Consider the following 60,578-nt stretch of genomic DNA (forward strand, 5'->3'; position numbering starts at 1 on the left):
TCCCTTCACCACACTTTTAGTACAGGGCCATAAACTACACAGCATCACACGATTCCTCTAGAAGACACTTACATGAGAGACACCTAATAACATACAACACATCTCAGTAAATCCCACCCTAGTTTGGATTCACAGTGCCTAAGGATCCATTTACCTCACTGTGGGCAAAGTGTCCACACATGAAGCAGTGATCATCACCAGAGCCTTGAGCAATAAACAGGCATACCTTGGAGATATTGCGGGTTCAGTTCCAGACCACCACAATAAATGAGTCTCACATTGAAGTGAGTTGTAATCTTTTTGCTGGTACAGGGTCTTGCCTTCAATTTATATAAAAATAAAAATGCAACATCTATGAAGTGCAACAAAGAGAAGTGCAATAAAACAAGGTATGTTTGTACTCACCTCAGGCATTAAGGTAAACACAGGACCACAAAGTGTCAGTGACCCCATGAGTGAGAATTCGACTCTTGACTTGTTGCTTCGGTCCACCTAACAACACAAATCCTACATAATGAGATCTACAACTTCCCTTTCATGCCTGGCCCACTGTGGTTGCCACAGCCCCTCAGCAGTCCTAGGTCTTGAGTGAAGTGAGGGTTACATAAAGGATTTTCCAGGACTTCCATGGTAAAAGATTGTTTCATAACATCTGCACTGCTAAGGCTTAAGCATCCATAAGCCTCAAGGACCTTGAGCTCTGTTTTATAGCAAATTTCTTCTACCCAATTCCTGCCTATAATCTAGGCTCCTACAAATATAGCTTCCCCTAAGTCATGGACAGATGTTCAGGCTCTGTGTTTGATGCCTACCTACCACCTGCTTGTCAACATCCAGATACCCAAGTTTTTCTGCCCAGAGACCTCATGAGCAATAAGGCAGATGTCGTGATGAGGTCTGACACTGTGAGCCTCTAGCTTAACGTCCCCTGGTGATTCTAGAAAGAGGTAATGCTAGGCTTTTGGACCAAGCTGTTGTCCTTCCTTCCCTGCAACAGATAAATCTAGCTTCCCAGCAGTTTTACCCACTGGCCCACTGCTTGATTATAATACAGCACCCCAAGCATCTCAAACCCTTCTAATTTCACTGGCAATTGCGGCTTTCTTTAAGGCCCTGAACCAGATTTAAGAACAGGAAGGGGCTAGAAGATGTACTCTGTGTCAGCCTGACAAAGGCTAATGAAAGCCTATTTGTTACATCTTTTCTGCATGGGGGAGGTAAAGCATGGGTTTGCCCTATTTTGGTACCTGAACCATTGTTTAAAGAATGTTTGGAAAATTCATCCAAGGCTGAAGTCTCAAGGGAAAAAGATTTAGAGTGAGTAAAGAGAAGAGAGTGACTCTTCCTGTTAGATTCCTCTGTGACCACAGGCTTCTGTTGCTTTGGTCTTGAAGATAGCTCACTCCAAACATGAATGCAGAGACATCCTAGGAGAGCAGGCAGGACATATCTATCTGTTCAACCGGAGACTTGGGTTAACAAAGAGCAAGGCAGAACATTAGTAATTCAAAAGCTATTAGAATTTAATGTGTGAGTGAGGCCAGGGGTGTACTGATGTACATTAGATATGTAGCATAGATATGTATATATGTATGTATGTATATGTGTATATATATATATATCCCTGGCTGGTTTGGCTCAGTGGATTGAGCATCGGCCTGCGAGCTAAGTGTCGCTGGTTCGATCTTCCAGTCAGGGCACATCAGAGAAGGAAAACTCTGACTCCAAAAAACCTCCGCTGCCTTGCGGCATACCTCTTCAGGGGAAAGGCTAAGGGAGTAAACCCCGACAGAAAATCCGGAGCCGGAGTCCCTAAGGCGGTTTGACGTTGTAGTCAACACCGGCAACTCCTGCGGCGCACCTGAAGCCAAGCTGTATTGACTCCGTCTTTCCCTTGGACCCTTCAGCTGCGAAGAGAGGGGGGGTCTGCTGCATGGGCAACAGCAGACCCTCCATATCACCCTGCCCAGGCTCTGTAGCTTCACTGGAGAGGACACTCCAGCGTCATCGCAAGATGTCGATTCAACACGGGAGGAGACAGATACCGTGTCACTCCCGAGTCGGACTGCACAGCCATTCTCGGCGGTGCAGATAGACTCTTAAGAAGCTACACCATCGTCTCTCGAGATGGACGGCTGCCAACGATATATATATATATAAACTTAAGCAAATGAAGTCAATTTCAGGGCTTTAGGTTATAAAGCTCCTTTTGAAAGAAAGCCACCTAAATGGGCTCTGACTCTGTTCAAAGTTCTCAAACTCAACCCTCACCTCTCCCCACTATATACCCTGAACAGTTTCCAGATAAAAAGATCATGGTATATGTTGCCTAGGAATAATTAGTTTAGTTTGAGGTTTGGGGTCACCTTCCAGAGTTAGAGAGAATAGTTTTTTTGCAAAGGAAGGCTGTGCTCTTGCCTGGATGGAAAGTGGTCAACGGATCCTATGAACAGGTCGCTATTCATGGTGGCCCAGTAGATCTGCCTTATGATTAGCTGAGGAAAATCAGCCACCTCATCCAATTCAGTCTAAAAGAAGCAAGGGTGTTGGGAAGTCACACTCCTCCAGGCTAGTGGGTGGCTTCTTCTTCCTCACGCAAGAAGAGCAAGTCCGCCTTGCTGAGTAACCTGCTGCTCTTCCCCAAGAGCTGTGAGGGCAGACTCAGAAGAGCCAAGGGTGGCTTCAGCTAGATTTCCAGAGCCACTCAGCTGGTCTCTTGGGATGTTGAGGCCCTCAGGATAGAGGAGGCTCAGGGGTAAAAAGCCTAAGCCCACAGGTAATTATTTACTGTTTCCAAATGTAAGGTAGAAGTAGGAACCAGAATAAACAGCTCCCTCTTTGAGGAAGGCCTGAGACAAAGAAACTAAAGATATTTAAAGAGAAAACAACACCTCGGTAGCTTCAGAATGGCTAGAGATATGCTTTCAAGCTGAAGTAATATCACATGCTGCCCAGATTTTTCAGGGGCATTTTTATGGAGAAGGGATGTCTTTTGGATACCCTTTTACCTCCTGAGTTGGGCCAGAGAGTAGAGCTAATCCCTGTGGATTCATATTGCTGGAACCCTGGAGTCATGAGGCTTCCCAATCTCTGTAATTCATGGAGAAGGAAAGGCAACAGCAAGCAATGCTTAGCTTTGCAAGGCAGCTTCTTTGATCCCCACCTGAGTGGTCTCCAAGTGCTATCTGCTTGGGCTACAATGGAAGTGTACTTAAAGAACCAGTCTCAAACTTGAGGATTAAAGGGCACATTTCTAGGGTCAGAGGAATCATGCCTCTCTCTTCCCTGGATCTCACACACCCACCTCATGTACCACTAGAGCTCTGCTGCTGCCTAGAGCCCAAATAACTGGCTGAGAAATGTGGGGCCAGTGGGGACTGGAAAGTTTGGGTGAAGGTTGAGGGAAGGCTTTGACAGAACCAAGAGAGGACTATGGTCTATAGGATAGGCATCTGGCTCCATCAAGAGGCCAGAAGGGTGTTGGTAGTCACATCAGAGCTTCGCACACTGGGGAAGGCATGGCGAAGTTTCTTCATAATATCCTCCAAGCATAGGCTGACATCTTGGCTCTTTGACCCCACATCATCTGTGTTGAAAAATATAAATTTTGAAAGAGAACTAGAGTTTCCCTAATGAGGCCAAGGGACTGAAGTAGAGCAACACCAAGTGATGGGCAAGCCCACAGCATTTGTATCTTCCCAGCACAATGTGTAGTACATGGGAGGTGTTTAACATACATGTGTAAAATAAATAAATGAATGAATCTGTCAGTAAGCCAATCATCCATGATGCTAAGCTCAAAGCCATGAGGAAAAACTAGATCCAGCCCTAACAGAACCTTAGGCAGGAGCTCTGGGGCAGGACAAAGCATGGAGGAAGGAGCTGGAAAGGGCTGGGGGAACTCACCTGCAGCCTCAGTGTCTGGAGTAGTCTGTCCCTTCTCCTGGGAGTGACTTCTTTCTGACTGCTGTGGAGAGGAAGCTAAGGGCGAGCCTGCAGAGCCATTGACTTCTGATTCGGTGGGTGGCTAACAAGAGGTAATGCGTGACTTAAATGGCTTTGCCTTCCTGACCTTTGACACACTCCTGAGCTTAGAAGGGGCCTTAGGGACCTCATGCCCATCTCTTTGCCCCTGGGCTTTAAGAAACTTTGGTAGTGCTGAAACAGTGGCCTCCCCTTTGAGGAAACTTCTTAGAATATTCGATTACCAATTACTTTTCTCCTTCAATAATATGTGTCAAAGTCTCCCAGTTCTTATAAGAACAGTATTGCACCTGAAGGTCTCTCACTGTCATTTCAGCTACAATTAAGCTGTTTAAAACCCAATTCTCTCTAGAAATGTAGAGTTGCACACCTGACCTTCAGTTCATATCATATGTTAGAGATCTCCAGGCATCTAGAGGCCATCCCTTGGAGAATCTGGGGAAGAGGAGGGAGGTGGTATAACCTGGTATGTATGACACTAGGTAACATTTATAAAGTGTTTACTATGTTTCTGGCATTGTGCTAAATCCTTTAAATGCATTATTTCATTTTATGTTCACAACAATTCCATGAAGTTGGTATATTGTTATCCTTGTTTTATAGGTGAGGGATGGTACTGGGGCTCAGTGAAGTTAAGTAACTCCCAACATTCTACAGCCACTAATTAGCAGAGCCAAATTCAAACACCAGGCAGTCTAGCTCCAGAGCTATACTATATCATATGTGCCACCTCTCAAAGAAGAAAGGGACAAGAAGTAACAAGAGCTCCCATCACAGCAAAAATCTTTCTCTTGCCATGCATATCCAAACTTGCTTTTGTCCACCAAAATCAAAGTTTTGGATGAATGATTTTTGAACTTTGGTCTTTCAATACTGGGCTCAAATGTGTTATAGAGAAGCAAGCTTTCAGAAGTCCTTCCTCTGCCCCAGGCCCCACAGTGCCTTGAGAGTAATGCACAAGGGTGGAGTGAAAGCTAGGTGGAAGGAAATTGGCCAAGAAATGTGACATACCAGGCCTTTCTTTCCCCACCTTCCCCAATTATCAGCCCACTTCTCTTCAGAAGGTCATCTAACAGTCACAGCTAAGGAGCTCTTTGTTTCCTCCCTATTGTCACATTCCCCAGCTCCTTATATCTACTCCCTAGCTCCCCACCTCTAGCCCCCGTAGGGGCTTCTCTGGCCATTCCATTGGCTTTAGCCCCACCTGCAAGAGCAGTTCCCTTAAGCGCTGCAACTGGGACTCTAGTTGCTTGTTGTGGTCTTCAAGGATCTGCATGCGTGTCTCCAGGCGGCTCTTGTGCTGCCGAAGGATCCGGGCCTCAGCCAGAAGCTCCTCATTACAGTGGTCCTGTGTTACCTCAGCAGTGCCTTCAACCAGGGCAGGTACCTCAGCAGCCTCCTCATGCTGCCACTTCAGGCGCCTCAGCTCTCCCTGGAGAATCCTGCCAATGACAAAAAAGCCAAAACGCATGGCCCTAATGAAGTGTTGACTATCCACATCCCAAATGACCCCCCTTATCTAGGTGTGAGCAATCCTTTGGCTCTCCCATCCTCACCCTTACCCCAGCCATGTTCTTGGGTGAATGGCAATATGTATCCACTTCCACTCCAGCACATATGTCATTTACTCTGCCATCCTTGGGCTTCAGAGCAGAGAGAGCTGACATTTCATATAACAAAGTCTTAGAACTTTAATGTGCTGCTTTGGGGATTACTTGTAACCTTAAAATCAGGCAGAAACACAGACTGCAAAAAATGGGGCATTAGGGCCACTGACTCACCTATTCCATTTTTAGACTTTTAGAAGACATAACATAAATAAAATATTGCCCATCTTTCCTGTCAACTACTCTTCTCTTTGGCACACTTTGAACACCCATGTTGAGTCATCAAGAAAACAGATTCCAAAGATATGTTCTACTTTGGGGGATCTCTCTCTCTCTCTTCTCTCTTTGCAACAGAATTACTCTCCCTCCATTGTTTCCCAGGGTCTGCCCACCACTGCTCTAAAGCAATGCTTCTCAAACTATCTGTAGTGGAGACCTATTGGGGTGATCACTTTGTAAGTTACATAAATGTCTAATCACTGTTATATACCTGAAACTAATATAATATTTTGTCAACTGTAATGGAAAAACAATTTAATTTTTTTTAAAAAAAACTATCCGTAGTGAAATACCAGAGATATTTTTCAATCCATTATGGACCAATATGTGGTCTGAATGTGTATGGCTGGTACACAGCTCACACCACACGTGGCTTGCCACACAAGTTCAACAAAAGTCAAATTGGTCTAAACTCAATTCAATGAAGACAAATCCACTAATTATCTACTGGATGTCATGGCAATGTCAAATTGCTATAAGAGTTTTTAAAAGTTTACTCCCTATTTCTGTATTTATCTTATTTTGAACAAGTAACAAACACTTTGCAGACTGATCCTGTTATAACGACTTGTCTCTCCAAGTATAGTCTTTGGGCCAGTGGCATGGGCATGCCCTGGGAGCTGGTTAGAAATACAGGAACTCAGGCCCCAACTCAGACCTGTGAATCAAAATCTGCATCTTACCAAGCTCCCAAAGTGACATGTATGCTCACTACTGATTGAGAAGCACTGTTCTGAGGGATACTACAGATTCTACTGCATGCCCCCAAAGTGGCTTGGACCCTCCTAAGGCCCCTGTTGCCATCAATACTTCTTCACCTTCCCTCTTCCAGTCCTCAGACATGCTATGCCGTGTCACCTTCCTCTTCTTTTATTTTCACTAAGTGTTAAGTATCTCTTCCATTCCAACCTTGAAAATTCCGTGAGGAAAGAGACAGGTATAGTCTTCTGTATTCTCTGGGTTTGTATTCTTTCTGCTTGCATCTAGTGGGTACTTGAAAATATTTGACTTGAGTTAAAGGGATTCAGATAATTACTAGAATAGCTAGCACTTACCGAACACTTACTTTAACCTAGGCATTGGTTAACACATTATATGCCTGATCATTGGATCTTCCCAAGTGCCAGTAGGAGGGAGATACTATTACCATCATCCCCATTTTACAGATGAGGAAGTGGAAAATCACAGAATATAACTTGTTTGAAGCCACATAGCTAGGATGTGGAATTGCCAGGACTTGAATTTAACTGTCTGACTCTAGAACCCCCATATCTATGCTATCTCCACACCCACCGGTTCTCATCCTCTAAGTGGGCCAAGATCTTCTCTAGCTTCCCCTTGCTTTCTGTGGCCATGCTGCGTGAAGCTTGCTGTCCGAAGCCTGGCTTCCAGTCTGTAATGGGGCTGGAGTGCCGCAGCAGATACTGGTCCTCGTCTCTGCATGGGTGTGTGGAAAGGAAAGGAGATGGCCAGGCACTGAACCAAGAAACAGCTCAGGACATGTGTTCTCAGCTCCTAGCTCAGGCCTCAGGAGATGCATGCTGGAAGATTCACTTCTAAGTCTCATAGAGAAGGAAAAGATCATGCATCCAGGCTTAAGAGGTAATGAGAATATTTAAAGGTGGCAGGGGTCATGGCTGGGTGTACTAGGAAAGAGGGTTTTCAATATGCTGTGGCTTCTGGGTTCTACTTAAAGCCTCCTGAGAAACGATTACCATTTTGTACTATTCCTTCACCTTGCCTACCTTTCTTTTCGCCACCCCCAGAGGGATCACTGCCTGCCTAAGTCATAATCAGAGCCAGATTGATCCATGCCGCTAGCAGCTCCTAGGCCCTCTGAGCAGCCCAGGTACCACCCTAGAGAAGAAGGGCTTGTTCTTGGGGCTACAGCACCAGAGAATCTCTCTGGACACACTTCAGTCAAGTCCCTGGTGTCTCCTTAGGGTTGCTGTGGCACTAGCTGGGGCTTTGGCATCCTGAGCATAAGATAATGACTCATTTCTGCAAATTTAGATGAGAGCATATTCTTCTTCACTCAAAGCTGGGCATAGAAGAATGGGATCTTGCAATGGAAAGGGATATGGGCAGATGGCAGGGAGGTAGGTAGTAGATCATTCATTTCACCCACTCAGTTGATAGAGGGCAGACTGTTTCTCTTACTAAATACTGTGCCCAGGAAGCGGCCTTGATTCCTTAGGGCATTAAAGACCCTAACCACCAAGCCCCTCTCCCCTTAAGGATATACCCTTCCCAAATAAATGGTGGTAGAAGGATCCTAAAGAGAGCTAGCTATTTATGAGAAAGAAGCAGCTGTGAAAACTCACATGCTGTCATCTGGGGACAGGCTGTCATTAAAGAAGGAGCAATTTTGACTTTCCATCTCAGCAAGCCTGGGAAAAAAGAGCAGGGACAGAGGAGAAAACAGGATGAGGGGCTTGTTTTCATCTCAAGGACTCTAATCCCACAATATAATCATCAGTTTGGGGAGCTGCCCCAACCATACCTAAGTGTTGGGCCTTGCTGGCTGCCACATAACCCACTGTGCACATTCCCCTGGCCGGACTCCTTTCTCTTTGCCCCAACTGAAAACCCCTTCCCCATAAGACTCCTTACAATTCCTCTCCCCCAAACCTGGTGATACCTGCTGGCGAAATGCTCAATGCGGGAGTGTGTGTCAGCATGTGGTAATCTCGGGGAAGAAGCCAGCCTAGAAGAAAGTAGCAAAGACTCAGAGGACCAAAGACTGGGCAGTGGGGAAGCTTGTTTCTGCACCACTACCATCCCCCTCCCCAAATTAGTGATATGGGTAAAAGCTGATGGGAACAGGATACAGAGACTGGATTTACAAGGTCTAATTTTCAGGCCAGATTCCTAGTCATGCACAGATTGAACTGCCCTGTCACTAGTCGGGTTTGTCCTGGAACATTCCCCTAGTCCACATGGCACTCAGCCCCTTTACATACCCAGGCTCAGTGAGGCTTCCCACAGCCCCTGTCCAATCACTGGTACTCACGTCTCATTGTAGTCAGCCTCCAGCACTGATTGCACAGGCAGATAACCTCGCTGAGGGTGTTTGCTGAAATAATGCTTTGAGCGGAATTTATTCTTTAAGGTTGTGGCAAAATCCCTCATGTTCTCACTGGACGTGGTCTGAGGGGAAACAGGGTAGAGAAACTCACCTTAAAGGTTTTGAGATATGATGGGGTAGGTGTGGCTGCTCCTCTAGAGCAGGAAACGTGACTGGTCCTCCACTCTTGTTCATGCCTCCCACACCCCACTCCTAAAAAGAGTCCAAAAGGACACACCCCAAACTGTGAACATTGGTTGCCTCTAAGAAATTTGACCAGAGGGGTGGGGACCAGGCTGAGGAGAGAGGAGGACTTTCATTTTATACTTTAAACACCTCCATATAATTTGAACCTTTTACAATGAGCATATATTTTTTAATTTTAAAAATATCATTTATATAAATTCTAGGGACATAGATGAGCAGGAGGTAGAGGATTATCAATCTGCCATCTTGAACCAGTTTCCCGTGTATAAATTTTATAATGTTTACTTTAAAATGACAATGAAAGAAAAATAAAGGGCAAGGTCCCTGTTCCCACTAGGCTGCATATGTTCCTGTGCCAACAGAATTTGGAGAAGAGAATGGCAGCTTGGAGGGATGGATTGTGGGGAAACAGACTGAAAGATGAGGAGGTGGAGTGGAGGGACCTGTACAAATGCTTGGGGCTTTGGGAATATTGGTGGGACAGAACAGGATAAAGGAGTTGAGGGAGCAGAGTCAGCTCAAGCAGCTAAGTCTGTAGCTGTGGAGAAATTCTGTGCCTGGAGTTCAGGGATCCTGACCAATTTGGATTCAGGTGGCTATGACAGGCATGGTTTCAAATGAAAACCAAGTGTAATTGGGGACCCAGGTTAAGAGCATACTCCATTCCCCCCAGAGACTGAGTAGTTAATTTGAGAAAAAAACTTTAGTATTGACTAAAAGGGATGGAAACAATGATAAAGTAGCAGGTGAAGACCAGGTGATAGGAGCAATAAAGAAACTAGGCAGGAAAAACTAAAGAGAGCAACAAAAGGCTTATTGCCTGAAACTGTCTTACTCTATTTTTTTTCCTGAAACTTCTCTCTGAGGGAAAATAGTGAGTGCCTTTTAAATGGCTGAGAGTGGTCCTGGGCTGCTATAGCCAGCTGTGGCCCTGGAGAGACAGAAGCTCTGCTGTAAGAACAGAGAGGCCTGAATCCCCCAAACTGGTGAATCATCAGGACTGTTGGGAGAATGATCCCCAAAGAACAGAATACAGTTATCCAGTGCTTGGCCACGTAGATGAAGGGCCCAGAACCTGAGAGCTGTCTCCCCCACTTCCTACTCGGCCCAGAAGCTCCATACCAGTGTGTAATACTCCATGATGGGGTAGTGAAGCTTGTTGCCTTTGCTAGCCCTGCCTGTCAAGAAGCAGGTCTGGCAGATGTCCACGTTAAATTGTTTCAGACTCCGGTACCTTGGGGAGAGGAGAAGTGTTAGTACAGAAGATCCAATGGACCATAGTCATTTTCCCACTCCTCTAATATACAAATATACACAAACATTAGAAGGGTTGGGTCATGGAGCCATAATATGCTCAACCTCCTATATATAGCAGTAGCTAAGTTCTTACTAAATGACTCGTCTTATTCTAGAGAACATAAATCTCCATGAAATCACATGCTCAGGCTCCTAGGGAGTATGGAAAATATCACTGTCTCACTATCTTTTTTAAAAGGAAGGGGTGCAGGTATAAATTGCTCACAATAGCAAATAGCTTTCTAAGCAAGGATAGCCCCAAAGTGTTCAGTCTTACAGGTACCGCTCCCTACATTGGATAAGCCACTCTTCCAATACAAAGGCTGCTTATGCTACCAGCCCTGGGGAAGCTTGTTAAAAGTTACTTCCAAAAGTTTTTCTAAATAAGAACTCTATTATTACTCAATATAAACTAGCCCTTCAGATCCTGTTCCCAAGCCTGGCTGAGCTGCCCAGACCTAGTAGTATATAGAATGGTGAAATGTCTAGACTTAGAGAAGTCAGAGGATCTAGTATCTGGCCCTGGATCTACACTGACCATCTGTGCAAACTTGGGCAAGTCACATTCCACTTCTTTGTCTCATTTGTTTATTAAAAACAGGGTGGTTAGTGCTTTAAAAAGTCGAAAAATTGAGCATTGTGTGATGAAAATCATTTCAGGACAGTGATTACCCAGTGGAAGGAGGAAGGGAATGTAATTAGAGGAACTTTAAATGTATTGTAATAACATTTTATTTCTTAAACTTGGTGGTGGGTACATGCTGTTGGCTGCTGGAGCTGGCTCACAACAGCTCACAAGAACCAATTGTTGAAATTTCAGGGATTTGCCAAACTGGTTGTTAAATACAGTCATTATTTCATTTTTAAAAGACTCTCTTGTATCTACTTTTTTTATTATTATTAAAAATATTTTATGTATTTATTTTTAGAGAGGGGGAAAGGAGAAAGAAAAACATGATGTGCAAGAAAAACATCGATCAGTTGCCTGTCTCATGCCCCTAATTCGGGACCTGGCACACAACCCAGGCATGTGCCCTGACTGGGAATTCATCTGGCAAACTTTCGCTCTGCGTGCCAGTGCTTAATCCACTGAGCTGCACCAGCTGGGGCACAACCATTCTTTTAAAAATAAATTATATAAACTCACAAGTAAATGATATTAAAACCAAAAGTAATAAATACTCAAAACTTGTTTTGTCTATTTAATCTACATGGCGGAAATACTATAAATAGTGTGCAACTGCACATATCTCTTCCCAACCTTCTGTGTGTAGCCAGATCTTGATCATAGTGGGAGTATTTATCTCATAGATATTAGCAAATGTTACAAATTAGGTTTCTTTCTTACTTAATGGAGAGTTGGTTACAAACCATTTGCCAGCATACCATTTGGCACATACATGTTCTTATGTCAGTATGCTGGGGCTTCTGGGTTCTACTTAATGCTCTCTTGGAAACCACAACAAATTACTTCCCTTTCTGTGCTGTTCCTTCACCCATCACATTTTATTTCGCTATACATTTTTGTAAGTCTGGAATTTTATAATACAACTTAAACAAAGGAAAATATTTATGATTGTTTAAAAAGTTGAACATTTTTCAGTAGAATTACAATATATAAAAATGTACAATAGATTAGCTGTAATTATGTAATTATGTAATACATTTTTTGTGATATATGATTTCTTTGCAACATGACCTATTTACAATTATTATCATTCCATCAAGTGTTATTTTGCCTACCTGAGGCCCTTGATGGGGCACTGCCTACAGATAGAGCACTTGGTCTGATGCTTCACTTGCTCAGCAATGGTGACCCGATGCAGGACAGCTAGCCACACCATGGACTGGGGTTCCAAGTTGACCCATTCTAAGAACTGCGAAGCTTCAATGACTGGCTTCCCAGTGCTCTAGGGAAACAAGAAGCCCAATGGCAATGATTGAGGCCCAAAGTACCTTGTCCCCAGAATGGCAGCCCTCAGAAGGAGCAGGAGAACTAACAAGATCTGGGTTGGCCTATTTTCCAGAGGTGTCAACCTTTTGTCCTGTCCTAGTAAAGTTGGCAGCCTCTGTGGCAGGACACTGACCCTAAAAACCTAGAGAACCCTCTGTCCTCTTGTTCAATCCCAACAAACTCCCTTACATGTGAATAGTTCAGATCAGAAGCCTAGCTCTTAGTTCTTCCTCCCTTCTTCCCACTCTCCCTCCCATTATCCCTCCCTTCCACCCTACCCAGGGCCATACTCACAAAACGGAAGCAACTACGGACACTGGGCTCCACATTGCTGCCCCCAAAGGCTGCCACTTCCCCCAGCTGACGGGGCACCTGAATGGCCTCATGAAGCAGGACACCAAGGTGGCGCTGGTCACACTGGCTGCCTGCGTTGGCTACTTGGCTGAAGAGGTCTGCTGGGCCCACCATAAGTCATGACCAACCCCAAAGCAGGAATGGCCAGAAAATTGTGCGGGGAGAGAGAGCAGAAAAAGGAGACAGGGAAAGACCACATGGACTTAGCTAATGATTTTTGAAACTGGAATATCTAGAGGCCAATCCCTGACTTTCTAGGAGTCCCAGAGTTCTAAAAGGAGCATTCTCTGAGTTCAGAGAGAAAAAGTCAGACAGATACCAGACAAAGAACATCAGAAAGAGAAGATATAGAGATGAAGACAGAGAGCAAACTGTGTGAGAGCAGTGCCAGACACAGATATAACACTGTTGGGAAAACAGATTCTCAAGAAGCAAGATGAGGGGTGTGGGATTTAGAAGTACCTGAGCATGAGTCACAGCTAGTTTGCCTATCCTCTCCTAGCCTATGTCATAGTATTTTCTCAATTATCCACACAAATGGAAAGATAAACTGACACAGATAATCCAAAAAAGAGGAGAGAATTAAAAGCATTTGATTATCTAAGTATTATCTCTAAGTGATTGTGGAACAGGCTGCAGTACTTATATTTGAATACGGGCTATATCTGCCCTTGTGGGAACTCTGCCAACACACTGTAACCTTAAAAAACCTCCTCTAGAGATTATTGTCTGTCTGCTTCATACCTCACCTAAGTCTTAGAAAACACAAACATGGAAGACAGAGGACCTGGGTTTTAGTACTGGATCCCTTACTGACTAGCTTATAGAACATTAGGTAAGTTGTGAACTTCTCTATGCTGTAGTTTCCTTACTTGTAAATTGAAGATAAACAATCATAGTCTACCCTATCTCAAAGGAATGCTGAGAGAAATACAAGGTATGTCCAGAAGGTATCCAGCCATGTAATATGAAAAATAGAGACATTTATTGAAGAAGGCACAAGATACAAGAAACACTGTATGTAGGACAATGACACCTCAGTCCCCTTCAAAGTAGGCACCTTGGGACCTCACACAGTTCTCCCAATTGCCGTCAGCTGCCTCGTCATATATTCCTGAATTTCACTGATGGTCTGAAATCTCTTGCCTTTCAAAGGTAATTTTAGTTTTAGGAAAAAACAGAAGTCTCAGGGTGCCAAATATGGGCTGTAGGGAGGCTGAGTCACCTGGGTGATTTGATGCATCACCAAAAAACTCAGCATGAGATGTGATGCGTAAATGGGCACATTGTCCTGATGAAGCTGCCAATCACCTGTTCTCATAGCTGGGGCCTTCTGAATCATTCGAATAGTTTCCTTGGAGCAATGTTCAAACTTAATGCAAAATTTGATGCAGATTCATTGCTCTACTCACTCGATCATTTTGAATGCAATGGCCACACAGTGCACACGCTCACCAAGGGTGTCTACTGACCCCACTGACTAGTATAGTGAAGTCATCATTGTTCACGCATGTGCATTCCAGTCCACCCTCCTGGGCTGCCAAGTTACACTGATGTCACAAAAACCATTCTTGTTATATTAACAATGACTGGACTTTTTCTGGACAGACCTCATAAATAATAACATAGCTATGAACACGCTTTGATATGTTTTCTTCCCTGTAAAGTTTTTCCAGACCACTGTCATTTCTCTTCTGTGATCTCATATAGCACATTTTCTTTGCCATTCTGATCAATCTAATTAACACTTTATAAAAACTCTTTTCTGTGTACTTCTGTCTCCTTCTCTGGACTGTAAACCACTTGAGGCAAGGACCATGTCAAATTGAACCTAGTACTCACCACATTTAGCACATTAGTTTACACAAAGTAAGCACTTGACAACTAAGGATGCTGCTGTAGAAAAGTACAAAATGATGTACAAAAGATGAAGAATGGAGAGGAAAGCAAAGGCAATACACACCGAAGAGGTAGAAAACTACAGAATTACATACTGTCTTCCAGTGATGGAGATTATTGCACACTGCCAATGTAATCATGTGGGAAGTCTCCAGTAGAAAGTGTGACATGATTTAAGCTCCAGAGTGGAGAAGGTTAAGCATGATAAGCCACACAGAAATAGAACTAGAAAGTCTAGACTCTCAGTACCCAGGATGCTAACTCATATCCTGGTAAAGTAATTACACCAGATTAGAAGAAACCAAACCCACTGGAGTGACACTGGGAATAAAAACAAGCCTTAGGCTCATCTTGGCCTTTGGCTATTGTGGGTTCTTTGAAATAGCCTAAACCAGAAAGTATCATAAGGTGGCCTGAGTAGCTCCCTGTGCTGAGTCATAAGACCTACCTTCTGCTTGTATGATACCCTCCCCCCTCCCACCACACCTCTCCCTCCACCCTATTCCACTTCCAGCCTTTGGAGCTATACTCACACTGCAGTTTTTCCTTTACTTCTGTGCCACACAGGCATGCAATGCCAGTCTTAAAGGACAATGCCCGCATTTTTCCACTGCGACCACTAGGTTTAAAAGAAGAGACTGAGAACATGAATATATGTAAAGGGTTAATACCTTGGCAGTCATTTCCCTCACATATTTGACCTCAGCAGGGCTCTGTGCCAACCATGCCCCAAGCTAAGTTGGGTCCAAGTCCACCATGAGAGCAATCCCTTCCCACCAGACCCACTCCAGATGTCCCATTGAATTTTATCCTGTAGGCTGCAAGGGCTGCAAGCCCTTACCTATCAAATACATTGAGGAGCCAGTTGAGGCTCATGTCTACACAGAGTGGCACATTGACCAGGATGCCTCTTTCCTCCTCCAGCCGTTCATATAAGGCAGTTAGGCAGTGAATGACCTCCACCACATCCATCACATGCTCACTGGCCTGAAGATCATGTTCATTAAAGATCTCCAAGGCTGTGGTTAAAGTTACCAGGTCCACTGGGAAAGAAAGGAGAGAGGGAGAAAATATAGCCAAAATTAGAACCCCGGTTTAGACAAGGAAATAAGGCCACCAACTTCATCAAATTTAACTTGATTTCTAGACAAACAATTTGTAAGTAAAATACAAGCTTGTCCTTTACCAAGACACTTATCCCAAGGAGGGAGGAAGGCAGCAAAAGTTCCCCTAAATTAAACCAAACTGTTTCTATACCCATATGTTCTCTGACATCAGCTTCAAGAAGATGGTAGGATGTGAGTAAACTCACCTCCTTTGTTGGAGAAATCCCATTTTAATTTTCTCTATCTTTACATATATTTCAACTGCAAATAGGTTTGTCCATGGATCTTGTTCTGAGAACCTAGTCATCACCTATAGGATACTTACTGCCATAAAACAGTTGCTTGATCATCTATGTTGGGCAGGAAAAAAGGGACAAGGAAGAGGATAGCTATGGGTTAATTTTCAAACAAGTTTGGGTTTGGGGGAGAATGGAAGGGCCCTGGAAAGAGCAGGTATCCACAGCCAGCATATCCCAGCCTTTGGAGGGTTCCCACCAAGCCACTCAACAACCCTGGCCAAGGTGTGATAAAAGTGGGAAACAGCCAACAGAGAGGAAGAGAAGGAGTGGAGGGGAGGCCATAAGGGAAGTGTGATAGGAGCCTTACAGCGCAGTGCCTTCTGGACTCTACGTAGCTTCATGGCAGTGCGGTAGGCTGAAAACTTAATGTTGTTCAGATCAGCTGCAAAGAATGGAAAGAGATCCACTCAGATCAGAGAAATGCAAATTAAGACTACAGCAAGATATCATTATATATCCACTACATTGGCAAAAGATAAAAGTCTGACAATAGCAAGTGTTAGCAAACTTGAAGATGAATAACTACTAATGGAAGTGTAAACTGACACAATCACCCTAGAACACACCATGGTATTCACCAGTAAAACTGAGCATTCAGGTGTCCTACAACCCAGCCAGGTACATATCCAGATCAGTGATTTTCAAATGTTTTCTGATGAAGACACATAGTGAGAAATTCATTTTACATCATGGTTAAATACACATATAATTGAATCAAACATTTCAGGAAAAAAATACATCCTAAATTTGATAAGCTAAAAACATAAAATTAATATCAAACATGATATTGCTAAAGATATGTTGCACTATCTTTCATATTTCCTGGTTTATTTCAATTTTTAAAATGCTTTTCATAACACTGAAACAATGCTAGACCTGTAGTCTGAAAAACATGTGTACGTGCACCAGAAGGCATTCACAAGAGCTCTTCAGCAGCACTGTTCTTACTAACTCCAAACTGAAAACAATCCAAATTCCTATTAACAGTAGACTGGATGGAGAAGTTGTACTATATACAATGTAACACTCTATAGCAGTTAAAATAAATTAACTAAATTCATATACATGAACGTGGGTAGAATTTGCAGCCTAATGGTGAGTCTGTTAGTATTCAAAAATATGGCACATGAGAGTCACATTCATTACATCCTGCACAGGGTTTCTCAAAGCAGATCTGGTTCACATCTATAAGCATAATTTCCTAATGTAATGACAAAATGGCACAGGGGGAATGTAGAACCTCCAGGTGAGGAATGTACAGAGGGGAAATGAAAGGAGGCTGCTGGAGGAAGGACAAGGTGCTCGCTTCCATCCCCATCTTAAGGTTGAGTGGTATTCCCTTTTGTTCTTACAGAACAAAGGCAGCTGAATATCCACCCTATACAGGAACCCTGCATTCTTACCCAGAGTTTGGTATAACTCTGTCATCTTGGGATGGTCCCAGCATGTGGTCTGAGCCTGGTGGCTACAAACAAAAACATCAATAGCACCAGGGTCCACACCACCCCTTACCCCCCTCATACAAGCATACCCCACTCAGTGATAGATTTAAAGGAGCTGCAGGATCTAGGGGTGAACCGTGAAGATCCCAAAGCACAGGGGTTCACCTTTACCCAGGTAGAATCTTGAGCTCTTGAGATGAGTAAGAGGAAAAATTGGACTGCTTGAAGGAATCCCAACAGATAAGGAATGACAGGGACAGGTAGAAAAAAGAAAAGCGAGCAAGGGGGTGGGCAGGTGACTGACCCACTTCTGATTGAGATGGTCACTCACTTGATGTAGTAGGGAACTTTATTGGGTGAAATTGCTCTTTCCCAGGGAACCTGGACAGAGGCTGGTAAGGGAGAAGAGAAAGAAAAAGAAGCTGGTCACTAATGCTCATCAGTCCCCTAGAGATTCCCTTGCTCTGTCTTCCCAAGTAGAGGTCAAGCCCCAAAGGGGATTCCTGACTGTTGTTGGAAGGTCTTAACAGCCCCAAAGGGTGGGGGAAAAACTAATGGACACACTTCTCTCCCTGGTCTTGGGGCAATGGAAAGAGCAGAGGTTGTCAATGATAGTCTCACATTCTAGAGACATGGCAAGGGCATGAACAGGAACACCTGACCTTGGCCACCCTGATAATCTTCTCCATGACCAGGCTGGCATTTCTACCCATTCAGCTACAGGCAGCTGGGGTGCTGCTGTAGTTAAGTGGAACCTACATTCTTCCTGGGGCTCAAAGCTCTTCCCCAAGAAGGTCAAGCTACTCAGTCCTATGGGACATTGGGGAAAAGTCCTATCCATTTCTCTATGATGAGAAACTTTAAAGGATACCCCTCTCTGCTGCACGTCTTTATCTTCTGGATGTTCCAGGAGAAGCTCAGTTACCTGGCCAACCTCTTAGTTGCCATTTATCTGAGTACAAAAACCCTCTGCAGGTATAACTACATATCAGTGATTATAACAGCAATAGTTCCAACTGCCACTAATTTATTGAGTTCCTACTATGTGTCAGATATTCTTTTAGTGTTTTGTGTACATATCTAATTTTCAAATCTGTATATTGCCACTGTCTCCACTGCTACCACCCTGATCTAAGTCACCATAATTCCCCATCTGGATTATTGAAATATGCTTGCTAACAGTTCTCCTATTCCCATTCTCAACCACCAACACTCTGACTCTTCTATTGAAACATAAGTCAGATCATGCTATCCTTCTGCTCAAACCCCTCAAAAGGTTCTGCATTCCATTCAGTATAAAATCTCAAGTTCTTACTCTTACTTACAAGGCCCTCTGTGCTCTGGCTTATTGCCACCACTCTGACCTCCCACTCTCTTCCTTCTTTTCCCATTTCTACACCAGCTTCCTTGCTGGTCCTTAGGCATGTCTCCAACTTAAGGTTCTGGAAGTTACTGTTCCTTTTCCCTTATATGTTCTTCCCTCAGATATGCACATGGATCATTCCCTCATTTCCTTGAGGCTTCCTCTCCATTTCCATGCTCTCAGTGAGGCCTTTCCTGATCACTCTATTCAGAATGGCAATACCTGACCCCCTTAAGACCATCACTTCCTATTCATGCCTTAGCTGCTTTACTTTTTTCCGTAGCACTTGTCACCACCTTACCTCATATACTTTTTACTTATTTGTTTATGGTCTGGCTTCCTCAATAGAATATAAACTCTACAGGGATAAAGACTTCTCTGTTTTGTTTACTGATGTTGCCCCAGTCTCTAGAAGAGTACCTGGTCCACAGTAGGCTATCAATAAATATTGTTGAAAAAATAGTCATCTAATTCCCATGAGCTTTATAATATTTTTACTTCTTTTTATATATGGGAACACTGAGGTTCAGAAGAATTAAGCTATTTTTTTCCAAGCTTGCACAGCTATTAAGTCAAAGAGCTGTGACTCAGACCCAAGTCTCTCTGATTTGAGAATTTGTTCTTTTAACCAGTACACTATACTGCTTTAACTATACTATGTCTGGAATACCAAGGTATACTGGCCTCTCACTAGGCCCCCAAGGGACAACAGTAGACTCTCCTGGCAGGTGGCTGAGGCTCTGCTAAGTAGTCTAGTTTGTCTCACGTACAGGAGAGGAAGTGCTGTGACCCAGGCCCGAAGTCCCTGTGGGCATCCTGGAGCTGCTTAAGCCTCTCACCAACTGACACCTATGGAAAGAACAGGTAGGAAGTCAACTGATTCATTCCAGATATTTAGTGTGGGATTTCCAGGTACCTCCAGAAATCTTTGTAAACTCCCTCATAGGTTGATTCTCCTCTGGTTCAAACTCCTCCCACCAACACCCAACTGCTAGCCCTCCCATAGCACTCCCAAGGGTCAGAGAACAGCATCCATAATTGCAGGTCACAGTCACTCTATACCTGTCCTTGTACACTCTAAGTGTCCATATTTAGACAGATCCCTCTCAGATCATTTCAAGCACTCCTCATAGCTTTAGACATTGAGAAGCTGGTTCCCTGGTCCCAAATTCTCTATTATTCACCCATGTAGATCCCATTTCAATGACCCTTCACCTCCTTTGGGTCTAGAGAAGTTCCCCCCAAGCCTAGTTATATTGAGGCTCTTCCCCATGGCTCACTCCAGACTTCTCTACCTGCAACTGTTTCCACCGGATGTTTATCTGCTCCAGGGCCCGGGAATTCTCCATTGACAAGTGCACATCAGAAATGGCAAGTTGATGGACCAGATCATTCACCAACTTCACTCCATCTTTCATGGGGGAGAATTCTTCTTTGAATAGCTGTAAAACGAGGGCCCAAGTATCATGGTGGACAGAGAGTGAAAAAGAGAAACCATTAGCTATTTACCTCAACTCTTCCCTCTTCACTCAGAGATTTTGTTTCAACAGCACAACCTAGGTGCTTGCCTATTAGAGCAACAGGACTAAGATGTGAGTGGCCACTGTCCTTATCCTCTTCTTTTCTTACACTCAGAAAACACCAGAAAGAGAGAAGATAGAAGGACAGAGAAGACACCAGCTAAAGCAGCACTGAAACCCAGCACATAAACTGGTCAACAATGGACTCTCAGGAGCAGGAACTTTGTCAGGGTCGAGGATAAGTGCCAGGCATCAGGGTGGACTGTAGCCAGGTGAGGGGGCCTGCATACCTTAAGAGCCTGGATGTGGTCAGGGAGTGAGTCAATGAAGAGATCCCCAATGGGCTCCCAAGTGGCTCGGACTCCCTCAGCCTGAGTCAGAGTAGTGCTTAATTCCTCCATTGCCCCTTGGACCTCCACCAGCTGTTCCAGAGTGTGCTCAATGTGGCGGTGCTGGTCCACACAGCGGGCTGTTAGTTTCTCCCATAGTTCACTGGCCACTGTCGCCTGCTTCCACACAAAGCGGCTGACATTCTGAATCCGCTGTCTGGGAGAGGTGTCTGCAAGGGCATGCAGGAAGCCAGGTGAGGCCAACCAGGCAGGGCAAGCCCAGGGAAAGAAAGAACAAAGACAACCCTTTGTAAGATGTGCATGTATGTACATGCATGTGCATGCATTTGTGCATATATTTATATAAATGCATATTTTCCCATGGTTGAGCTCCTTTTGCACATTCAGGTACTTAAAAAATTGAACTCTTTATTTTAAGATCATTGTAGTTTCACATGCAGTTGTAAAAAAAATAATAGAGAGATCTCGTGTACCATTTACCCAGTTTCCCCAAATGGTAATATCTTGAAAAACTACAGTACATTATCACAACCAGGATATTGACATTGATGCAATCCACCAATATTGTTCAGAGTTCCTCAGTTTTACTCATACTTACTTCTTTCTATGTGTGTTTTTAGATCTATTTGATTTTATCACATGTAGGTTTATGGATCTACTATCATAGTAAAAAGATCATGTTATTGTTTTTTGTCTATTATATCATGAGGATTTCCTCATATTATTTAAAAATGGGCAAGCTAAATAGTGAGTAAAATATTTCAAGAAGCACAGTGAGGCAAATCATACAGAGTTCTATTAACATGACCCTGGAATGTGGTTTTGCATTAGTGTCTGCTGCTTACTTCCATCCAAAGAAAGGATGCATTTCATGAAGGCCCAACCCAGGAGAGGTTAGTATAACTTTCCCAGCTTTTCCACCTAGGTTCTTAAACTGTAAGTTTCCTCTTCTTCCCTCAGATCTCTTGTAAGAAGTAGATTCAGAGCCCTAAAACTCTAGGTTAGTTGTAACTTTCCTGTCTCTCAAGTTTGTCCTATGTGAAGCATATTGGACAGTAAACTGAGTACTAGACTCCTATTGAGGGGCTCAAAGTAAATGAGAGGGTCAACAGCATTGACAAAGGGCCCAACTTAGAAAAGGTCCTTCCACGTTATTTATAGACAATTTCAAAGACTTGAAGACTCTTCTGGAAAAGATGGCTGCTAGGCAACCACTCAGAACTAATCACCACGAATCCCAGCTGCCTAATATGAAGCTAGACCTAGAGTGGCCCACTTTATTGAGGGAAGGGGCCAGAAGTCACTAGGGTCAGTATCAAAAAGTCATAAACAGTTTTCTTCTCAAATATCATTACCTAACTTTTTAGACTTAAAAAAAGGGTTTTATTTATTTATTTATTTATTGCTTGCTGGTTTATTAGAGTATTGCCACATGTCTCTCTATGTTGGAATAAAGCAGGATGTTTTAAAAGGACATACTTCTATTTTTATTCACTGAGTCAGTTCAATCAATGCATTTGAGTCTATTGTTTTTTTCTTTTCTATGCCTCATTAGAAGACCATCACTCCCTAAGCAGCGAGCAGCGCTGGGAACAGTCCGCAGTGGTCCGAGGTGGGGGTGGTAGCTGATCCCATGCTGAGGCCCGACTCGCTAGCGAGACGAAACCCCACTGCAGTTTATTTAGTCCGTGATTTTGCACAGGCTGAAATTTTGTGGTTGGTTTAAAGTCGGGACCTCCGCGAGGAGGACCTACTTTTTTTTTTTCTTTCCAAAATGGCAGCCTCCAGCCATGCGCAAGTGTTAGATCTGTACCAGGTGATGCTGAGAGAGAGCAAGCATTTCAGCGCCTACAATTACAGAACTTATGCTATCAGGAGGATAAGAGATGCCTTCAGAGAAAATAAGAATGTAAAAGATCCTGTAGAAATTCAGACTCTAGTGAATAAAGGCAAAAGAGATGTGGGAATGATCGGTCAACAGGTTGACATTGGCCAAATGTATGCAACTGACAAACTTATCATTGAGAATCAAGAGAAGCCCAAGACCTAATGATCACCACCACCAGCCACCATCAGCAACCATGGACCACATTCTGCATCCATTCTGTGCTTGGGATGGGGGCTTCCAACAGACTATGAGTGGCCTCTTGCATCAACTTAAAACAATAACTTCTTGCTCAGCCTGCCCTGTAGAAACTGATAAATGAAGTGAGGTTTCCATTACTCTGCAGCCTTAGTGGAAAAAGGTGGCTGTCTCTCCCTGGTTCAAGTGTTAGAATGAAGAGCTGGTGCTCACTCGCATTAATGCTGCATCTCCTTTCCACCTTGCCCCTCTTTAGTTGCTCATCACCCCTTGTATAGAGCATCTCCAGAATGTGTTTCTTAGTTCTTAACAATAAACATAATTGTTTCCATAAAAAAAAAGAAGAAGAAGAAGAAGACCATCACATGGAACATCACATGATGTCCCAGAGCTGCTTACAGCTTTGGGCAACATGCTGGTGTACCCTGCTCCAGGCTCTGTTCTCTGCTTTTTCTTGCAGTATGAATCTTTCTTTTCCCCAACTTTGGGCTCTTAGGAGAAAATTATCCTCCTAGATAACAGTTGAGAAAATGAGTTTGGCAAAGGCAGGAAGATGATTAGTGGTTTATAGTTCAAAAGGGGGAAGAGAGGAAGACCACCCACCTTTGCTCTCCAAACAAGGCTCCTCTAATTCCTCAAATGGGTGCTGGGACAGGAAGGCCTGAGCTGACTCCAGCACAGAGTAGATATAGGGGCCCCGAGACTTGACATCTTCCATAAAGGCCTGTGAAGTTTAGCAACACTGTCAACAGGGAAGGAAAGTCTTTCAATCCTGCAATTGACCATCTTTCTCCTCCTCAGTGTAACTTGATCTTTTGGCACTATCATGTACCTTTGGGCTACCCAGACAAAAAGTGGTGCAATCCTCCCTAAAGAAGAAAGAATAACTCTGACACTGGATCATCTGTGTAGTATGAAATGGGTCTCTCTATGACATAGGGTAGAGAGAAACATGGGGATTTGGGGCTGGAAATCTTGGTTCTCTAGAATACTCAAAAGTCCCCTATAAGGGGCTTAGAGAAATCAAAAACAGAATGGGCAAGATTATATTAAGATTTTAATTAACTTTTTGTTGAAATATACATAGAGAAAAGTACAAAAATCAAAAGTGTACAGTTCAATGAATTCCCATTAAGTGATTCCATCTCTGTAAAGAGTACTGAGATCAAGAAATAGAATTCAACTAGCATCCCAGAAGGCCCCCTCATGGCCTCTTCTGGTCACTATTGCATCCTCCCTGCCCCACCCCACTATTTTGTCTTGTGATACTGATTAGTTTTCCCATTTTTGAATTTTATATAAATGCAATCATACAGTATATCCTCTTTTTGTATTTTTTTTTCAGTCAACATACGGTCTCTAAAATTCATCCATGCTGTGGCACACAATTATAGTTTATTTATATTCGCCCTGTGTTGTATTACATTCTGTATAAACTTGTAATTGAGATATCATTGACATATAATATTGTGTAAGTTTAAGGTATACAACATATTCATTTAATGTATTTATATTGCAGTATGTTGCCATTGCAGCATTAGCTAACATCTCTGTCATGTCACATAATTATCATTTTTTCCAGTGCATTCTGCATTTATTTTTAAGGAATCTCTGTTGTTATTTGCTGATTATAGAGGATAATATATGTCACAGAAACCTTAGGAATTTCAGAAAAGAATAAAAGATTAGAAAGAACTCTAATTTCATCATCTAGAGTTATTAACCATTGTGAACATTTTGATATAGTGTCTTACATTTCTTTATGTGTATACATGTACAAACATCTATATAGATTTTTATACAATTGAGATTCACTTGTATATGGTTTTGTATCCTGTTATTTTTTTTACTTAATGTTATATTATGTTAATTTCCCATGGCTCTATTAAAAAATCAGGGCAGGATTTTAATGGAAGCCAATATATGATGGGAGAAATAGAGAAGAAAGATTTGATTTTGTCTGTGGAGTGCTATCCACAGATCTTTAGGACTGCATGCAATTTCCTGTTACTTTAAGTGTCTAAGCAGAGGCTAGTGTCCTTCTGTCAGGATATTGCAGAAGAGATCCCTTCTTGACTAAGAGTCACACACCATAGTCTCCATAATTATTCTTCTTCTGTTTTTTTTTATAGTTTAATTCTTTCCCCAATCTTTATTGCCATTTTTACTGTTGACACTATTACACATGTCCCCCACTTCCCCCCCTTTGCCCACCTCCATCCAGCACTACCTCTCCCCACCCCCGCTGGCCTTCACCACACTGTTGTCTGTGTCTATGTGTCATGTATATGTGTTCTTTGGTAATCTCTTCACCTTCTTTCATCCAGTCTTCCCTCCTCCTCCCCTTTGAGATCTGTCATTCTGTTCCATGTATCCATGCCTCTGTGTCTTTTATTTGTTAGTTTATTTTGTTCATTAGATTCCACATGTGAGATCATATGTCTTTTTCTGACTGACGGCCTCCATAATTCTAACCTACCGCATGTGTCTCCTTCTCCTGTTGCACCAGGGCCACATCCCCTTGTAGGGGCAGCTGAGCTGACAATTCCTCATCCTTTTGGCTGAGCCAGTCAATAATCTCTTGGAGAGGGATCTGAAGCTTTCCACTGTGGTCTGAGAAGGCCTCTAGGCGAGCTCTGCACACAATGGGTAAGACCAGTGATTTTCAGTCTTTTTTTAAGTGGCAAAGTATTTTTCGCAAATAAATACTTATGGAAAACATTAATATGTAAAACATATTAAAGGGGAATTACTCTGGTTGAAGTAGGAGGAGGTCTAGAGCCCTCCCTCTTACCCACCAACAGAGGCACCTCCACATGGAGCTCAGTGCTAAAACCAGTTGGTAGAACCATGGGTGGGGAGGTATTCCAAACTTAAATGGTTTAACATGTCACTTTGTGGGCATCAGTTAATTAAGTTGCATGCCCAACATTAGGTTGGGAAGGGCAGAAAACTAAGCAAGGGTGTTAGAGGTGGTAGCTGTCTTCTTGCCTTCTTGCTCCAGAGGAACTCAAAGCATGCCAAACTGCTCATCCACAGAGGCTTTTCTGAGCCTGCCCTCTGAGTAGAAGATGCAGATGGGAAGGGTAAGTTAGGTGGCTGAACGTGGACATTCACATGTGCAAGGATACATACAAATATAACAGCTACAATGGTCCCAAATAATAATAGCAACAAAGGATAGAGGTTTAACATATGGCATATGAAAAATGTGTACTGTATAATCATTTGTGTCTGCCTAACCCCACAATGAACCATGAGCTGAGGTCCAAATGGTAGGAAACTGGGGGCCAGCCTAGACTGTGTGCAGTCATCAAGCACATTCTGCTTAGCTAACAATAATAATGATTCATTGCCTCCCTACCACCTGGACTAATTCCTTTACCTATATTTTTGCTTCTAACTAATCCTCAGAGCAACTTTACTAGGTAGGTACTACTATTGCCCAGAGAGGTTAAGTAATATACCCAAGGTCACACAATTAAATCACTGACAGGGTTATGATTTGAACTTAGGTTTATCTGATTCCAGAGCCTGCATTTTTTTTCAACTTCTCTACACTGCTTCATCCCCACCAGAACCCACCCAGAAGCTATGGGTTTGAGTTTTGATGATAAGGAGTGGAGAAGAAAAGTGTGGGGTGGGGGATACACACAGGGATAGGGAAAAGAGGAAAACAGAAATTGCCTTCTAGCTCTTACTGGTTTGCCCTTAAGTTTGTGGAGCACTAGGTGGGTTAATAACCAATAGATGGGAATAGAGGGATGAAAGGATAAGAGAGAGAGAGAGAGAGAGAGAGAGAGAGAGAGAGAGAGAGAGAGAGCAGATTAGATCTACCAAGATGGAAAATAGTTATGAGAAGAGGAGGAAAGAATAATCACATCCTTCATTGATATACCAGTGCTTTTAAGTTTAGTAAGCATTTTCAGATCTTATCTGAATCCTCATGACAACAGTGTGAAGTAGTAAGGACAGTTATTATTCATACACCCGTTCTTCCCCAAATGGAAGCTCAAATTCAGATAACTCAAACTACTCATCCAAGGTGACACAGCTATTTAAACCTAAGGCTCAAATCCAAGTCTCTTGACTTCTGACCCAGGGCTCTTTCCCCAATGCCAGAGGAGGAAAGGGAGGAAAAGGAAACAGTGAGGCTGATGAGAGGGTAACACACAGGCTTAGAGGAGAATGACAAGCTGTAGTGGCAAAAAGAGTTCAACACTTCAAGTCAGATCCCTAGGGTCCCTGTTTATAGGGGGCAGGACTTACCGGAGGTTGTGAGACTTCTTCTTGATTTCATTCCAACACAGATTCATGGTTGATGGTTCCAGGGGTCCAGCGGCACCAACAGAGTGGTTGAACAGCTGTGGGCTTAGCCAGAAAACCTCAGCATCATCCTGAGGAGGTGCAAGAGAGGTGGCAGCAACTCTAACCTGGACAAAACACAGACATCCTGTGATCCCTGGAGTGTGCCACACCCTGGTCTGCATAAAGACAATGGTGGGACAGGCGTGAACAAGGGAAGAGAAGTGGTTATCCTAAAGTGTGTTTGTGGGTGAGAAAAAGGATGACTTGGTGGCTCTGACATTGCAAGGTCCACTCTTGGTATAGGTCGGTCGCATATGACTGCTGACTACAATCAGTATTATTCTTATAAAATCTCCCAGGACTACTGCCTGGATGTGATCTTGGAAGTCCTTGCATTAGGTTAGAGCTGCTCAGAATTGCCCAAATACTGGCAACCAAAGCATTCAAGGTGAACTGTAGGCTCCTATTTTAGGGTCCCATAGTTTACCCAACCTCTGGAAAAGAAAGCTCAGGGGTTGCCCCTCTCCTTCTTCCCCACCCACATTTCCCATCACAGTCAGAAAGCCTGGAAATTCTCTTAAAGACCACTGTTTATCTTCCATGAATTGATAAAGGGCCAAAGCAGCATTTTGGATCCTGATCTCCAAATGACTCTGACCAGACTCTGGGCAGCTAAGAGAACCAGCCACGGAAACTGCTAAAATCTCACCTTGGGCTCTCAAGCTCAGAGCCCATCACTTGCTCACCCTATAGGGTAATGTGAGGTTTGGGGGAATGGGGTTGGGCCAAATAGCCCTAAGAAGTTAGCTACCTCCATCACAATGCCAAGACTACCCAGCCAGGGGTCAGTTGCGGGTGGAAGGAGGAGGAGTATAGAAGAGGAAATTTCAGCTGTGCCTCTCCATCCCAGTTTGGGGAAACCCACCACCTGCCTGTCAATCTGCTTGCCTTCTGTGGAAAGAACACAAACTTGTTGGTGGTTGAGACTGTTTAGTCTCCTTTCCCCCCTGCCACAAGACTTCCTCTCAACACAAAACTTTCTCCCCACACAAGACTCTCCAGGCAATTGAGAACACCAATCACTCCATTAGAACCACAGCTTGCAGCTGCATGCTAAGAGGGAAATGAGGGAGCAGCCAGATTCTGGGGCAAAACTTTCAGCTCAGTCACTCTGCATCCCCATAAAGCTGATACTACCTGTGCTGCCTGGGGATTCCGTGGCAGGATTGGGCAGGTCCATGATGATTTCTCAGCATGAATCCAGACCCAGTGCCTAGTGAGCGATAGGCAGAGCCCTGACAGGCTTGGAGCAGGCTCCCTCAGGGAGGGCAGGCAGAGCTGAGCCACTCTAGAAGACTGGAGCTGTCACCCTGTTTGTTTACTGACCCCCCAGGAATCTGGAGGGGGTGGCTATGTCAGGGATCAGCCAGTGAATCGGAGCTTTGTCTCTGGGGAATTCCAGCTTGCTCCAAAATGGTCCCGCCACACAGGGGCCAGGAGGTCCCTCCAGATTGGCAAGGCTGGCAGGAGTGGGACTGGGCATTCCATGGTGCTGAGGAGGAGCATACAGAGGGTAGCTTCTGCTGATTTATTTTCCTTTGCTATGGAAGACACAAAGGACTCACTCTGCTTCCAGGCCCACCCCTCTTCTGAGGTGGAGGGAAGGATCAGAACACTTTGGTGACAAATCTCTCTGATAAGCAATATTCCAAAGGCCTGGCAGGAGAATGGGCTTAGAAATAAGCCTTGTCCTTGAGTAAGTGTTCTTAGAGGCAATGAGGGATATGTGCTGCACATCTAGGGATAGAGCCATGGGACAGTAGGATCAGTTTGTTGGGCAGTAGAAGGTTCATCTGAACTTACTGTGAAATCACAGGGGTACTCTTTTTTGCCTTTGAAGTGCAGAGAGGGTTAGAGGGAAAGCCATATCCCCCCCCCAGACCTCTCACTGCACTCTAGGACCAGGGGGAAATGGATGGCTTATTGACATCCCCTTGGACCTCTGCAGGGGAAGGAGAGGGTAAAATGAAACTCAGAAGCTCTATGCAGGGATTCAGTTCCAGGGAGTTTCCTGTGCGCTGCCTGTGCTTCCCTGGGCCACTGGCATGACAGGCAGGGTTGCTTCTGGGAGTGGTCACTCTCCTCCAGTAGACTTGCCTGGGGGAAAGGTTAACATTCCCGAGCTGGTCCCCCACCACTTAGCACTAAGGGAAACACTTAATGTTTACCAAAAAGGGTTCAGTTTCCATCCTCATTTATCTCCCACAGTCTTCTGGGCTTTCCACAGTTCCACATTGTTTCCATGCTGAGGCCCACCCACAGGAATAGTTGGAACAGCTTCCTGACCCTTTCTGGGAGTCTGGGTTGGAGCCATCAGGGGTGGATGAAGGATGACAAGGGATGGCAGTCCAAGAAATGAGGAGTGGCTCTAGCTCCAGATCACAGCTTTTCTTATGCAGGGATAAGTGAACTTAAGCCAGTCTTGCAGATTATCCTGGACTGGGAGTGCCCCAGAGTTAGAAATGGCCCCTTGTGACCCAGCCACAACCAACTTCTCTTGGTTCTGTAGGAAGCACCCACAATGAGCTGACTATCCATGTTAGCCTTCCATCCCCTCTAGCCTTTATCTTAGTTTCCTAATCCCCCACTCAGATCCCTTACTATGTTCTTTCATGCTGTTGTCCCCTTCCAGTTCCCTTTTATACTCACAAGTCCATGTAGCAGAGCCAGGCAAACAATAGGCAAATAATGAATAGTAATTCTTTTCTTTCCCTATCAATGGCCTTCTACTTCTGGCCTTCTACATTTAGCCAAGATGTTTGCTTCTCATCCCCACTCCCCACAGGGCTCTTCCTCATCTCTTGAAACTTTAAGACAAAGCCAGGGCCATAGGGAAGAAAGGGAGAGAAGTAACTGGACAATAGCAGAGGAGAAGGGTTGGTCTCACCATTCTTAGTCACAAAATGAAGACCTTGGGTCCCCATGCCTATGAAGAGAGCAGACAATGAGCAGGGCAAGGTTTTTGAAAGGGCCCATGCTTCTCAATCCCTTCACCTTATGAAAGTCCCACTCTGGGGAAGAGGTAGGTACACCGAGAGACTCTAAGTTGACATTGGCTTTGAGAACATGTTAAACACAGCACTTTTTCTCTGGCTAGATGTGGGATAAATAGGAGAACTTGGACCTTATGCTTCTCTGGACCTTGATTTTCCCTCACTATTCTGCCTCAAATAGGTTCCCCATCACTCACATTCTCCATCCCTGCCATCTTTCTCTCTCCCTTCTTCCTCCCTGTGTATTCGTTTGCTGCCTGAACCCTAAGCAGTGACTCAGCACAGCAGCTCACCTGTGAGAAACTAGGAGACATAGTAATCTTTCAACCCCACGGCCTCTGGACCCAAAGCACTGTAGGGAAAGCCAAAATATGCTTATACTTCTCCCTGTCCACTCAATTTTCACACAGGCCTCCTTGGATGCCTTCTTGGGATTACTGTCCCTCACACATGGTCTGCTTATCTACCAACATACACAGGCAGATACACACAGTACCACAACTACAATCCTAGGGGAAGAGAGAGAGAGATGAGACACAGGTATGAAGCTCAGGGCATTTTTAGTGAAGCTGAGCCAGGAGTTTCAAGCAAGACTAGGGACTTGAAAGGTGTAAGTGGAAGAAGAGAGAATATTCTTCACGCACAGAATATGAGGTATGTCACAGAGAAGCCAAGGCAAAGGAAGGTCCTTCCTTGTCTTAGGCCATGCCCTATAAGAATATACACTTTTGGAACCCTCCTTTGGAAGTTAACATGGAACCAGTCCACCCAGCCATGGTGGGCACTTTGGCTTCTTTGTTCCATGCCCCCCATAAAAGTCCCCATGAGTGACAAGGGATGGGCCAGAAGGAGGTCCTGTGTTATCCAAGGGGTTTCATGTATGTGGAGAGCGCTTCTGAGCCTCAGGAAGCATGGATACCCTCAAGAAGACACATAGATCCTGAGTTCACATGTTGTCCACAGGTCTTCCTTTTTCTATCAGCCTCTTACCTGAAGCTGGGGGCAGGTACTTTGGAGGCTGCTGCTGTGATGGAACTGATCAGCTGCCAGACATTCATGACATTGTGGGAAGGTGTAAGGACATCCCTGCATGACCATAGGTTGCATCAGAACCAAGGTGCGTGAAGGGTGAGAATGTGCAGTGGACCAACCATTGAGCACCTGGAAGAATATCAAGGGAAGATTTAGAGTCAAGACGTGGAAAAGGCCTATGAATCCAGCACTTACCGAGAGGTGCCTCCATCTGTTAGTAAACAAGTTAGGCAAAAATTTATTGACTTACTCAATGTTTTTCCCAGGTAAACATATACCATAAAAGACTTTATTTCATTATTAATCAAGGGAGTACATATTGTTATCTATTATGCTTTGTGCTAGAAACACAAAGATGATTTGCTGTCTGAGATCTCATAGCTTGGGGATGGGGGCAGGGAAGGGGGCAGTCAAATAAACTGATAATTATAACAAACTTATTATGCGGCAAATGCTATAATTAAAGTTTGACCAGAAGGCTAGGGAAACACAGAGTGAAGAACAATGAACTCTACACAAAAATGTGCAAAGATTTCAGAGAGACTGCATTTGAGGTCTTTTTAAAAAATATATATTTTTATGGAATTTATTAGGGCTACATTGGTTAATAAAATTATATAGTTTTCAAACATACAATTCTATAATACATCATCTGTATTGTATTGTATGTTCACCACCCAAAGTCATGTCTCCTTCCATCACCATTTATCTCCCCATTACCCTTTTCTATCTCCTTCACTTCCCTTTCCCTCTGGTAATCGTCATACTGTTGTCTATATCTATAAGTTTTTTCTTAATCTCCTCACCTTTTTCACACAGCCTCCTAACCCTCCTCACCTCTGACAGCTGTCAGTCTGTTCTCATAAGTCTGTTTCTATTTTGTTTGTTAGGTTATTCTTTTCTTTAGATTCCACATATGAGTGAAATCATATGTTATTTGTCTTTCTCTGACTGGCTTATTTTACTTAAAATAGTACCTTCTATGTCAATCCATGAGGTGAGTCTTAAAAGACAAGTACATGTTTGCCTTTGCAGAGAAAAGGAAAAGAGTATTCCCAGAAGAAAAATCCAAATATACAAAGGTGGATGTCACAAAAACAAACAAACAAACAAACAAACAAACAAACAACCAAAAACCTTATCATGTTCAGAGAAAAGTAAGTTCAGTATGGCTAGACTTTAGGAGGCACAGAGATAAAAATAGACATGGTGCCTGACCCTTAAGGAGTTTACATACAGAGAGAAAAGCCATGGGTAAAATCAGACCATAAAGAGCTACTTGCATTAATAATAGAAGTATTGATGGGAGGGGGTGAAGGGATAGATGAGGTGAGTTCTACTTGGTCAGGTCAAGAACAGTATCTCTAGAGGACATAAACTTGAGGTGAGTCATAAAATAGAAAGTGGACTGTAGTTAGGGAAGATAAAACAAAAAAGAACATTCCAAACAGCATAAAAATAAAATGTATGATGTGACTAGAGTACAAGGTAGATGCATGGTGGGAAGTAGCAGATGAGGTTAGAAAATGAGGTTGTAGCCAGATTGGGTCATGCCTTGAATGACAAGCAGAGGATTCTAGGCTTCCTCTTGTAGACAACAGGGAGTCATTGAAGACTTTAAGCCAGGTAATAACATGACCAGATTTGCACTTTAGAAAGAGCCCTCTGTTTGCCTTATAAAGTGATTCTCCCAAGGAAAGAAGCCATTGAGAAGCTGTTACAACAAGCAGGCAGTTGTGGTGAGGATGGAGTAGACAGCATGGGTTTGAGATACACTTAAGAGGTAAAATACATTGGGCTCTGTGATCAGTTGGATGCAAATTGAACAGTGAGGCAGGTGAAGGAGTGAAAAGTTTTTAATTTGGGAGCTGGGTGGATAATGTCACCAATAGTAAGAGAGAAAAGGCAGGAAAAGAAGCAAGTTTGGTGTTGTAGAGGGTGTTGTGGTGGTGTAGGGGTGTTCCATAATAAGCAATGCTTGAGACATAGTCAGCTTTAGATACTAGAAGCTAAACTTAGAAAAGGAAGATATGAATGAAAAAGTTAGAGTTTAAACCAATTGACAGATTAGTTAATGTACACCCATATGATGAGAATGGGTAGCGAAGAGAGTGCTTGCAAATAAAAAAAGTGACATCTTTTAGTGCTGGGAAAGGACATGAAAACCCTGATCCAAAAGGCAGGAAGTGAGCATCTTTAATTCCTAATGCTGATAATTAAATAACCATTATTTTTAGTCTCTATTTCAGTGGTGTCCAACACTTAAGGTATAAGAAAGAATCCCTTCTTAACACACACACACACACACACACACACACACACACACACACACACATATATATATATATGTATATATATATATATATATATTCCATGATCAAAGCATTGGGAACTATTACAGATCAGGAAGGTGCAAAAATTTATGGACCCTTTCTAGTAGGCAAATTCCCTAGAGATTACACAGCTACATAACTCCTCATCCCCAAAGAGATTCCCCAAAGAATGGTTGGAAATGTGGCTCGCACCCTGATGAGTGTGGTTCAGAGACTGGAGTATCGTACTGAAAGCCAAAGGGTTCCCAGTTTGCTTCTGGTCAGGACATATGGCTGGGTTGCAGGCCAGGTCCCCAGTGGGGGACATGGGAGAAGCGGCCAATTGATGTTTCTCTCATAGAACATCAATGTTTCTCTCCCTCTCTTTCTCCCTCCCTTCCCTTCTCTAAAAATAAGTAAATAAAAATTTTTTTTAAAGAAAGAAAAGGTGGCTCCTCTCTGATCCAACACCAATATAAAAGAATTAGTACCTCTGAGAGTATGGACTTCTGGCCAAGATGAGGCATAGACAAATATGCTGTGTCTTCCTCCACAACTAAGAAAGAATACAACCACCTCAAAACTGGAGACAACCAGAAGTTCTAGAAAATCAAGCTGCATGGAAGTCCAAAAAATGATGATATAAAGAAGAAATACATGTATAAATGACCCATTGACTGTGGGAGAAGGGATGAGCAGGGTGCGGGAAAGCAATGGGTAAAAAAGTGGGAAAAGGAAAAACAAAAAACAAATAAAAAACAATTTGTAGAATTAGTAATTCTTTTCCACTATGATTTAGCACTTTAAATTTAAATTAAAAATATTTTTATTTCTGTGTGAAAAGAAAAAAAGACGAAATACTCATCTAGACAGGTAGAAGGGGCGGAGACAGGGTGGAGAGGATGCAGTGTGGAGGTGACAGCAGTGGCGGCAACAGTGGCTGTGGATGGCTGGTGGAAAGCCCAGTCACATATTTAAAAAGTAGGGAGGGACACCTGGGGAGTGATCCCAGCACCAGACCAGATCGTGTGGCTCACGGTTTTAGCACCAAGGAAAATAAAGCCTCATTGTTTCTGACTCTGAAAACCAGTGGGGATTGGGGGCAGAGGAAGAAACTGCTGGTCCCTCAGCAGAGTCCATTTGTTTAGAGGGTCCTCACAGTCCTAAAACATCTACAGTCCCAACCATTCTGGGAACCATGGCCAAGGCAACAGATAGAGAGATACCACTTCCATATGGGAAGTGGGAAAAGTGCCTGGAAAAGTGATGAGTGCTGAGCAAGTGGCATTGTTCCCTCTCAGAATCCTCCCCCACATAGAATGCCACAGTGTGGTGAAATGTGTTGCCCTCCACTGATAAATACCTAAGGCTCTCCTTTCTACAATGTAACAGGCACAACAGCTCTACCTAAGACACAGAGGCAAACACAGCAGCCTGTCAAGCTGAGGAGACAGGTAAGCATGGCCCAAAAGAGGGAACAGATCAAGTTTCAATAGGAGACCTAAGCAATGAGGAGGTAGCCAACCTAACAGCGAGGAGACAGCCAACCTAACAGATGTAAAATTCAAAACACTGGTGACAAAGATGCTCACAGTCTTGATGGATATGCTTGGGTATGACAAATGCAGAAGAGAAGAACTGAAGGCTATACTAAGTGAAACAAAGGAAAATCCACACAAAACCAATGGTGAAGGGAAGGAAACAGGGGTTCATATCAATGATTTGGAACACAAGGAAGAAATAAACAGTCAACCAGTACAGAATGAGCAAAGAAGAATTGAGAAAAATGAGAAAAGACTTAGGAATCTCTAGGATAACTTTAAATGTGCCAACATCCAAATTATAGGGGTGCCAGAAGGAGGAGAGGAAGAGCAAGAAATGAAAAACTTGTGTGAAAAAATAATGAAGAAAAACGTCCCTAATTTGTCAAAGAAAATAGGCATACAAGTCCAGGAAGCATAGAGAGTCCCAAACGAGCTAGACCAAAATAGGACCACACCAAGACACATCATAATTAAAATGCCAAAGGTTAAAGATAAAGAGAGAATAAAAAAAGCAACAAGAGAAGAGAGTTATCTACGAAGGTGTTCCTATAAGACTATCAGCTGATTTCTCAACAAAAGCTTTGCAGGCAAGAAGGGACTGCCAAGAAGTATTCAAAGTGATGAAAAGCAAGGACCTATCACCAAGATTACTCTATCCAGCAAAGCTATCATTTAGAATGGAAGGGCAGATAAAGTGTTTCCCAGACAAGGTAAAGCTAAAGGAGTTCATCATCACCAAGCCCTTATTATGTGAAATGTTAAAAGGACATACTTAAGAAAAACAGGATCAAAACTATGAATATTAAAATGACAGCAAACTCAAAACTATTGACAACAGAACTTAAAAAAAAAAAAAAGTGGACTTCCAGCCAAGATGGAGGCGTAGACAGATACACTGTGTCTCCCTCCACAACAAAGAAAGATTACAACTACCTCAAAACTGGAAACAACCAGAATTTCCAGAAAAATCAAACTATACGGAAGTCCAGCAAACAAAGATATAAAGAAGAAATACTCATCCAGACAGGTAGGAGGGGTGGAGCCAGGGTGGAGAGGACGAGGTGTGGTGGCGGCGACAGCAGCGGGCCAGCAGAATGCACAGTCACACCTTTTAAAAAGTCAAGAGGGACATCTAGGGTGTGTTGCCAGCTCCTCACCAGACCTCACAGCCCACAGTCCCAGCACCATGGGGAATCAAGCCTCATTGCTTCTGACTGTGCAGACCAGTGAGGGTTGGGGTGGAGGTAGAAACTGCCGGTTTCAACAGAGTCTGCTTGTTTAAAGGGCCTCCACAGTTCCAGAATGTCCGAAGACCCACCAACTCTGGGAACGATGCCAGGGCAGCAGTTAGAGGGGTGCTAGTCCGGTGTGAAAGTGGGAGAGATGCCTGGAAAGGGGGTGAGTGCAGGGCAGGTGGCATTGTTCCCTCTCGGACGCCTCCCTCCCCCACATGCATCGCGACAATGTGGTGAAGAAGGTAACCCTGTACTGACAAATCCCTCAGGTTCCACCCCTTACAACATAACAGGAGTGACAGCTCTACCTGGGACGTGGAGGAAAACAAACACAGGAGCCTGTTAGAATGAAGAAACAGAGAAGATGGCCCAAAAAGGGGAACGGATCAAGGTTCCAGTGGGAGAACTAAGAAACGAGGAGATAGACAACCTAACAGACACAGAATTCAAAACACTGGTGAGAAAGATGCTCAAAGGCTTCACAGATATGCTTGAGTATGGCAAACGCATAAGAGAAGAAGTGAAGGCTATGCTAAGTGAAACGAAGGAAAATCCACACAAAACCAATGGTGAAGAAAAGGAAGCCGGGGTTCAAGTCAATGACTTGGAACATAAGGAAGAAAAAAAACAGTCAACCAGTGCAGAATGAGGAAGCAAGAATGGAAAAAAATGAGAAAAACTTCCCAAAATTTGCGAAGGAGATGAACATACAGGTGCGGGAAGCACGGAAGGTCCTGGGCGAGATGAACCCAGAGGGGACCACACCAAGATGCATCATGACTGAGATGTCAAAGGTGAAAGATAAAGAGAGAGTCCTGGGGGCAGCAAGAGAGAGGCAGAGAGTTGCCTACAGGGGGGTGCCTATAGGACTATCAGCTGATTTCTCAGAGGACACTTTGCAGGCAGGAAGGGACTGGCGAGCAGTATTCAATGTGATGAAAGGCAACCTGCAACCAGGACTACTCTATTCAGCAAAGCTATCATTTGGACTGGAAGGACAGATGAAATGCTTCCCAGACAAGGTGAAGCTAAAGGAGTTCATCATCACCAAGCCATTATCATATGAAATGTCAAAGGGACTTACTTAAGAGAAAGAGGATCAAAACTATGAACACTGAAATGACAATAAACTTACAACTATCAACAACTGAATCTAAAAAAGAAAAAGAAAATCCAACTGAGCAAACCAGAATAGGTACAGAATCATAGGTATGGGGATCATTTGGAGGGTTATCAGCTGGGAGGGGAAAGAGGAAGAAATGGTGCAGGGATTAAGAAGAATAATTGGTAGGTACAAAATAGACAAAGGAAGTTAAGAATAATATAGGGAAGGGTAAAGTCAAAGAACTTATATGCACAACCCATAACATGAACTGAGGAGGGTGGGATTGCTGGAGGGAAGGGAGGTACTGGGCAGAGGGAAGAAAAGGGAAAAGAAATCAGGGCCACTATAACAGCATAATTAATAAAATATGCTTTAAAAATAGAATTATTACTTCAGATAAAAAATGAAGTATTGCTATGTATGTGTTATAAGAATGAAGCTATAAGACTTCTGGCCAAGATGGAGGCGTAGACAGACATGCTCGTCTCCCTCCATAACTAAGAAGGAATACAACTACCTCAAAACCAGAAACAACCAGAAGTTCCAGAAAATCAAAGTGCATGGAAGTCCAGCAAACAAAGATATAAAGAAGAAATACTCATCCAGACAGGTAGGAGGGGTGAAGCCCGAGTGGACAGGACACGGTGTGGTGGTAGCAGCAGTGGCAACATCAGCAGGCCGGCGGAAAGTGAAGTCACACGTTTTAAGTCAGGAGAGACACCTAGGGGATGTTCCCAGCTCTTCACCAGAGCAGCTTACTGTCCCAGCTCCAGGGAAAATCGAGCTTCATTGCTTTTGACTGTGCAGACCAGCAGGGGTTGAGACAGAGGCAGAAACTGCCAGCCTCTCAGCAAAGTCCGCTTGTTTAAAGGGCCCCTACAGACCTAGAACATCTGCAGACCCACCCACTGTGGGAACAACGGCCAGGGCAGCAGCTAGAGGGGCGCCAGTTCGGTGCAGAAGAAGGAGAAGTGCCTAGAAAAGGGGTGAGTGCTGGGCAAGCATCATTGTTCCTTCTCAGACCCCTCCCCTGCATATAGCGGCACAATGTGGCAAAACAGGTTGCCGGTTACTGACTAATCCCTAAGGCTCTGCTCCTTACAATGTAGTAGGAGTGACAGCTCTGCCTGGGACACAGAAGCAAACAAACACAGGAGACTTCCAGTCAAGATGGAGGCCTAGACTCACACACTCCATCTCCCTCTACAACTAAGAAGGAATACAACTACCGCAAAACCAGCAATAACCAGAAGTTACAGGAAATAAATAGAAGTCCAACATATGAAGTTATAAAGAAGTGGTGCTCATCCAGACAGGTAGGAGGGGCGAAGCTGGGGAGGAAAGGTCAACCTATGCTGTCCACGGCAGCAGCAGCAACGGCAGCAGGACAGCAGTAAGCACAGACACCTGTGTTTGAGGGGAGGTGGGAAGCACCTGGGGAGCACCCCCGGCTGCAGACCAGACCTGTCAGCTTGTTATTCCAAAGCCGAGGAAGGCAGACCTCCATTTCCTTGGACTGTGAGGCCCGGTGGGGGTGGGGACAGAGGAGGAGGCTCCCGGTCTCTCAGTGGAGACTGGACATCAGGAATCCATCTTGGATCCCCACCCCCAAAGAAAATGCCACAACGTGGTGAGACAGGTCACCTGGTTGTGAAGAGTGCATGGGGCTCTGCCCTCTATAGCGTAGAAGGTGTGACAGCCCTGCCCAGGAAGCAAAGGTAAACGCAAAACTGTTCAAGATGGCACAGATCATGATAGAGATCCCAGTGATGCAGCTGACCAGACAGCAAATTTCTTATCTAACGAAGCAGCAGATAGAAAATCTTTCTGAGGCATAGTTCAGAGCTTTGGTTATAAAAGCACTTACAGACCTAACAGCAGATATTAAACAAGACAGGGAGGGAATGAAGGCTAGTCCTGCTGAAATGAACAAAAACACATATGAAACTAGTGGTGAGGGGAAGAAAACCAGGGATCTAATCAACAAATCAGAACATAGGGAAGGAACAAACAGTCAATCAGTACAGAAACAGGGAACAAGAAGTGAGAAAAATGAGGAGAGGCTCAGAAACTTGTCGGACAGCTATAAGCGGGCCAACATCCGAATTATAAGAAGGTGAAGAAGAAGAACTAGAAATTGAAAAATTACGTGAAAAAATAATGAAGCAGGACTTCCTGAACTTGGGGAAGGAAATAGACTTACGGGTCCAGGAAACACAAAGAGTTCCAAAAAAACTGGACCCAGGGAGAACCACACCAAGATACATTATAATCAAAATGTCAAAAATTAAGGATAAAGAGAGAATCTTAAAAGCAGCAAGAAAGAAGAAGAGAATTACATACAAAGGGGTCCCAATAAGACTGTCAGCTGATTTCTCAAAAGAAACTCTGCAGGCAAGAAGGGACTGGAAAGAAATATTCAAAGTAATGAAAAGCAAAACCTACAACCACGATTACTCTATCCAGCGAAGCTGTCATTCAGAATAGAAGGGCAGAGAAAGTGCTTCCAGGACAAAGTAAAACTGAAGGAGTTCATCAGATCCAAACCACTGTTATATGAAATGTTAAAGGGACTTGTTTAGGAGAAAGAGGATCAAAACTATGAACATTAAAATGAAAACTGTATCACAACAGCCAACAACAGAAGCTAGGGAACTGAAACAAAGACAAACTAAGTAGGCAACGAGAGTGAACAGAATTATAGGTATGGGGAAAATTATGGGGGGAGGTCAGCAGGGAGGAGGAAGAGGGGGAAGGGAGGGAGATGGTACAGGAATTAAGAAGCATAGTAGGAGTGGAGTAGATAGGAAGATGTTGAGAAGAACTATATGCACAACCAATGGGCATGGACTAAGGGTGGGGGACAACTGGAGGGAGGGATGTCTCTGGGTGGAGGGGAACAAAGGGAAAAGAAATTGGGACAACTGTAACAGCATAATAAACCATATTTAAAAAAAAGAATGAAGCTATAAAAGGCTTCATTCAGACCTCTTTTTAAATTAACGTTTTTATTTTTGCCAGTTATGTAAGTAACACATATTCTTTATAGAGAAACTGGAAAAAAATCATAAGGATGCAAATGAAAGTGACCTATAATACTGCCATCCAGATATAACTGTTACTAAGAGGTATGAAGTCTTAAATACTTTTCCTATGAAAAATATGTACCTATACTTTAAAAATAAAATTGTCATCATGATATATACTCGTATATATGTATAATTTTGTATCATACTTTTTTCATTTTCCATTTATATCACGATCATTCTAGAATGTCACTATTCTTCTAAAACATGATTTTCTAATGGCAGCAAAGGTGATAAAGTGCTATGGTTGAGGCCGTGGGCTTTGGCATCAGACAGACCTAGGGTCGAATTCATACTACTTAACCTATTTTCAGTGTGGTCTGGGACAGTTTAACCTCTCTGAACTTCACTGTCACCATCTGGAAAATGGGAATGACAACAATACGTCCTTTGTAGAATTTTTTTAATCATTAAAATTAGTAATGTATTTAAATCACTTAGCATAGTGTCTGGATATAGTATACTGCTCAAGAAATGTTAGCTGTAATCGTTGGTGTATACTATTCCATTGAATGGATATAGCATAACAATTAGACACAAGTCACATTGCAATAAACAGCCATGTGCATATTTATAATTCTTTCCTTAATATAATTTCTTAGAAGGGAGAATTCCTGGGTCAAAGGGTATGAACCTATTTCAGGCTGTGGTGCATACTTCCAAATTGCTCTAGAAAAAAAAGTTAGATCACTTTATACTAGCACCAGCAATGTGTAAAAGTGCCAGTTTCCCAGCACACTTGCCAACAGTGAAATAATCTTAGTTTTAAAAATCTTTGCCAAATTTGTAAATGAAGAAAGAGTTGCTTAAATTTTTCTCTACATTTTTAGTGGCTAAATATATTTCTTATATCATGAACTATCCCTTTTTCTCTTTTGAGACTCACCTCTACAGATTAACTTCCTGATCCGATGTTAACTTGATTGTTCACGAACAAAAATAAAACAAACCCAGGAATTTGAGAACTTGGATCTTTGAATTCCAGTGTTGGCAGAAATGCATTCCTTCTGGTCCTAGCATGACTATCCTCAGCTATTTTCAGACTTTGTCACTAACTGTGACCTCAGGTTGCTTCATCTCTCTAGAGCTTGGTTTGCTAATCTATAAAATGTTAATGTTTAAGAGTTGCTACATATCAAACCTTAACATTCCTTGTGTTTATATCGCATGCTTTTGTATCCTATACTTTCTTCCTTGATCCTCAGTGCAACCTGTTAAGGGTGGCCCAACCAGAATTATGATTCCATCTGACAGATGAAGATGTCAGAGCAAGTGAACCTGAACTTCCTAACTCCTAGCCAGTGCTCTTTGTTCTACACAAGATCCTTCTTTCTACCTCTCTATTTATCTCCATCCTGTCCCAAACTGCCATCCGTACATACTGATTATCTTCCAATTCCTCATTCCAATTTTCAGAGTCTGTGAGGAATTAGAAATGAATCCAACTTGGTCCCCAACTGGTCAAGTGTAGGAAATAAGACATATAAACAAAAAAGTATAATTTAAGGGAGACATTATTTGCATCTTAAGTGGGACACAGAAATCATGTAATGAGAGGTCACAGAGGAGGAAGTGTTCCCCTTAAGTTGAAGGGATTTAGGATGTGTTTATAGAAGAGATGCTTTTGATCTAATGTGAAAAGAAAGATGTGAATGCATGGAATAGTATGGAGGATGCTTTTGGGGTACTAACTTAACTCTTCTGTGCTCTCTCCTAGGGATCTCGATAGATATAAAGCTGTGGCCTTTTGCTACTAGGAATACTCTTTTCCTGGTTCTCAAAGCTACACTCTGAAAGCCCTTACAGGAGGAAGGAGACATTATTTCTCTTGGGGAGAGAAAAAATCTTCAAAAACACGTGAGAAATACCAGAATTTTAGCATGACAGCAAGATAGTTGGCTCATGGAGTATAAGGTCCACGTCTGATATTTATTTATATCCCACATGTATTTAGTACAGTTCCAGGTACAGAGAAGGCATTCAGTGAATGTTTCCTGAGTTGATTTACTGAATTGAACTCCAATTAGGTGTGTGTGTAAGACTTCAACTTTGTAGGTATAGGTACAAATCCCAGGAGTCAGGTAGAGAAAGATTCTGGATATACACATTTTTTTGCATTTCTATGAAATGATGTATGCAGAATGTTAGCATTTGAAGCAAAGCTTGAAATGGCAAAAAAAAAAAATCCTTCAAACAAGCTTAATGTCCATTACTAGAAGACTAGTTAAATAAATGTGGATCCACACAATGGAATTCCATACATCTGTTAAAAACAGAATTAAGAACTCTGTGTGCCAATATGAAATGATCTCTTAAGTTATATTTTTAAGTAAAAATAAAATAAGAAAAAAAGGGTGCTTAGTTCATATTTGTGTAAAAAAAGAAATTATATATAAAACAAAATGTCTGTGAAAGTATTCCAAAAGAACCTGTTAATATTGATTGCCTTTGAAGAAGGGAGCTGAATGGCTACTAGAAAAAGGTAGGAGAATTCTCTCCATTCCTTTGGGATTTTTCCCTAGTTTCCCTCTTTTTAAAACTGAGAAATATAATATAGTTACAAAAAGTGCATAAAACATATGCACTTTTCAAATATATTGAATTATTATAAAGCAAATCCCCATATAATCACTGCTTGAGTTGAGAATTAGAATAACTATCCACACCCACAAAAGCCCAGTGTCACCAATAAGAAATGTAGCTCTTATGGACTATCTTTTTGAACCATGTGAATATATTAGCTATTTAACAGGTACTTTCTCCCTCCCTCCCAACTCCTCACCAAAATGCCATGGACATCTTCAACTGTTTTATGGAAAGATTGGCTTTTCTATAGCCAAATAAGTTGTAACAAATAAATTGTTGAATACAGTAAATACTATATTCCATGTTTTACATATATTAAATAATCAGTCTATATACATCAAGTCATTTAAGGCTATGAAGCAATAACTATTGTTGTCTTCATTGTGAAGAGAAGAAAACAGAGGCACAGAGACAATAAGTAACCTGTTTAAAGTGATACTGTGAATGTAAGCTGAGAAGCTGGGATTTGTACCTAGGCAAATGTGTCTCAGAATACGTTCTCCACTGTTACACTATTCCACCTCTATAAATTTTATAACCTAGTTTCTGAGGTATTGTAATCACTGACCGTTAACAAGTAGAGAAGATTTTTGGCTATGGGCCACCAAGTGGGAGTACAAGAGCTGATTCAGTTATGCCACTACTCAGACAAAGATGCAAGCAATTGAGAATGGACAGGCTGCAGTTAGTCTGGGGTTTGGGGTATCAACCAGTTGGCCAACCCTACAAAGCATTTAGATGACCTTCCTAGGATATCTGAGAAGTAAAGTTCTAGTCAATACCCCTAGTCTGACCTCAGAGACTCCCCTGTGCCTTAGAGCTCAATAAATATTCCTTTAATGAATGAATAAGATTTCTCCACCTATAAAATAAAGAAGTCTAAGAACCTATACTACAGAAATATTTGCAGAAGTGAACAAGTATGTACACTACAGTATTGTTTGCAATAGCAAAACTCTGTAATTAAATGCCTATCCACGGGTGACTAGTTAAGTGGATTATGTCAGAAAGATGGCACAGCATGACAGTTGAGGGTGTGGGCTCTGACCCAGAATGCTCAGGTTTGCATCCTGGCTCTGCTACTTATCAGCACAGGTTTGGACAAGCTCCCTGAACCTTTCTGTGCTTCAGTCCCTGCATCCGTAAAACAGGGATAACAAAAAGACCTACCTCATAGCCTTGTCACAAGAAGCTAATTTATAGTTTTTGATGTGTAGTAAGTACTCAAATATTATTTATTATTATAGTCAGTCACAGAATAGAATATTATGTAACTGTTAAGAAGAGATTGATCTTGCCCTGTCTCAGGTGGTTGAAGCATTTTCCCATACACTGAAAGGTCACTAGTTAGATTCCCAGTCAGGGCACATACTTAGGTTGTGGGTTGAGACCCTGGTCAGGGCATGTATGAGAGGCAACTGATCAATGTTTCTCTCTCTTTCTCTTTCTCTCTCTCTCTCTCTTTCTCTCCCCACTTCTTCCCCCTCCCTCCCTCCCCTTTTCCCTCTCTCTAAAAATCAACGAACATGTCCTAGAATGAGAGTTTAAAATAAAGAGGTAGATCTCTATGCACTCATTTGAATAGATGTCAAAGATACGTATTTTAGGTAAAAGAAAACAAGTGTCAGAAGAATATGTCTGATAGTACCCCTATTTTGTGTAAAAAAAAAAGAAAGAAAACCTTTTGAAAAATCTATGTGTTGTGTGCAGTAAAAGAAAGCCTGCAAGGATGCATAAAACTGTTTAGCGACATTACTTCTAGAGTTGACTTTATATTTTTTGTGTGTGTGTATGTGTGTGCATATGCACACATGCACATGTGTGTATAAAGAATATATATATATATATAGATATATATTTATGACAAGAATGTATTTTTCTTGGGAGAAAAAACTAAATAGGGAATATTCTAAATCAGAGAGGCTCAGGAAAGAACAGGGCTGTGGGAAGAAGACATCCCTTCTCATGTGCTCTCCAGTCCAAGGTAAAGCTAATTGATGGCCCTCACTCTCACAGCATTGCCTTTCTACCTGACAGTGTGGCACTGACAGGTGAGACACATATTTTATTGGTACCAAACCTTGTTATGTGCTTCTAAGATAATTTCCACAATGTAGCCAAAAACCAAGGTTCTGCTTTGGATGCTGTCACTTAATGAATAAATCATGGAAATTCAGATTGTCAAACTGGAAGGATCTTAGAGGTTATCTAGGCCAATCCCCTCATTTACAAATGGAAACAATGAAATGTGTCCTGAGAAGTTATTAGCTGTCAAGCAATTTTGAGAAAGAAAATTGATTTCCCAGTGACAAAAATCAGAGACATATCCTTTGGGGAGAATTTTACTCTAAGAGCCAATTAATGCACTACATCTGAAACCTTTATATACTGCTGGTTGGAGTGCAAGTTAGTAGTAAACCATTTGGGAGAGAAATTTGACAATATCTCCCAAAGATGAAGATTCTCAAACCATGTGATGTGACAATTCCCTCCTAGGAACAAACTGATAGCAATAGTTACACAAGAATGATCATAGTAGCCCTAACCATGAGCCAACAACTAGAAGCAGCCTGTCCATAAACAGCAGAAAGATAAATAAATTGCGGCATAGTTATTAAATGGAATGCTATACAAAAGTCAAAAAAATGAATGAACCAGAGCCACATGGCACAACATGGATGAATTTCACAAATATAGCACTGAATAGAAAAAAAACATGGAGAAGAATTCAGACCATTGATACACATTTTAAGACATATAAAGTAGTGGTATATGCTGTCTAAATACAGTCATATGTATACTAAAAGTATAAATACACGAGAATAATAAACACCAAATCTAGGAGAAGGGTTACCTTGTAGAGAGGGAGATAACGAGAGAGCTTTAATCACAGAAGGATAGACAGAGGGTTTCAACTCTACTGGTAATGTTTTTTCTAAAGCTGGGTGGTTGATAACCTGATTTTCATATTATTCTTTATATCTCTTTGAATGTATAAAATTTTTCATAACACATTATTTTAAAAAATGTAACAAATACCATGCTGTAAGGAAAATTCATAGTTTTGAGAAATAACAAAATACTTAAATGTATAAGATGTAAATCCTATACTCAAAAATGACAGGATTATTCCTTAAACTTGCCTTATTTTCCTGGGACTAGTTTCATGAGAGGGAACCTGCTAGAGAAGAAGTAGTTGGGCATATAGTGAGCTGAGAATCAGGAGATAAGAATTCCACTCTTTCAGATACTCGTTGGCTTTGGGAAAGACAACAATTTGAGCTCTGGCTGGTGTGGCTCAGTGGACTGACTGCCAGCCTGCAAACCAAAAGGTCCATGGTTCAATACCCAGTCAGTGCACATGCCTGGGTTATGGGCCTGGTCCCCAGTTGAGGAATTGGGAGGTTGGGGGTGTGCGAGAGGCAACCAATCCATGTATCTCTCATACATTGCTGTTTCTCTCCCTCTCTTTCTCCCTTCCTTCCCCACTCTCGAAAAAAGCAAATAAATAAAATATTTAGAAAATAAGAAAACAACATTATTAACCTCTCAATTTTTTTCACATTTAAAAATATAGTGTTGGCCTATGAACCAAAGTGTTGCCAGCTCGATTCCCAGTCAGGGTACATGCCTAGGTTGTAGGCCAGGTCCCCGGTTGGGGGCATGCAAGAGAAACACATTGCTGTTCCTCTCCCTCTCTTTCTCCCTCCCTTATCCTCTCTCTAAAAATAAACAAATAAAATCTTTTAAAAAATATAGTGTTGGGCCCTAGCTGGGTGGCTCAGTTGGTTGGAGCATCAACCCATGCATCAAAAGGTTGCGGGTTTAATTCACGGTCAGGGCCCATACCTAGGTTGTGGGTTTGATCTCCCACCAGGGTGCACACCTGGGTTTTACATTTGCTCCTCAGTCTAGTCATGTATGGGAGGCAGCTGATCTCTCTCTCTCTCTCTCTCTCTCTCTCTCTCTCTCTCTCTCTCACATCAATGTTTCTCTCTCTCTCCCCCCCCTCCACTTCCTCTCTGTCTCAATTTGTAAATATGTCCTTGGGTAAGGATTTCTTTTAAGAAAGGTGATTTGCCTAAGAGCTTTTCATCTACAGACAATGATTCCTTTGGAAAAGTCAGGAGCAAAGGTGAACTAGATATAGAGCTTTTGAAAAGCATTTTTTTCTTTTGAACAATTAAAAAGAAAACATAAGAGAAAAGTATGTTCTTTCCAAGATAGCATGCACCATGCTCTCAATGGAAGCAGGCGATTGCCACTGCTGCCATCCATCTTTCTCACTTCACTCCATCCCAGCCCAGCCCCAGCTCAGAAACCTGCTTGTACCCAACACCCAGGTGGCCTGGCTTCACCTGCCTACAAAAGCAGAATAAGCCTTAATTCCCCACACAGTTTCATGTCCACTTACCAGGCTGGAGCATTGGTCATGATGCTGGGGAGAGTTAAGGAGAGCAGAAGGAACGGGGTGCTTGATTCCAGGAGAGGTAAGTCTGATTTCAAAGCACTCCAAGCTATGCTCTCAAGAGTAAAGAGGCACTTCATGATTCCAGGGAGTAGAAAAGAAACCAAGGAAAAGGCAGGAGGAAAAATGCAAAGGGGAAGACATATTGAGCAAGGAAGTAAATGCAGAGATGAGGATGAGCTTTTCGCCCCGTGTTCCTGAGTCAGAGGCACATTTACCTCCACAGAGACATTCCTGGGTCCTCTCTGCAGATCAGACATTCATTTGTTCAGGAAACCTGCTCCAAGGTCCCACGTTTCCTCTTTCCTCCCTTTTCAGCCAATGCTTTCCACACCCCTTCCATTCCCTCCCACTGGGAAATCTACCCATGAGCAAAAAACATGTCACTGAGAACAAGCAAACAAGAATAATTCCCCTCTCATTAAAGAAGCAAACTGTGGACCTTCTTCTGATCTATTAGTTGCTCAAATTGGCTTGAGTTTCCATTTTTAAGCATCTTTTCCCCACCTCTATAAATCCAAGTGGTGGCCACTTCAGTATGGTTATGTTTTAATGTAAGTTTTCCCCTCAAAGGCAAGTTCAGGCAGCAGCAGGCACACACACACACACACACACACACACACACACACACACACACACCCTCTGGCAGCAGCAGGCACACACACACACACACACACACACACACACACACACCCTCTGGCAGCAGCAGGCACACACACACACACACACACACACACACACACACACCCTCTGGCAGCAGCAGGCACACACACACACACACACACACACACCCCTCTGGAGCTTCCCCTCCCTCAGTCTTTTCCCCTCAGCCAGCAGAAAAGGGGCAAGGCTTTAAAATCATTTTTCAGTGGCCTACCTTTTGAGCCTGTCAGGTCTGAGGAGCAGGCAGCAACTGGAAGCTAGGAGGCCGGGCATGGACTGCCTCTGTGAATCAGCAAAGAAGTCCCTGAGACAGAGATGCTCACAGCTGCTGTGCGCAAACTCTCCCTCTGTCTCTCCCACCTCCCTGCCCTCTTTCTCCTTCTCCTTCTCCTCCCCTCTCAGAGCTGCTCTGTGTTGCTATGCAATCATATCACCAGGACTAACGGCATCACTCCAACCTCAGCCTAAGATACCCTTGACTGAGCAAATGCAGAAAGAGCAAGGACAGTTTTGTCAAACTCCCAGAGCCTTGGCGGCTCTCTTTCAGAAATTTCAATTCATTAGAAGCAGAGGAGGAAAGCGGAAGTGGCAGACAGGGAGAAGGGGAGAGGCTTCCACTGAGGAGGAGGAGACAAAAGAGGTCTGGAGATCAATACAAGCTGCTGAGTGAGGAGCCTGGGCCCCAACTTCCACAGATCTAGCCTGGAGCCAATGCCAACTTCAGAGCCAACAGCTTGCAAGGTCCCTTGGTAGCCAGTCCAGGATTCAGTTTGTGTTGGAGATTGAAACATTCAGCCCTTAGAGTCAGCATTGATACCCAAGGTACAGTTTTGGACCCAGGGCAGTCTGCCAATTGCCCCTAAGTTCCATCCTCACCCCTTCTTAGAGTGACGTGTAGAAAAAGCCTAAACAATGAGGGAGACAAAATGGACTGTGAATGGCTTGAGAAAATGCAGGTCCTCCATCCCTCCCTTCAACAATTACCCCATTCAGTCTCCCTCCTTCTGTCCTCACTAACCCTTACTCTTCACTATTACACTGTTATAGAGGATACAATAGAAGCTCCAAACACCTTGAGAGACTTGGGAAAAACCACTAAACAGACAGAGGGGATTATATTCCTTTATAGAGTGCCCAGTATACAGTAGGTTACCTAATAAACATGTGTGGGATGAGTAAATTGGATGGATGGTTGGGTGGGTGGGTAGGTGGCAGTCAGAAAGCTCCTATCCCCATCCTCCTACACAGACATACTCATATTTAAAGCCCTAGGATCTCCAAGCCAGGGCAAAGGATAAGAGATGCATTCTTTCCAAGAACGGGGATGTATATGAGAGAGAAAAACAGATTGCTTTGGGAGTGGGTTGCCTAACTTTATTGATTTGCCTTTAAAAGCTCTATAAGCTCTGATGGCACTGGGATTTAGAACAGAAAATACTTCTCAGCCACAAGGACCTGAGCTTAGTGTTTACAAAGTGTGTCTGCAGGGACTGAGTATTCTTATTCTTATTACTATTATTATTATTGAAAACCCTCAGCCATGAAATAACATGTGTGGGTGTGCATGTGTGTTTTCTTTTGAGAGTAAATTTTTAAAACTTAAGCTGCAGGTTTCAGTAAAAAGTTAGTGATAAGGCCTGACCTCTTTTTCAAAGCAAACAAAATGGAAACTAACTGCCCCCTCCCCCAAGCTTGGCTTTCAGAGATGCATGAGTGGCTCCTCCTGCCTGGCCAAGTCGGCAGCATCCAGGCCCCCATGCAGGCGCAGAAAGGCCCTTTGATTTCTGAAGGGGCTTTTGGAAGCACATCCGGCTTCTCAATCTGCACTCCCTCCACAGACCATTTCTTTTTTTTTTTTAGACCATTTCTTTTTTAAAAAATTGTTTTTCTATTACAGTTGTCCCACTTTTCCCCCATTGCTTTCCTCCACCCCACCCACCCTTTCTCCCACAGTCAATCCCCACCCCATTGTCCATTTACATTGGGTCATTTATACTAGCTCCTTGACTAGACTCTTCCCCTTCTTACCCTGCTTCTTTCCCTCCTCCCTCCCCCCTTGTCACTGTTAGTCTGCTCCTTGTTTATATGCCTCTGCTTCAATTTTGCTCATTTGTTTGTGTCGTTCATTAGTTTCCTGTATTAGATGATATCATATGGTATTTGTCTTTCTTTGCTTGGCTTATTTCGCTAAGCATCACAGAGCATTTCTTTTCTTTGCACCCTCATCCAAGCCTGGCCCTGAGTGTCAGCCTCAGTCTTAACCCTGGCCACTTTCAGGGTTTCTCAACACTATCCAGACCCAGAGCCCCAGGAGTCCTTTACAACAGACTTAGAATGACTTGGAGCGGGGATTTGACTAGAAGAAAGACTAGAGGGAACACTGAGAAATTGTTCGGGCTGCCATAGACACAGAATGACTGCAACAAACACATACAAAACACATGGGAACCTGACTCATTGTTCACCCCTGGTACCAGCTCACCAGCACAGGGAACAACACAAAATCTAGGTCTAGAAGGAGGAAGGAAAGTAAGCTGGGTGGGGTACTTGTTCTCCACTTTGACTGAAGCTGGACTTGCCCAGATCACAAGGAGCACTTGGAATAATCCTTTACTTTTCTCTTTCTAACTCTAGAGAAAGCATTCAGACTGTAGATGCAAAAATATAGTATCAGCCTCCATGCAGATAAACCCACTGAGTTCATTTTGAGGGGTATAACAAAAGGTTTCCCAAAATCTCTCATACTGACCACATCATGATGGAAAAGACCTCCTCCCTTGTTACTTTGCTTAAGGCACTAAGGACTCCTGTGAAAATGAGAATATTTCCTACAAGACAAAAAACATTAAGCCATCATCAGCTAGCAACACCTAAGATTTAATTATTAGATTATAATAATAACAATAATAATGGCTAACATTATTGAGACTTTACTACAGACTAGACACTATTTGAAGTGCTTTGCACACATTATTAACTCATTCCATTCTCACAGGAAATTAAAATTGCTTCTATTATTACCCCTTTTTACAAATGAAGCACTATAACAGCATGAGGTTAAATGACTTGCCCAAGGTCACACAGCTAATGCATTATGAAGCCAAGACTTACTCTAGATCTCTCTGGGCAATATCCACGTGATAAACTACTGTGCTATACTCCATTCATCTAGTATTGGCCTGATCGGATATCAGGCCTAAATAGGTCATTAAGACAAATGTGACTAGGGCAGAAAAATTCCCCAGATAGTTTTTCTATCCTTTTTGCCTTTGTCAAGTTATTTCCTCTATTCATAATGTCTCACTTCCCTTTAGAGATCAGACTTCTCTCTCTGAGGCGTCCCAAGTGAGCATACTTCACACACACACACACAAAAAAAAAAATGATTAAGGCTATGAATGGAATATGAATAGACAAAGGAACTTGAGATGAGGTGGAGCTCTCCAAACTGCTAGGATCCCCACACATTCCACTGTATTCATTCACTCATTTATACTTCCTGCTTAGCTCCTGTGGGCTTTTCAGTATATGCCTTCTCATAGGCCACTGAAGGTACATTTGTACTGTTGCTGGTCTTCTGGAGTATTTGGAAGAGGGTTGTTTTTTTGTTTGTTTGTTTGTTTTGTTTTTATTTCCTGGAGGATGTTGGAATGAGTAGAGTCTCTAGTTATGTTTCAGAAGATGTAATCTCTTTGCTTATCATTACAACTGGATAGAAAAGACCTCTTTGACATTTAAACCCCAGGAAGACTCATTTTCACCCAGGGGACATCTGGAAAAACCAGGGAAATCTCATAGTCTATCTTCAACTATTTTTCTGAGGAGGACAAATAATGATCAAAGCAGTTTGGTCACAAGCTTTGACTGTGGCTCTACCCTGATAACCTCTAGGAGGATGTTTGAGACCTACCCTGGTATCACTGAGCAGGACTTTGCTAGGTGGACAAGGGTAAGTAGGACATTTCAGGTAGAGAGAGAATATGTGCAATAGCACAATGATCAGAGAACATGGCTTGCTAAAGGACTGCAAGTACTAGTCAAGTATGGCTAAGTTAAGATAGGTAACAGGTGGAAAATGGGGAAAGATCACAAGAGATAAAGCTATGGAAGACACAAGAAGGGGCTAGAATACCATGCTGAGGATCATATAAGATTTTTTTCTTTTTTAATTATATTTTATTGATTATGCTATTACAATTCCCTCAATTTTCCCCCTTTCCTCCTCCACCTAGCACCCTCCACTCTCTCAGGCATTCCCCACACCATTGTTCATGTTCATGGGTCATGCATGTAAGTTCTCTGGCTACTCCATTTCCTGTACTGTACTTTACATCCCCATGGCTATTCTGTGACTACTAATTTGTACTTCTTAATCCCATTCCTCCAAACCCCTCTTCCATCTGGCAACCATCAAAACGATCTCCATATGTATCCATGACTCTGCCTCTGTTATTCTTGGTTGCTTAGTTTGTTTTATAGATTCAATTGTTGATAGGTATGTGTTTATTGCCATTTTATTGTTCATGGTTTTGATCTTTTTTCTTAATTCTCTTTGACATTTCATATAATACTGGTTTGGTGATGGTGAACTCCTTTAGTTTTTTCTTGTCTGGGAAGCTCTTTTGCCCTTTGATTCTAAGTGATAGCTTTGTTGGGTAGAGCCATCTTGGCTGTAGGTCCCTGCTTTTCATGACTTTGAATATTTCTTGCCAAGCCCTTCTAGCCTGTAGAGTTTCTTTTTGAGAAATCAACTGAGAGTCTTATGGGAACTCCCCTACGGGTAACAAACTGCTTTTCTCTTGCTGCTTTCAGGATCCTCTCTTTGTCTTTAAATTTTGGCATTTTAATTATGATGTGTCTAGGTGTGGGACTGTTTGCATTCATCTTGTTTGAAACTCTGTGCTTCCTGGACTTGCATGTCTATTTCCTTCACTAAATTAAGGAAGTTTTTTCGTTATTTTTTCCAAAAAGATTTCCAGTTTCTTGCTCTTTCTCTTGTCCTTCTCGTACTCCTATGATGTGAATGTTGATATGCTTGAAGTTGTCTAAGAGGATCTTTATAATGTCCTCACTTTTTTCTTTATTCTTTTTTCTTCTTGTTCTGATTGTTTTTTGTTTGTTTGTTTATTTCTTTATGTTTTATATCATTCCTTTGATTCTCAGCTTTATCCATTCTACTGTTGATTCCTTGCAAGGTGTTTTTTATTTCAATATGTATATCCTTCATTTCTGCCTGGGTGTTTTAAATGCTGTTGTGGTACTCACTAAGTTCCTTGAGCATTCTTATAACCAATGTTTTAAATTGTGTACCTGATAAATTGCTCATCTCAATTTTGTTAAGTTCTTTTTTGGAGTTTTGATCTGTTCTTTCATTGGGTCATGTTTCTTTGTCTCCTCATTTTGGCAGCCTCCTTTTGTTTGTTTCTATGTATTATGTAGAGCTACAGTGACTCCCTGGCTTGGTAGCATGGCCTAATATAGTAGGTGTCCAGTAGGGTCCAGTGGTATATCATCCAAGATCACCCAAGTTGGATACTCAAGGGGCAACCTTCATGTGGACTGAGTACAACCTTCTCTTGTAGTTGAGTCTTGATTACTGTTGGCAGGTCAATGGGAGGTCTTTACCCAAGCCAGTCAGCTGCAAGGACTGGCTGTGACTACTGACCACCAACCTTCGCCCTCTGTGGAGGATCAGCTATTCCGGGTGAGGGTGGTGCTCTGATGTGGTCTATAGTTCTCCACTGGGTGCACAAGCTCTGGGTTTTCTTGTGTGGTGAAGGTCAGGGTCAGCCATCCCTGTGTTCCACCCAGGGCCATCCAGCATGACTTACAAAGCAATTTACAAATGGCCACTACTTTCACTGGTCTTGGAGGTTCCCAGGTGAAGCAAAACTGTGATCAAAAGCTGGCTTCTGCTTAGCGCCAGGCCTGGGGATGTTTAGCCAGAGGTACAGGGGCTGGGAGCTTGCTTAGACTGGTGGTTGTTTGTTTGAGAGGATTTAGGAAGAAGTGAGGCCATTCATATGAAAAAGCCACAGTTAACAGCCTGGTGGGTCATAAGTTAGGTGGAGTGGAGCCTCACAGATTCCCCATGGCAGAGCCAGGTTAATGGAGTTTCAGATATGGCCACCATCTGCCAGCTCTGCAGCTCTGTTGGGGGAGGGCTCAGAAAAGGAACAATGGACTCTGCCTGCGTTTCTGTCGAGGAGAAAGCTGTCCCCCAGCTCTCATCCTGATGCCAGACACTTCAGTTCCTCCCTGTATGCCACTGGTGCTTTTCAAGCTACTCTTCCAGTACTGGAGCTCAGAGGGAATGAATCTGAGTAAGTCTGTGGTGAGCTCTTTAGAGGCACTGCTTGAGATTCCAGTAGTTCATTACAGTGACGCAAACCTTGCTGGTTTTCACAGCTAGAAGTTTGTGGGTTTATCTTCCTGGAACTAGAATGCTGAGCTGAGAGGCCTGGTGTGGGACTGTGACCCCTTGCTCCGGAGATATCCCTCCTGAATTTTATCCACCAGCTTGTGGGTGTGGGACCAGCCCATTCTGTGTCTCCTACCAGTCTGGATAGATGTGGTTTCTTTAGTTCCATAATTGTCAGACTTTCATTCAACTCAATTTATGGTGGTTTTCAATGCTGGTTGTTTTGTAATTTAGTTGTAATTTTTATCTAGTTGTATGATGAGGCGAGCCATGTTTACCTATGCCTCCACTTGAAGGAAAGTCTTTTTTTTTTTTTTTTTTTTTTAAGGAAAGCAGCCTCTCTCCATTTCTATTCAACATAGTTTTGGAAGATCTAGTCACAATAATCAGACAAGAAAAAGAAATAAAAGGCATCCCAATTGGAAAAGAGAAAGTAAAACTGTCATTATTTTCAGAAGACATGATAGTGTACATAGGAAACCCTATAGACTCCATGAAAAAACTACTTGACCTAATAAGTGAATTTGGCAAAATAGCAGGGTACAAAGTCAATATTTAGAGATCAAAGGCATTTCTGTACATCAATAATAAAATATCAGAGATAGAACTAGAAAAAAAGTATCATTTACAATAGCAACAAGAAAATTAAAGTATTTAGGAATAAACTTAACCAAGGAGGTAAAAGACCTGTGCTTGGAAAACTACAGAACACTGAAGAAAAAAATTAAGGAATATACAAATAAATGGAAGTATATACCACGTTTATGGATGGGAAGAATCAACATCATTAAAATGTTGACACTACCCAAAGCAATTTATAGATTCAATGCAATCATTATTAAAATACCAATGGCATATTCCACAGAGAAGGAAAACTCTGACTCCAAAAAACCTCCGCTGCCTTGCGGCATACCTCTTCAGGGGAAAGGCTAAGGGAGTAAACCCCGACAGAAAATCCGGAGCCGGAGTCCCTAAGGCGGTTTGACGTTGTAGTCAACACCGGCAACTCCTGCGACGCACCTGAAGCCAAGCTGTATTGACTCCGTCTTTCCCTTGGACCCTTCAGCTGCGAAGAGAGGGGGGGTCTGCTGCATGGGCAACAGCAGACCCTCCATATCACCCTGCCCAGGCTCTGTAGCTTCAGCTTCACTGGAGAGGACACTCCAGCGTCATCACAAGATGTCGATTCACCACGGGAGGAGACAGATACCGTGTCACTCCCGAGTCGGACTGCACAGCCATTCTCGGCGGTGCAGATAGACTCTTAAGAAGCTACACCATCGTCTCTCGAGACGGACGGCTGCCGACAACGACATTCCACAGACTTAAAACAAATTCTTCAAAAATTTATATGGAACCAAAAACAACCCCAAATAACCTCGGAAATCTTGAGAAAGAGGAACAAAGTAGGGGGAATCACAATACCTGATATCAAATTATACTACAAAGCCACTGTAATCAAAACAGTCTGGTACTGGCATAAGAACAGACATATAAATCAATGGAACATAAGAGAGAGCCTAGAAATAAACGCAGGTCTCTATGGTCAATTAATATTTGACAAAGGGGGAAGGAGCATAAAATGGAGTGAAAATAGCCTCTTCAACAAATGGTATTGGGAGAACTGGACAGGGATATGCAAAAAGACAAAACTAGAACACCAACTTACACCATACACCAGAATAAACTCAAGATGGATCAAAGACTTAAATGTAAACTGTGACACCATAGAAGTCATAGAGGAAAACATAGGCAGTAAAATTTCAGATATATCACATAGCAATATCTTCACCTATATATATCCTAGAGCAAGGGAAATAGGGGAAAGAATGAACATATGGGACTACATCAAACTAAAGATTTTTTTGCTCAGTGAAAGAAAACATCAGCAAGATGAAAAGGAAACAAATCGTACAGGAAAACATGTTTGCCAATGATACCTCAAACAAGGGTTTGAGCTCCAAAGTATATAAAGAACTTATATGACTCAACACCAAGAAGACAGATGACCCAATTAAAAAAATGGGCAAAGGACCTGAACAGACACTTCTCCAAGGAGGACATACAGAAGGCCCATAGGCATATGAAAGAATGCTCAATATCACTAACCATCAGAGTGATGCAAATTAAAACCACAATGAGATACCACCTCACACTGATTGGAATGGTCATCATAAACAAATCAGCAAACAAGTGCTGGCAAGAATGTGGAGAAAAGGGAACCCTTGTGCGCTGTTGGTGGAAATGCATACTGGTACAGCCACTGTGGAATACAGTATGCAATTTCCTAAAAAAAAAAAAAAACCCTAAAAATCGAATTGCCTTTTGATCCAGAGATTCCATTGCTAGGATTATACCTGAAGAATCCTGAAACACCAATTCAAAAGAACCTATGTACCCCTAGTGTTCATAGCAGCACTATTTACAATAGCCAAGTGCTGGAAACAGCGTAAGTGTTCATCTGTAGATGAGTGGATCAAAAAACTGTGGTATATTTGCACAATGGAATAGCATTCAGCAGAAAGAAAGAAGGAACTCCTACCTTTTGCAACAACATGGATGGAACTGGAGAGTGTTATGCTTAGTGAAATAAGCCAGGCAGTGAAAAACAAATACCATATGATCTCACCTAATACAGGAAACTAATGAGCAAAACAAATGAGCAAAATTGAACCAAGGCATGTAAACAAGAAACAGACTAACATTGATCAGGGTGGATGGGGGAGCAGGAAAAGGGGGAAAGAAGGGGAAGGGTCTAGTCAAGGAACTAGTATTAATAAGCCATGGATATGGACAACAGGGTGAGGATTGACTGTGAAAGGGAGTAAGAGTAGGGGAGAGCAATGGGAGAGAATGGGACAACTGTAATAGAAAAACTATTAAAAAAAGAATAACCATGATTATTTGAAAAGGCTATTAAAATAGAGGTCCTTTTTCAAACAAAAAAATAAAAATAAAAGCAGCCTTTTAGTGGTGATCACTTTGTAGTATATACAGATGTTGGATTATTATGTTGTATACCTAAAATTCATATAATGTTCTACAGTAATTTACCTCAAGAAATGCAAGTAGCATGATCATATTTTTATTTTAGAAATATTATTCTAGTGGCTTTTCCAAAGGACAATTATTGAGTTCTCACTACTTGCTAAATCTGTACTAGACTCCAGGGACATAGAGAAGACTCTAAAAATGCCTAATAAATTAACATATGCAATAGAGTGATAAGTACAATAGAGGATGAACTGGAGGGGAAACAGTCTGGAAGCTTGACCACCTGGTAGGTGGCAGTTGCAGTACTCACCTGATGAGGGCCTGAAGCAGGAAAGCTGGTAGTAAGGGTAAAACAGTAACCCCCATCCCAGTGGATCTTCCTCATGTTATCCTTTCCTTTTATCATTTCTTCTTAGCCTTACTAACGTGCTGATTGCTAAAAGACAAAAAAGCTATGAACATCTTTTTTTGTCCTTTGAGAGTGGGAGAGGTGGTGTAGGTAATTCCCACTGCTGTTCCACAACCTTATTCATTGGCTCCCTGACCACATTAACCCAATGTACTACTTTAAATTGTTTTTACTCTTCTCATACACCCAACCTGGGCCCACATACCTCAGGCAGTAACCTCTCTTCTTGCTTTACTGAGAAGGTGAAAGCTATCCCTACAAAATTCTTCTCTACTTCAGAATTTCTTCCAGTTTCCTTCCCCTTCCCCAGACAAAATAAAATCATTTTTTCTTCCTTGCTAAGGTCAATACCTCTACTTACAATCTAACACCATTCTCTTCCTATCTCCTCTGACACCTGCTTCATAATTTTCCCTCTCTTGCTTTCATCTTTAATCTTTTCCTTGCCTCTGACACTTTCCCTGCTGTCTAAAAACATGTGAGGAGCAGACATTTTGCTGACTCCTGTGAGCTTAGAAGTAGAAAGAATGTTTCCCCACTAGAGAAAGGCCCTCCTGCAACCCACCACACACACACACACAACCAAGCCAAAAATGTTTTACTGGCAAGCTGGAGAAAGTCTGGAGGGAAATAACCTCATCAGGGCAAAGAATTCCCAGGTTTTTGGTAAGGCAGGGAAGTAAAAAGCAGGACTAAAAAAAATGCAGAGGATAAGAATGATAAACCTTTGTCAGTTATTTGAGGAATATTTTTGCAACATTATTTTATTTATCTAGTAGAGATTGCTTCCAACAAGTGGGTATTTAATGCAGCAAAACTGAAAAAGTTAAGTGGAGGTGCAGACAGAAGTGAAATGCCACAGGAGAAGTTGGGATGTGAGAATGAGTCAGGCAGTAGGAGGGAAGGAATTTCACCAAGTGTGTATAACAGATAAGGAAGCATGAAATTGAGAGATATGTTGGAGGAACATCTTAGGAATGTGGGGATGCAATGTTGAAAAGGCTGGATTTTGTCATTAAAGTTAATAAGGAATAATAGAAAGCCATGACAGCCTAAGGGTTGAAGATTCAGTGTTGGCACAGTCCATGTTCTGAGCACCCTCAGCTCCTTTTGTTGAACATATCAAAATGCAGAGCTCATTTTATACACTTGGTTACCTCCCACCCTCTTCTGCTGTATTTCAAGCTTCTGTTAAACCAGACCCAGCAGCTGGGATGTTATATAACCAAATATTGTGTTCTATTTATGTTTTCAAATATATTCCATTTAGTCCACAACCATTCCAACTCCATTTAAATTGGTATAGTGAACAGAACACTGAACTAGGAGTCCAAAGACAAAGGTTCTAATCCCAATTTTGCTACTAAATTTCGGTTTACCTTTTTGAGTCTTGGGGTTTCTTTTTTCTCTACCAGAAAGAGTATAATATCTGCCCTGTCACTTGATTAGATTGAGAATCAAGCAGGATAATGGATGTGAATATATATTGAATATATTGAAATTATAAAGTATGCTTCAAGGTTTTGGTGGTTTTCCTATATGTAGAAGACATAAAGACCCAGAGTAGATTATAGCAGTTAAGGAAGCACTGCCAGGAATATAATTAGCTCCCTGTTTCCATGAAGGATCAAATATTTTACTGCTTTAAGTAGACGTGGCAATAAAGTCGTCATATTCTTATTCACCATCCTTCACATTATCAACCTTGCCATCCTCCTGGCAGCCCAGAATGCTAGACATATGCACATGCACTAACAACCTTCGCATGAGATTCCAGGATAAGATATACAACACAATAAGAAATACTGGTTTTCTAGGCTAAAGAGAACTGCTACTGATTTGTACTTTTATTATGTTTAGGTTGCTGGGGCAAGGTGGGCATTCCTTGCTTGTAACCTGAATTAAGAGGAGATGGGAACTAACATTTTTTGAGCTTATACTCTTTGCCAAACACTATGTAAGGCACTTGACATCTGTTGCCTCCTGTAATGCTAGCAACAACTTGATAAGGTAAGGATTATTGTTCCCAGCTCTACAAACAGGGAAACTGCAGCTCAGAAATGTTATGTAACTTGTTCAAGTTCATTAAGCTAATAAATGCAAGCTGGGATTTCATCCCAAATCCAACTGACTGCAGTGCTGATGTTCTTTCTACTTCTCTTCTTCCAGGCAGGGAATCAATATTAAAAGTAGGGCACCTGCTAGAAAGTACCACTCCTTGGTACACTCAAGAGTACATACTGGCATAACACCTGGCAAGTACCTTGGCCACCAACACGTAGAGGCCCCTTTCAGGGATACCTTTAAATCCTGGATCTTTTAAAAATATAAAGCAAACCTGGGCCTGAAATACAAGAGCCGTCTATCTTTTACATCTAGTATAAGCTCTATACAGCTCACAAAAAGAAAGGCAAGATATTTATCTAACAGAGGCAAAGTGACAATTTCAAGGTGAGACTCTGTCAGTGATAAAAGAATGCTTCACAGTGTTTTCTGGTCAATAACCAAACAAACTCAGAGGTACTCCACTGGCCTCTCATTAGATTCCATCT

The 60,578-nt window shown here is 42.5% G+C and overlaps 1 protein-coding gene and 1 pseudogene across 1 annotated transcript; one reads left to right on the top strand and one right to left on the bottom strand.

Annotated features, from left to right (window-relative positions):
* Positions 1-2,150: 2,150 nt before the first annotated feature.
* On the bottom strand, positions 2,151-31,317 carry DRP2 (dystrophin related protein 2). The gene is made up of 22 exons (XM_090264310.1): positions 31,162-31,317; positions 27,080-27,243; positions 25,290-25,446; positions 23,414-23,534; positions 20,668-20,936; positions 20,153-20,299; positions 19,628-19,706; positions 17,826-17,886; positions 17,456-17,517; positions 16,360-16,434; positions 15,489-15,690; positions 15,181-15,266; positions 12,689-12,846; positions 12,184-12,350; positions 10,267-10,378; positions 8,884-9,020; positions 8,512-8,577; positions 8,195-8,260; positions 7,164-7,307; positions 5,189-5,426; positions 3,907-4,027; positions 2,151-3,586 (listed from the first exon to the last, which is right to left on the bottom strand). Exons 1-22 carry the CDS (start codon positions 31,276-31,278, stop codon positions 3,462-3,464), a joined length of 2,874 nt encoding a protein of 957 aa, XP_090120436.1. The 5' UTR covers positions 31,279-31,317; the 3' UTR covers positions 2,151-3,461.
* LOC149991094 (LYR motif-containing protein 4 pseudogene) lies at positions 22,487-22,811 on the top strand (annotated as a pseudogene).
* Positions 31,318-60,578: the final 29,261 nt, after the last annotated feature.

Source organism: Furipterus horrens, unplaced genomic scaffold (genome assembly GCF_987537825.1).
Source record: "Furipterus horrens unplaced genomic scaffold, mFurHor1.1.pri manual_scaffold_17, whole genome shotgun sequence".
NCBI lineage: Eukaryota > Metazoa > Chordata > Mammalia > Chiroptera > Furipteridae > Furipterus > Furipterus horrens.

Excerpts from the sequence above, each read along its gene's own strand:
- DRP2 (XM_090264310.1), bottom strand. The coding sequence starts at position 31,278 with ATGCAACCTATGGTCATGCAGGGATGTCCTTACACCTTCCCACAATGT. Across the intron at positions 5,427-7,163 it reads CACTTAGAGGATGAGAACCG|GATTCTCCAGGGAGAGCTGA; the intron begins GTGGGTGTGGAG and ends TGTCATTGGCAG. Across the intron at positions 4,028-5,188 it reads TAAGGGAACTGCTCTTGCAG|CCACCCACCGAATCAGAAGT; the intron begins GTGGGGCTAAAG and ends ACCTCTTGTTAG.